This window comes from Enhydra lutris, unplaced genomic scaffold (genome assembly GCF_002288905.1).
Source record: "Enhydra lutris kenyoni isolate GAN:26980312 unplaced genomic scaffold, ASM228890v2 scaffoldscaffold111, whole genome shotgun sequence".
Taxonomy (NCBI): Eukaryota; Metazoa; Chordata; class Mammalia; order Carnivora; family Mustelidae; genus Enhydra; species Enhydra lutris.
In genome coordinates this window covers 825,268-886,224 of record NW_019154195.1, presented here as the reverse complement: position 1 = coordinate 886,224, position 60,957 = coordinate 825,268, and the positions used below count along the sequence as shown (strand labels likewise).

Sequence of the window (60,957 nt, the reverse complement as noted above, 5' to 3'; positions counted from 1 at the left end):
ATGATGCTGGTGATGATGATGGTGAAGGTGGTGACGATGGTGGTGGTGATGGTGATGGTGGTGGTGATGGTGATGACGGCGGTGATGACGGTGGTGGTGGTGGTGATGGTGGCGGTGATGATGGTGACGGTGGTGATGGTGATGGTGATGATGGTGATGATGGTGGTGCTTGTTCTAAGCACTTTAGTATAAACTTATCACACTCACTCACAATGAACATTAATCCCCCATAATAACCCTAGGAGGTAGATGCTATTATAATCCTCATTTTTCAGATGAGGAAACTGAGGCACAGAGAGGTAAAGTGACTTGCCCAAGGACCTGCTTTTCTCAAAGCAGGTTTTTCTCCCCACCAGCCTAGAACCTTGCTCCGAGAGGTATTGGAATCCAATCTGAGTAAATAGGAGCCTGCTCCCACCTAACTCCTGCCTCCGCACTACAAGCGCCTTCCTCCAGGATGCCCAGTCCTGGCCACGCCCAGAATGGTCCCGGCCACCACCCTACACACCCATTATTGAAGGGGAAAACACGCGTCTCTTCAAAGAGGGTCCAGCGCTACGTCCCAGAACCTTCTCACTGCTCTTCAGCCCCTCATCAACCACTCCAGGACCCCCCCCATCTCCAACCCCATCTGGGTTCCCTGCCCACCTCCAGTCCAGACCCTGGGCTGAGGCCAGCCTCTCACCTCCCAGGTTCCCCATCTACTCTTCCCCATCAACCTCCCTGCTCCCCCAGGACCAACTTCTCCCCTGTAGCATCCCAGACATGCCCAGCCCCATGCATGGCTCTGCCACACGCTCCCTGGAGACCCAGGCCACCCACGAGTTGCCTCATGGGCAGCCTGGGGAAGCTCTGCAGCATATCCCCCTGAGCACCCAGCCTCGACCTGAGAAAATCCAGGTCAGAGGCAAACTATCCTCGGCACCTTCCCACCCACGTCCTCCTCCTCCCTCCAGATCCCCTCAGGCCCTGCTCCCTCAAGGGCCCCCTCCCACCCATGCATGTGGATTTTTGACTTTTTATTGTGAAGAACTTCCAACCTACAGAAAAGTCAAGACAGCGGTCTGACACAGCAGTTCTCAAAAAGTGGTCCCCAGACCCGCAGCATCAGCCCCTCAGCACGGCGTGGGCGTGTGCCAGAGACACAGATCCGTGGACACCACCCCAGGCCTGCAGAACCCAAACCTCAGGGGCCCAAGGGCCTGTGTTGCCAAAGCCCTCCAGATGTTCCGTTGTGCACTCAAGTTTGAGAACCGCTGGTCTAAAGATCACTCACGTACCATCAATCAGACTTCACTGCCCATAACATCTTAGCCTATTCCCTTCCTCTATCTTCTTAAAATAGCTCAAGCGAATCACAAATGTCATGACTCTTCAGCCCTAAATGTCATTTATACTGAGTCTGTTCAAGTCAACTCCTCCTCTCTCTCTTCCCACCCCCATCCTGTGCCATTTAACCTGACCTCCCATTTCTGAACATTTTCCCTGGGGACTCAGAGCAAAGCTATTCTCCCTGGCATCAAAGAGAGTTCTGGAGTGGCATCTCACACTAATTTATTTATGAGCCTTTTTTCTTGGGGTAAAATAGACGTAACATAAAATTCACCATTTTGAATGTCTTAGAGTGTACAGTTCATTGGTGTTTTGTATATTCATAATGTTTTGCAAGCAATTACCTCTATTGGGTTCCAGAACATTTTCATCCCCCTCAAGGAGATCTCATACCCATTGCTAGTCGTTCCCATGCCCCCTCCCCCAGCACCGACAGCCACCAGTCCACTTCCTGTCTCCAGGGACTGGTCTATTCTGGACATTTCACGTCAACAGAAGCATACAATGTCAGCTACCTGTTTAAGTAAAACCTCTGCTGGAAGTTTAGCAACTACAAGAAATGCACACAGTACCAGCGTAGAGCTTGATGAATTTCCCCAAAGGGAACCCACTAGTGTAAACAACATTCAGATCCAGGAACAGGGCCCTTCATGCTGCCAGAGGTGCTCATGGGGTCTCCTTCCCGTAAGCTGCCCTCCTGATTTCTCATGTTCTAAGGCACTGAGGGTTCAACCTCCAGCCTATGAATTTCAGGGAGACGTAACTGAGCCCATCACCGTTTGTGAGATCCGTCCACACAGTTCTTGAGGGGTAGGAACGCTAAGGGAGACCAGTGCAGTGGCTATTGTGGTCATCCAGATGGGAAATGATGGAGACTTCACCAAGGATTGGTGGAGATGTGGAGGTGGGCAGATTCAAGAGCTCTGTAGGGAGCGGAATCCACAGGGCGTCACTGTTACACATGCCCCCCAGCCCACGGCATGCCTTGTGTGGAAGACACTTTTTAAGGCACCCTTTCCTTCAGATGTTTTTTACTTTTATATGTTGGGATGTGGCCATAATAAGTCTAAATGTCAAAAATGTGCATTGTCCTGAACCAGAGGTGCCACCTTGTGCAGTACACAACCCCCACAGCTGTTCAGAGCTCCCCTGTGAACGGGGTTAGAAAAATTGAGTCGTCAGACTCAAGAAAGTGAAACCAGGTAGCCCAGAGTAGAAAAATGGAGAGGAGGAGAAGGGAAAAACTGGTCCTGGGATGGCAGATGGGGGCAGGGGGATGCTTCATGGCTAGTAATGCTTGTCTCCCTACAGGCAGTTTGCCAAGATTGAAGCTGCCACCCAGGAGCTGGCCCTGTCTATCCTGTCCCAGGAGGCACCTCCACAGAGACCTCTGCCCCGAAGACCACCCCCGCCGCCTCCGTCCCCCTTCCTGGGGGTGGCCTGTGCTGTGGCTCCCACTGAGGCACCCTATGCCAGCCCCAGCCTGAGCCTCGCGGCCCTGGACGCCTCCACCCTAGACCTCTTTGATGATATTGCACTCACCTCAGAGTGTCCCTCAGTGCCATCTGAGTTGTCCTGCTGCACTTGGGGCCAGCCAGACCTGAGGCAGGCTTTACATTTCTATAATCCCCCACCCCCTCCCTCAAATGCCCTGGAGGGTGTGGACGGGCCCTGGGCTTCTGAGGGGGATTGGGTGGGCAGGTGGGAGGTGCCCTGTGCCTGCCGTTCTCAGGGAATCCCTGAGGGCTGGGGGACCTGCTCCCCATAATGTTCAACCACGACCCAACCCAGGCCCACCGCCCCCAGACAAATCAGAGGCCACCCTTACGTTAGCTCAACAGCTGCCCCCAGGAGCCCCCTGCCCTGTCCACTCCCCTCCCGGCAACTCCTGGGAGCATGAGCCACCCCCGGACTCCTCCCACCTCAGACCACATCTTCTGCTCACCCAGGTCCCCCAAATCTGCCTCTGCCAGGGTGTCCCCTTACACTCTCCCTCCCCCACCTTCTCCCTTCTTTCTTCCCAGCCCCATTTCTGCAGTTGTCTGCTGCTCCAGCCTCCTCACCTTGGCTCATTTCTGCCTAATGTCTGGTCTTGTCTCATTTATTCCCAAATATGTACCGAGCACCCACCATGTGTCAGGCCCCATCTAGGTGCTGAGGATTCAGCAGTGAGTAAACAGACAAGATGTCAGCATCTAAGGGGGTGGGGCACGGGTACGGGTAGGGGGGAACTGACAATGAGGACATTTGTACATTTTTTTAACGCAAGATAAATTTCCGATTTCAGATTGGAATTAGTGCTGTGAAGAAAATAAAAGAGAAACTTGACTGAGTGGCTGTTTGACATCAGGTGGTCAGGGAAAGCCTTGAATGACAAGGAGGGGTTTAAGCAAAGTTCTGGAGCTCCAGGCTGAGGAAACAGCATGTGCAAAGGCCCTGAGGTGGGCTGGAGCAGTGTGAGCAGGGCAAGTGGTAAGAGATGAGGTCAGAGAGGTTCACAAAGGCAAACAAGAATTGGGAATAGTTTGGATTTTATTCCAAGGCTGATGGGGGAATTCTCTCCCCAACTCTTCCTCAGCCCCATTTCCAAGCACAGAGTCTAAATATTACAGACACCACGCAAAACAAACAAACTGCCAAACACCACCCTAGGAGGCAGGTACCGTACGGAAGGAGAAACTGAGGCTGAGCAGGGTGAGGAGGGCTTAAGTCACTTTCCTGGAAAGTGGTCGGGTCTCTTGATAAGTTCCTGTCTCTAGCCACCCACAAGCGCCAGCGTTCGAACCCCAGGCCTGCCTCTGCCCTGGGTACGCTCCTCCCTCCCTGTTCCTCGGCCTCCCAGGACCTGTATGGACAATGGGGGTGGCCGCTTCCCACCTGTCCAGCTGGAGTTCGCTCTCTGCACCCCACGGCGCTGTTTCGCCCCGGGCCCGCCACTCACGGCCTTTGCGGCTCCCCATTGGTGGAGGCGCTGCCTTCCCGCCCCCTCCCGCAGGCGGGCCAGTCACGCTCTCAACGTTGCCAGCGTGCCCGGCACCGCCCCTCCACGGAGGGCGAAACAGCCTCGCCCGTGGATTGGCCGGCCGCAGGGGCGGAACCGAGCTTGGCGAGCGCCGATTGGGCGGCTCGGCCTGGATGGGCGGGCGCGGGGGCGGGCCAAGTGTGGCGACCTAAGAAACGGTAACCCGGCCTTGGAACTGGCCGAGAGGGGCTGAGCGGCGTTAGTCCGGCCTCGGAGAGGTGAGTGTCCCCCGGGCCTCTCCAGCGGAGGGCTGGGCCACCCTGGGGCCCGGCATCTTCCGGGTAAGGCCTCTGGCCCCGAGCGCTGCAGGGGGACCGATCTTCCCGCCTTGCAGGTGGGGAAACTGAGGCTTTACCAGGCCAGTCCTCCCCAAGGGGAGGACGCCTGCCCAGTCCCTGCCGAACTGGCTGGTCAGGGACTCGAGCCCTCCACGGGTCGTGCCCGCCCCGTCTGCATCCCTGGCCGAGGTTTGCATCATCGCCGTGGGGTGGGTGGCTTTGACCCCTGTTTGCAGGCTTAGACAGAGCGTGAAACTTGCGAAGGGTCACACAGCCAGGGTCACACTACTGCAGGGCTGCCCACCCCCCAGGCCACGTGGGGATCTAAGCGGCACCCCTCCCCTGCTGCTGCCCCTCCTCCTCCAGCCTTGGACTCCCTCCACCCAGAGCTCAGTTCTGTACCTTCTCACCACTCCCCCAGGGCACCCCCAGATCCGTCTCCAGCCCAGACCTCCCCATATGCCCACGCACACACATAGATTCCCCGCTCTCAATTTTCCATCTTCTTCCCCAAACCAGTTCCCCTCTCCAGGTCCCCAGTTAGTCTCTGGGACCTGCCACCCATGAACCAGAAACCCGAAGATCTTCCTCCTTCCCCCTTACCCCACAGCCATTTGCACCTAACCCTGAATCCCTCTGTTCTCTCCTTGACCTAGAGCCCAGGCCTCACCCTTGCCCACCTGGACTGCAGCCCTGGTTTTTCCTTCCTGGCCTCTCGCTCCGGTCCAGCCCCACAGAGGACAGTGAGGCCTCCCCCGTTTTATCTGATATTTTGAAAACTTTTTAACGGAGGTATACTGCATATGCAGGAAAACCACACAAATGACAAATACACAGCAAACACTCTGGTGTAAACAGCATTTGAACCCAGCCAGAAGTAGAACATCCCCCACATCCCAGAAGCCCCCCCCCCCCGCCCCCGAACTCCCTTCTTCACTGCCACCCAAGGATAACCATTCATTCATAACTTTACCACCACAGACTGGTTTTGCTGGGTTCTCACCTTACGTGAAGATTATATTGTATTTTAGTTGTTATGGACCAGACAACCAATCACACATTGTCCAAAATCCAAAAGGAACAGAGCGGTGCAAATAAAATCTTCACACCTGGTGGACACCTGCTCCCCCGCCTGAAGTACGTGGTCGGTGTAGAGAGGAGGGCTCCGCTGGCTTTTCTTCCCGGATTGGGGCACAGATGTCCCGTGCTGCTTCATTGCACTGCTAACCTCTCTTGGACACTTTTCCACACTGTTACTTAAAGAGCTTCCTTGGTGCTCTTCCTGGCTGCGGAGGATTCCGTAGTGTGTACCGGCCGTGACGTAGGCGGGCAGGACCTCAGCCGCAGATGTTCAGGTTGATTTCTCTTCCTTCGCTCCGGGGAAGAGTCCCATGATTTGTAACCTAGGTCTGGTGGTGAATAACCTGGTGTCATCTCTCTTGTGTGTCTGCGAGGCCAACACTCAGGAGCAAGTTTTCTGGGTCACAGGGTTCATATAACTCCGGTTTTGAGAAATGTGGCCCCACGTGCTTCCCTCGGGGTTGTCGCAATCCACACCCCTCCCGGCGGGCTGGGGAAATCCTTCTTGCTCCAGAGAACCCTGATCTGACCTTGACCCTCCTGCCTCCTGAAGACTCAAGGGATTGGAAGTGAGACTGAGCACCGCAGTGGGAGGGAACCACAGGGAAAAGTCCTGGCGGGGCAACACGACCTGGCCGAGGCTGGAGGGGTTCTCAGCGCCTTGCGGGAGCGGGGTCACCTTTTTTAGTCCTGAGGACAGAAGCAGCCACGCGGGAGGGTGCGGGCTGGGACAGGGGAGCGGCAGAATGCACTTTGTGTTTTCCGACTGTTTTCTCTCCCTCTCTCTCTGGTGGCCGCTTCCTTGGTGAGAATTCTGCACTCCGCCAAGATAGATCAGGTTCCCTAGAAATCCCAGCACTGATCACGGTTGTAATTAGGTGATTAGCTCATTCAGTGTGATACTGTTTTTGTGGGAGACGCCGTGCCGTTTTGTTCTTAGAGAAAATTCACATAGCATAAAACTCCCTGTTGTAAGCATCCATGGGTTTTTACGTTTTAGATAGTTGCCCATAGAAAACATTTTTCTGCGGTAGATGTGTTTGAGAGAACCCCCTACACGCCTGTGTGTGCTCACCACCCCGCCTTCACACCTCCCCTATGTTAACCCTTTGTCCTTCCACTGGGCCAGCAGTGTCTCCTGTGTCCCAGATAAATTAAGGAGAGCAAACGAGTGAGAACGCAGAGGGGATGAGAGCTGTGCGTGGAAGCCTGGCCAGAGCCCTCTAGTTGTGCAGCAACTTGGGGACCCAAGGACTCAAGCTCTCAAGGCCCAAGGACTCCTGGGGACATGGCTGGGACATGCTGAGAGTTGGGGAGGCAGGGCCTCAGGTGCTAGAGAGAAGCCACTCTGACTGGGAGACTTGCTGTCCTCTAGTCCTGCAGGACCTCAGGCAAATTGGGGACCCCTCTGGGTCTCTGTGGACCACCCCCCCAAGAAGGGCTGCTGGGCAGATGGCTCCACCAGCCCCGCCCCTTCCTTCTCTCTCTCCCTCTAAAGTTCATGTAATGAAATTTACCATTTCCGCCATTTTTAAACGCAGCATGAAGTGGCCATTACAAACACTGATGACATTGCGTAACTGGCCAGCACCTAGTTCCAGAATGTGTTCATCACCCCAGATGGAAACTGAACGCCTCAGGGGGTCAGTCCTGGTCGCTCCCTGCCCCCAGCAGCCACCAGTCTGCTTCCTGCCTCGGGCTTGATGCCTGCGGACAGTTCATATACACGGGCTCGCACAGTGTGGGGCCTTCAGCGACTGGCCCCTCTCCCAGAGCGCAGCGATTCCGAGGTTCATGCATGATGTCCCACAGAGCAGCACTCCGTTCCTTTCTATGGGGGGATAACATTCCTCTGTGAGGGACCCCAGCCTTCCTGTCTAGGACCTGTAGGGGTTGTGCAGCCTGGGCATTGCACATAGGGGTAAACTGAGTTTCAGAGGCCGAGTGGGAGGAGTCCAACCTGAAGGAACTCAGCTCCAGGCTCTTTTGTCCTCAGGAATCAAATCAGCTTGCTGTTAGCTGCTGGGGGCCCTTGGATGGGTCCCTTCAGGCCTCAGTTTCTCCCCCGAGTGCTGGGCGAGGATCGCAGTTGCAGCCTGCAATGTGGCAGGAGAGAGGGTGACCTTGAGGAAGGAGAAGGCTTCCCAGGGCCCTGGGACAGTGAGGCTGGGAGCACCGGGGCGATCAAGGTCAGAGAAGGTTTTTTGGAATGTGATCTCACGGCTGAGTAGGACACACTAAGAAAGAAACGGATTCCAGGGACCGGGAACCGCAGATACAGTGGCCTGCAGGTGGGAGGACGATGGTTTCCAAAGCCCCGTGTGGGACCCTCAAGGGTCTATGTACAGGGACGCTGGGTGTGCAGAGAAGCCCCTGGCCCATCTGACCCTGTTCCCTCAGCACCTCTGCCCAACCCCAGGACATGGCGGCTGTGGGGCCCAACCTGGGCCGAGTCCTCCCCGGATCATCCATCCTATTCCTGTGCGACATGCAGGAGAAGTTCCGCCATATTGCATACTTCCCCCAGATTGTCTCTGTGGCTGCCCGCATGCTCAAGGTACAGCCCCTCCTCACTCAGACCAGGAGTCCAGGCCCCCTGCCTCTCCTCCCTCAGACCAGGAGTCCAGGCCCCCTGCCTCTCCTCCCTCAGATCGAGGAGTCCAGGCCCCCAGCCCCTCCTTCCTCAGATCGAGGAGTCCAGGCCCCCTGCCTCTCCTCCCTCAGATCGAGGAGTCCAGGCCCCCAGCCCCTCCTTCCTCAGACACAAGAGTCCAGGCCCACAGCCTCCTCCTCCCTTAGACCCAGGAGTCCAGGCCCCCAACCCCCTCCTCCCTCAGACCCTGGAGTCTGACCCCACAGACCCCTCCCTCGGGCTCAGGCCTTTGTCTCTTTTTCTGGCACAGGTGGCCAGGCTCCTGGAGGTGCCTGCTGTACTGACAGAGCAGTATCCAGTAGGCCTGGGCCCCACGGTGCCTGAGCTGGGGGCTGGAGGCCTGCGGCCAGTGGCCAAAACTTGCTTCAGCATGGTCCCCGCAGTGCGGCAGGAGCTGGACACCCGGCCCCAGCTGCGTTCTGTGCTCCTCTGTGGCATCGAGACACACGCCTGCATCCTGGTGAGACCCCTCCTCCCACTAACTGCATCTTCCCTGCCCAGAACCCTCCGTCCTGGCAGGACCCCATCCCTGCAGGACCTGGGACCTTCATCCTTACTCAGGACCCCTGTCTGCCTGCTGCTCCCATCCTGCCCTGACCCAGCCCTCTCATCCCTGTTCCTGCCTGTGCCCCCAGAACACAGCCTTGGACCTCCTGGATCGCGGGCTGCAGGTCCACGTGGTGGTGGACGCCTGCTCCTCTCGCAAGTGAGCGGATCCTGCTGGGGGGACGCACATGGGGTACAGATGGGGTGCCCAGGAAGAACCGGGGAGTGGGGTCCCTCCTTAGCGTGCCAGGGACCCGGGTGGCCCGGCCAAGGCACCAACAGCCCTCCTGCCTCTCCCAGCCAGGTGGACAGGCTGGTGGCACTGGCCCGGATGCGGCAGAGTGGGGCCTTCCTCTCCACCAGCGAAGGGCTGATTCTGCAGCTCGTGGGAGACGCTGCCCACCCCCGGTTTAAGGAGGTACTGGCCCCGCACCCCGACCTCCCTCGCCTCCCTTTCCAGCACCCACCACCTATCAGTTGATAGAATACATCTGGGAACACGGCAGGCGGCCGCCTCCAGGCGAGCAAAGTTCTACATTCCTTGAGGGAAGCTGTTCGGGGGGCCAGAAGGACAGGAGAGCAGGAAAGCAAGCGAGGGGACTGGGAGGGCTAGGGTGCAAAAGAGGGGGGCTGTACGGGGTGGAGTGGGAGGCCTTCTGGGAAGGGGGGGCAGACAGGCACAAAGAGTCTGGCAGAGGCGCTGCCGATGGGAGCCCTGCGACCCTCTTCTCCGTCCATTCCTCCAGTCCCCGCAGCCACCACCGCTAGCCCTGAGGGTGGCAGGAGGCGCCTACCCCCCAAGGTCTGCCCTTTCCCTCCTCCTAGTTCAGTTCTATTGAGCATTTGTCAAGCACCTACTATGGGCCGGCCTCTGTGGCAGGCCCTGGGGTGACAGCCAAAGCCCGTCTGTCATCAGTTACACATTGTGGCCAGAAGCTAGAAGGGCATGTTCAGATTGTGTGAGGAATAAGATGGGTGCCGCTCGCAGGGAGGCCCTTCCCTGGGGTGGCCTTGAAGCAGAGACCTGAAGTCAGAGGAGCGGCCAGTCGTCCAAAGCATGTTCCTGGCAGAAGGAACAGCTAGGGCAGAGGCCTGGGGGTGGGGCTGAACTTGGCCTTATTCAGAGAACCGAGCAGGACATGGTAAGCGTGGGAGGAGGAGAGGCAGAGAAGAGCCGGAGCCCCCTCTTCTCACAGATTTGAGGGTTTTGCCCAAGGGAGCCGGCCATGGTCAGATCTGCAGTTTGGTTCTGGGTAGCCCGTGGATGTTGGGGGGTGGCAGGAAGGAGGGAGACCAAAGTGGGGGCAGTGGGGGTGCATTTGGGCTGATTTTTCTGGAGGCAAGCACCGTGGGGCCTGCTGGTGGGTGCGGTGTGGGGCTTTGGGGGAAGGCAGCCCTAGAAAGGGGGCTGAGCGTCTGTGCCCCTGTGGTCAACAGATTGGGGGAAGACCATTGTCAGTTTGAGAGGTCAGGTGGGGACCCAGGTCTAAGAGGCAGTTGGATCAATGAGTTCGGAGTTGAGGGGCAAGGCATGGGCTGGATTTGGAGGTTGAGAGGGATGGGAGAGGTGAGATTACTTAAGCAGGAGCTGGTATAGACAGGAAGCTCCAGGACAGGGCCTTGGTGCAAGCCCGCAAAGCAGACCAAGATGGCGGGTGATCAGGCGCTCACCCAGGCAGCCATGGTGGAGGGGCGCCCAAGGAGAAGTTTCGAGAAGAGGGAGTGGTTGGCTTGGCCAGTTGCTGCCAAGGGGGGCAAGGCATATGAAATGGAGATGTGCCGCTCCACATCAGTCACAGAGATGGGAACTCTTGACGCCTCCTGAACCCTCCTCTTCCCCCTACAGATCCAGAAGATCATCAAGGAGCCTGCCCAGGACAGCGGGCTGCTGGGCGTCTTCCAAGGCCCCAACCCCCTCTTCCGCTGAACTCCTCACCCCAAGACCACCCTCCTGTCAGCGGGACCTCAGTGGAATCGCTTCGCCCCCATCCTTGGCTCCCAAGAGTGGTGCAGTCCACCGGGAGTACCACCTCCTCTGGAGGGGAGGTGGAGCGCTACCTTGCCATTGGACCAAAGCGCCCGGAAATGCAAATAAGACTCCTGGAAGCTGGGTGGCGGTTGGCTGAGCTGAGCTGGGGGTGGGGCTAGGCCCCGGGCCACTTCACGGGGTGGGGAGGGGCAGGGGAGGGAGTGTCACAGGCTGTGGAACCCGGACTTGCAGAATAAACACTGATGTGGCTGTGGACCGAACCATTCGTGGACTTGGGGGGTGTCCCGGGAGCGAGTGGGGGCCGCGGGTGGGGGGAAGAGGGGTCCCAGCAGGTGGGGAGGGGGAGGTGCCTCTTCGCTCCCAGCCGGCGCCAGGCGAAGGCAGGCTGGCGGCGGCCGCATCTGCACGGGAGCCAGCGCGCATCTGCACCGACGGGAGCCGCCGGCCGGGTCGCACGCCCCACGCGCCGCCGGCCGCCCCCCACCAGCGCGCGCACACGCCCAGCTGCTTGGCTCGCAGACACGCGCTCGCTCTGCCTCCCCGGCCGGCCCCCCACGCCGTCGCCACCCCCGACGCCCCAAGGGTCCCGAATCCGGAAAGTGAGGTGAGCGCGACCGCACCCCGGTGCGGAGAGGGAAACTGAGGCACTGGGGACAAGGGGACGGGAGGAAGAAGAGACCGGCATGCGGATGGATGGATGGATGGATGGATGGCCGGGAAGGACAGACGGCTTCACCTGAGTGCTTCCTGCTCCCCTAAGACGCAGAAGCCTGGGATCCACATGGGGGCTCTCAGAATTCTGCAGCCGGCACGGAGACCTGGGGGCCCGGGCTCTACGGAGCCCCCAGGCAAGGGCCCCCAGGCAAGGCCCCTCAGCCCCTTGAGGTTTGCAGTCCTTGCTCCCCGCCCCCCCCCCACCTTGGAGACCTGAGAAGGCAACCTCTGAATCCCCCATAGACCCAGGCGTCAGAGCTCCCAACTAGCCCGCCCCCCACTGTGGAATCTGAGTCCCCCCACCCACCCCCGCCAATCCTGGGATCCCAGACCCCTCCCAGAAGTTCGGGTCCCCAGAACCCGGCGTCAGAGCGCCCAGCACCCCCTCTCCCCAGGAACCTAGGAGTCCCATCCTCCCCCCTCCTCCAGGAGCCCCCGGGACAAGCATCGGCGCCCCCGGCCCCCGCCTTCCGGATCCAGGTGTCCCCCCTCCTCACCCCCCAGCCTGATGCTTCGCGTCTCGGAGGCCGCGCTCGCGTCACCATGGCAACGGGAGTCTATTTTGCGCTGGGAACACACAGCTCCCGCTGCAGCGCCCCCCCCACCCCGCCCCTCCAACCCCGGCCTGAGTGAGAGTAGGGGGACCAGGGAGGAAGACTGGGGTCCGGGGTGGGGGGCACAGAGATACTCAGAGGGGAAGAGATCTGTAGATAGCAAACCTGGGAAAGAGATATACAGAGACAGAGACAGAGACAGAGACAGAGACAGAGAGGCAAAGAGATAGGGCTGTGGGGGTTGGGCGTTGGGGGGAGACACAGAGACAGGATGTAGAGAGACAGAGACAGACGGGGCAAAGGGAAGAAGGGACACAGAAAACTGAGACTCAGAGAACAGGACAGCACGTGGTGGGTGGGGAGGTGGACAGAGACTCAGGGACGCAGAGAAGCGATGAGATATGTAGAGACACAGGCTCGGAAGACCGTGACCCAGGGCAGATCCCGTCAGAGATGCGAGGGGCCTGCGGGGCCGGTGGGAGGCGGGGTCCGGGAGGAGAGGTGGGCAGGGAGATGCAGAGACACCCAGAGTCAGAGAGGCACAGAACACAGGAAGACCTGGGGATGGAGCGGGGGCGCAGGGACCAAGGCTGGGCAGGCCGCTGGATGCCCCTGGTGGAGGGTCCTCATCCCTGAGTCCCTGCTGCTGGGTGCCCAGTACTGGGATCCCTGCTGCCCATCTGGACCCCTCCCCTTCTCCCTCTGTTCTGCTGCAGTGGCCGGTGAACCCACATCCTCTCCTCCTCTTGCCTGCTTTCCACGTCCCTACCTCAAACCGTCCCCTCAACCCCAGATATGCCTCAGATCCCCTCCCTTTGCACGCCACCCAGACCCTGCATGTGTCCAGACCCTCTCTATGTGTCAATGCCCACCACGTACCCTCAGCCCCCCTCTGCTGCCACCTGCAAACCCCTCCAGCCCCCGGTTTCCCGAGGCCAGGTCTTCTCTTTCTGGGTCTTACTCTTCTGTGGGTCTCTGTCCTCCCCCACTCTCTCTCTCCGCGCTCTTTCTCGTTCTCTCTTGGCTTCTCAATCTCTGTATCCCACTTCCCAAGTGTCTTTGCCCCTCCTGTGAGTGTCCTCCTGTGAGTGTGTCGGTGCCGCTCCTATGAGTGTCTGTCTCCCCCCGCCCCCGCTTGCCCTCTGGGTCTCTGCCCCCATCTCTGTCCCCCTCTCCCTGGGTCTCTCTCCTCCTCTCTCTGCCTCTCCCCCCACCAACCTCCCGAGACTCTCTCCCTGTCCCTGTCCCTCCCCCCCATCCTCTCCATCTCTCATTCTCTGCAGCCACACATCTCAGGAAGGAGGCTACTCACCTGGCCCCACGCAGCCCCGGCCCCCATCCCCAGCTGGTGGGATGTGGAGTGTGGGGCACAGGACTATGCAGGCACTGTGAGGTCTCCAGGAGCCCAGGAACCGAGCAGGGCCTGCTCTGGAAATCCTTCTCGAGTCCGCTTCCCTGACCTCTGTCCACCTCTCAGGTCCTAGGCTAGTGCTGGGGTCCATAGCCCTGGCCCTTGGCTGCTGGGGATGCATGCTGCAGGAAGGAAGGACATTGGGGTGAAGGGCCCCCTTCCTCTCCAGCTGTGGGGGAGGAGAGTGCCTGTGGGGGGGTGCGAGAAGGCTGTGTCTGTGTGTGGGGGGTGTCACATGCATGCTTCCGGACCCCACCGCTGGGTGAGGGTGTGCTGGCCCCTGTGTGCACCCACAAGGCTGCCTGACCGTGGGCTGGCATGTGTCTGGTTGTGTGTCCGCATAGAGGTGACTTGGGCAGGTCCCTCGTTGTATTCCGGAATTGTGTGTGGTCCCCATGTGTCGCAGTGTCTGAGATTGTCTGGGTCTTGTGTACTGTGGGTGGAAATGCCCAGAAGTGCACAGCCGTGTGTCCACGTGGAGCTGTGTGCATGTGTTGGGAGGAGGCTACAGGTGCACCCACCAGGATGACATTGGGTGTCCTTGTGTGTTGTGTCTGCACACCATGCGGGTGTCCTCTGTTATTGTGTGTATACAATGCTGTGTGTGTTTATGTGTTGTTTTGTGTGAGGCAAGGTAAGAATGGGTCCCCCTGTATCCTTGTGTCCAGACAGGTCACTGTGTCCCTGGGTGTGTGTCCTCCTCCGTCCAGGAGGTGTAAGGCAGGGACAGGAGGCCATGACTCCCCCCACTGTAGATGTGCTGTGTGTACTGTGTCTGGGTGCATCACTGGGTCTGAGGGGATGGATGCCACGGCCCCCACTCCCCAGAGTTGTCAGTGGTGTGGAGTTGTGTCTTCCTGGGCATGTGCGTGCACGTGCAGTTGGAGGGGACAATGGGACTCTGTTAGCAGGGGGAAGAACTATGTCCATGGAGCTCAGCTGGAGGCTTGGCACAGAATGGGGACTGAGTGGGCAAACTGCTAGCCCATACAGCGCCTTTATGCCAATGACACAAAGGTACCCCCTGGCCCAACGTAGCTCCCCTGCGTCTGTGGTTTGGCAGGCAGATGGTAACCTTGCGTGAGTTCTAAAGGGTGCCCCTTCCCCCAGATGGATGCAGTCCCACCAGTACGCCTTAAGGAGGAGAGCCTGGCTGGATTCCAGCCTCTCAACCAGATCTTGCGCAGTGCCCAACCTGCCCAACCGTATGTGTGGCAGCCCTCAGTGAATGAAGAAATCCACATCACTGCATGCATGTGGATTCACTGATGAAAGGTGTGTGTCTGTATGCATGTCAACCCACGTTTCTCTGCATGGGATAAAGGTTCTACAGATGGCAGTGCCCTGAGACCTGAGTTTAGAGCCCAGCTCCAATGCTTGCGTGCTGTAGGCCTTGGGCAAATGATGGGACCTCTTGGAACCTCAGTGTTTTCATCTGAAGTGTGTGTGTATGAGAGAGAGAGAGAAGTACAAAGAGGGAGAGAGAGCAGTCCCACCTCTCACACTTCCTTTCAACATTCAGCCGTGCAGTAAATGTTTACCGAACACCTCCTGGGTCCGGCACCAGTGCTGGGTGCTGTGGGCACTACGGGGAAGAGCAGACAAAAGAGTCCACCGTTGCGGGGCTGATGATCTAGTGGGAGAGACAGACAATAAGTCCCGACACATATAATGTGGGAAGTAGAGATGCGAGCTATGACAAGACAGAAAGCAGGCATGGGGACCAGAGCGGCTGGAAGTCCTGCTTTATTTATTTTTTTAATTTTCAGCTGGCATTTCTTTCTTTTTTTTAAAGATTTTATTTATTTATTTATTTGATAGAGACACAGCGAGAGAGGGAACACAAGCGGGGGGAGTGGGAGAGGGAGAAGCAGGCTTCCCACCGAGTGGAGAGCACAACGCGGGGCTCGATGCGGGGCTCGATGCGGGGCTCGATGCGGGGCTCGATGCGGGGCTCGATGCGGGGCTCGATCCCAGGACCCTGGGATCACGACCTGAGCCGAAGGCAGACGCTTAACGACTGAGCCACCCAGGCGCCCCTGCTTTAGACAGGACAGGGAGGGCTCCGTGAGATGACCTGTGAGGGACACCTGAAGGAAGGAGGGGGCATAGACTGGTATGTGCAGCAAAGGGAGGGCCCAGGCGAAAGGAGCCACAGGTGCAGTCAGGAAGAAGGACTCCCTTGGGCTTGGGAAAGGCATGAAGGGACAGGAAAGGGAGGCTTCCCATGTTACCGCAGGCGTGGCAGGAAGGCAGTGGGCGGTTTCAGCAGAGGAGGGCTTGATGTCATCTGACCTATGTTGGTGTCTTTTTGTTTGTTTCCTAAAATTGTGGTAAAATACACCTAACTTAAAATGTACCATGTCAGCTATTTTTAAACTGTTTTAAGGGTTCAGTTCAATGATACCTAGGACATTCATCACCACTATCTCATGTAGAATATCTTCATCCCCCCAAAGCAGTCCCTCCCCACTCTTCCCGACCCCCAGCCCCAGGCAGCCACTAATCCGCTGTCTGGCTTTATGGCTTTTCCTACTGTGGACATCTGAGATACATGGGATCACACCGTATGTGACCTCTTGCGTCCGGCTTCCTTCCCCTGATGTTTAGAGGCTCACCCACGAGGCAGCGTACCAGGGCTCCTTTAAGGCTGAGTAACGTTTCCTTCTCTGGACAGACCACATTGGCTTATCTGTTCCTCCGTTGAAGGCCATCTGGGTGGCCTTTGGGGATATTACGAACCGTGTTGCTATGAACGTTCGTGTGGAAGTTTTTGTGTGAATGCACGTTTCCAGTTCTTAGGAGTGGAATTGCCGGGTCATGTGAGAACTGTTTGACTTTTGAGGAACCACCAGACGGCTGTCCGCAGTGTGGGCTAAGCCGCTTCTAAGATGCCTATGAAACACCTGGACTGACGGGTTCTATTTTTTTTTTTTTTTAAAGATTTTAATTATTTGACAGAGAGAGATCACAAGTAGGCAGAGAGGCAGGCGGTAGGGGGGGGATGCAGGCTCTCCACTGAGCAGGGAGCCCCATGTGGGGCTTGATCCCAGGACCCTGGGATCATGACCTGAGCCAAAGGCAGAGGCTTAACCCACTGAGCCACCCAGGCGCCCCAGGAGTGATGGGTTCTAGCCCAGAGTGCAGGGGAGGGGCTGAGCGGGAGCTAAAGGGAGAGTTGAGGCCCCAGGCGGGAGGGGAGCCAGCTGCGCGTGGGGAGCCTCAGCTCCCAGGACCCTCTCTCCACGCCAGCCCCTGCGACTTGTGGGGGTAATGGTGTGGTCCCCAGACACAGAGGCGCTCAATGGAAAGGAGCACATGACAGTACTACCCTGTGGCGCTTACTGGATTAGTCCTACCCACCCTCCCATCCCCTTGCGCCGCTTTCCTTGAGCCGTGACTTCTTCAGGATTTCTTAATACACTTCACGGCAGCGTGCCCCGCGCCTCACACGGGCTTCTGTCTGCGCGCTGGTCCTCTCCCGCCGCTGGACCCTGAGCCCCGTGGAGGCGGGGACCCCGTGGGTCAGCCACCGCGGTCTCCTCGGGGCTCAGTCCCCTCGAGGCTCAGTCGGCGCGGCGGGCGGCCTCCGTGCCTGGGCGGGTGGGGGCAGACCCGCCCCCTCTGCCCCGCCCCCCGCCATCCGCCGCGGCAAACACCGGTGCGCCCGCGTGCACAGTCCGCCTCCTGGCGACAGGCCCGGCTGCTCCGGACTCCTTCCACAGGTTAACCCTGCTCATCCTCGTAACCGCCCTCTGAGAACCATCCTTACCCCCATTTTACCCATGGGGAAACTGAGGCACGGGAATTTTAGGTAAGAGCCTTGCAGTGTCAGGCAGCTGGCACACGGTGGCGTTCTGCCACCCTGCCTCTCCCGCTGTGGCCGAGACGCTCCGGGCCTGCAACTGGGAGAGCGTCTCTGTGTGCGTGTGTCTCTGCGTGAGCCTCTGTGTGCGTGTCTCTGTGTGAGAGAGACACAGAGACAGGGCAAATGAGGGAGGAAGGAAGAGGCAGAGAGACAGACGCTTGAGACCCCTGGATTACCCGACCTAAATGGAAGAGAAATCAGCCTTTGGGGCGGCTGAGGACCGCCCGGGTCTAAGCCAGCCACTCTCCGTCGGGCTCAGTTATGGCCCCAGGGGGACATTTGGCAATGCCCAGAGGCATCTTACGCTGTCCGCATGTGGAGAATGCGAATTCTCCTGGCACCCAGTGGCCGCACCACCTGGGTCCACGGGCCTGGTCTATAAACTCAGATTCTCAACTCCGATCTCTCTCTCTCTCTCCCCTCACCCACCCCTCCCTCTCTCCTTCCCCATCTCCCCTGCTCCTCCCATCTGGTCCACCGCACTTCTGTCTGCATTCCCTCCTCCACCCGCACCGACCCACCCCACCGCCCTCACCGCTCCTCCTCCCCCAATCTCCCACGGCCGCCCCCTCCGCCCCCTCCGCCCCCTCCGCCCTTGCCCTCCCTCCTTCCCTCCCCTGCATGCTTGCTTCTCCCCTCATCACACCTTGCTTCTGGTGTCCGTCCGTCTTTATTTCCGCTCACCCCTCTGCTATCTCCGACGACCTCCCCAATCTCTGCTCCTGCCCTCATGGCTCACTGTGATCCTTTCCCCGTCTGCGCGTTACCATTTCCATCCTCCCCGGCCGCGTCTGGGCATATCTCCGTCCCCACCACGGATGCCCTCCACCGCCCTGTGGGGCTGCTCACCTTGGGCTCATGCATCTCCCGCTTCGTCCATCCATCCTTTCGCTCTCCTAATGCTTGTCTTCCTCCATCCTTCCACCTCCCCTCGGCCCGCCTGCCTCACCCTGTCCGGCCACCCATTCCCCACATCTTGCACTTCCGGCCGTCTCTCTCGCGCCCCCGCTCCCGCCTTGCTTCTCCCCCCAGCCTGGCGGCCCCATGCCGTCCCTCCTGCTCCTCGGGACCCTCCTGCTCCTGGCCTCGACCGCCCGCGAGGCCGGGGCGCGCCCGTCCAACGCCACAAGCGCCGAGCCGCCGGGCCCACTGCCCGCCCTGCTGGCGCACCTGCGGCGCCTGACCGGGGCGCTGACCGGCGGCGGGGGCACTGCGGGCCCGGGCGCCAACGGCACCAGGACCAGCCCCGCGAGCGGGACAGGCGCGGCGGCGCGGGCGCCCCCTCCCGCCGAGCTCTGCCACGGATATTACGACGTCATGGGCCAGTACGACGCCACTTTCAACTGCAGCACGGGCTCCTACCGCTTCTGCTGCGGCACCTGCCACTACCGCTTCTGCTGCGAGCATCGCCACATGCGCCTGGCGCAGGCCTCCTGCTCCAACTACGACACGCCGCGCTGGGCCACCACGCCGCCGCCGCTGGCCGGGGGCGTCGGGGGTGCTGGGGGTGCGGGAGGGGGGCCGGGTCCCGGCCAGGCCGGGTGGCTGGAAGGGGGCCGGGCGGGGGGCGCAGCGGGGCGCGGGGGCGAGGGCCCCGGGGGCAGCACGGCCTACGTGGTGTGCGGGGTCATCAGCTTCGCCCTGGCGGTGGGCGTCGGCGCCAAAGTGGCCTTCAGCAAGGCGTCCCGTGCTCCCAGGGCGCATCGGGAGATCAACGTGCCCAGGTATGTGAGCGCTGAGGCCCTAGCCTCATGGGGTCTGGGGGCGGGGCCTGGGCGGTGAGAGGTGGAGCCACCTGGAGAGGGCGTGGCTACAGGGGTGCGGGCCTGTTCAGAGACCAAGGAGGCCACCGGGAGCCTGGGGGTCGCCACCGAGCCTTGGGAGATGGGCGGGCACTAAGAATAGATGCGACAGAACGCGCCTGGCTGCGGAGTGACGGGTGAGGCTCAGGCCTTCATTCATCCAACAGATTATTTTTTGAGGACTTTCTGTGGGTCAGGAGCTGGGGATACCGCAGTGATCAAGACAAGGTCCCCGCTCTGCTGGGTGAACCCGACTTCCAACCCCGGGTCTGCTGCCTGCGAGCTGTGCGACCCTGGGCCTGTCCCTCCGTTTGCTTGTACAATGGGCCTAAGAACTGTTCCCCATCCATTCAGACTGTAGCGAGGATGAACTGAACTGATTCATGTCGAGCCCTGGCACATGGCGAGCCCTCAGTAACTGTTGGCTGCCATTACCATTAAACGTTAGTGGCGGACATATGCAATATAATTTTAGGTGTTGATAACCGTTGTGAAGAAAAGAAAGCAGCATAACAGGTAGAGAGTGGCCCGAGGGTGTTGCTTGATGCGAAGTGGTCAGCAGAGGCGTGAAGGGAAGGAGCAACTCCTCCAGGGATCTGTGGGAAGGGCACTCCTGGCGGACGGAACAGCGCGTGCCAGGGCCCTGGTGGGAGTACTTGCAGGACAGGGAAGGGGCCCATGAAGCCACAGAGCAGAGGGCACGGAGCAGGTTTATTCTGAGAGTGATGGGGGAGCTTCTCGGGGGCCCTGAGTTCCGCGGCGTGAAACCGTCTGGTCATTGCAAGAGTCCCCGGGCTGCGTGTGTGCGGCCGGACTGCAGGGGACAAGGGTGGGCGCGGGAGACCGGTCAGGACACTAGCAATGAGCCGGGTGAGAGCAGGTACCGGGAGCAGCACCGGCGGTGAGAAGTGGTCCGCTGGGGATTTATTGTAGAGGTCGAATCTGCAGGATTGCTGAGGGGCATGAAAGAAAGAACACAGGAGTCCGGGATGATTGTAATGTTTTCGGTCGTATAACTAGACGACTGGGGCGTACTTTACCGCCATGGGACGACTGTAACGGAACAGGAGTGAGGTCCCAGGCTCAGGGGAGCAGAGGCGGGGGGGTGGGGAGGCACGGTGTGGGAAGCACCACAGAGGGGTTGGGTCCAAATGAATTGAGGCAGGGGCTGCTTCAAGCAAGAAACGCGGTTGGAGGAGCATTTGGGGCGGGCGGCGCCCAGACGGACATTAGCGATGCGTGCGGCTACCGGCGAGGAGCCGGGCCGGACTGACTCCCGCAGAGGGCGGAACAGGGAGAGATGGGAAGCCTGGGCGCTCCTCTGCCTGCCCCACCCCGTCCCCAGGCCGCTGCTAACCGTCGCTCTGCCCCTCTAGGGCTCTGGTGGACATTTTGAGGCATCAGGCGGGGCCCGGAACCCGCCCGGACCGGGCACGAAGCAGCTCCTTGACCCCAGGGGTCGGAGGCCCCGACAGCATTCCCCCAAGGACGCCCAAGAACCTCTACAACACCGTAAAGCCCTCCAATCTCGGTGAGTGGAACCTGGGAGTCGGGGCTGCAGCAGCTGCCTCTGGCCGCGCCCACCAGTCCTGTAGCCCCGCCCTCCACGGCACCTCCCGCGGCCCAGGCCCCGCCTCCAGCACTGTAGCCCCACCCTCCCCGATAGCCCCGCCTCCCGCGCCCCGCCCCCAGTCCCATCCACCGGCCTCTGCCATCTCAGAACCATCATGGGTGGGTGTCACGGACGCCGCAGAGATTTAAATTTCGACATTCGCAGCCCCTGCGCTTGAGAAAGTCCGTGTCTGAGCTCCCAACAGCCAAAGTCACAAAGTTCCTAACAATTGAATTAGAATGTGTCCCGAACCAGACAGCCTGGGTTTGAATCCTAACTCTGCCACTGCTGACCTGGGGCAAACCATTTCACCTGTCTGGGCCTCAGTGTCCTCACCCATAAAACCAGGAGCGCGACAGCACTCACCTCACAGGGTTATTGTGAAGGTCAAAGGAACTAATGACCGAAGGCTGAGAGCAATGCCTCCCACAGAAAAAGCGCCATATAGATATGAGCAGTTGTTAGTGTTACTCTTAGATTTTATGATGAGCTCATCAGTGGAGAAGTCCAGGGAGCTGTAGTGGGTTAGAGGAGGAGGAAGACTTCCCACAGGCAAGGCTGTTTGAGTAGTGGCCTGGAGGGTGAGGGGATTACTTGGGTCAACGGAGCTCTGGGCCGCTGCAGCAGAGTTTGCTGGGTCAGGGAGAGGGTGTCGGGAAGGACCTGAGCACCAGGCTGGGCTGAAGAGCTCTGCCTTTGTCCTGATGGCAGTGGGAAGCCACCGTGGAGCTTAGAGCAGTGAGTGGAAGAATGATTTTTCTGGAATCCATGTGAAAGGGAAGAGATGAGAGGAAGAGGCTGGATGGTACTCCAGGCTGTACAGGACAAGGCCTGAACTGGGGTCAGAAATGGAGGGGAAGAGGTGGGTTTGAATAGTAGTAAAAAGGAGAAGACATTTGAGGTGGATCTTGAGGTATGAGTAGGAGTTCTTCAGGCAAAGAAGGAGAGGAAGGAATTCAAGGCAGAGAAAATATCGTAATAGCATGTGCAAAGGCCCAGTGACAGGACTGAGCTAGGCTCCTTCAGGCAAGCCATCAGCTGAGGCCAATCTAAGCCAAGTAATTCCTGGCTTCAATTTTTTTTTTTTTAAAGATTTTATTTATTTATTTCACAGAGAGAGAGAGCACAAGCAGGGGGAGAGGCAGAGGAGGAGGGAGAAGCAGGCTCCTGCAGAGCAGGGAAAGCCTGATATGGGACTCGATCCCAGGACTCTGGAATCATGACATGAGCTGAAGGCAGCGGCTTAACCCACTGAGCCACCCAGGTGACCCTCCTGGCTTCAGTTTTGTCCTGTGGGTGAGAGACAGACATGGAAAGAGTTTGCAACAGCAGATGTGGGTGTTGGGAGTACAACCCTGGGGGGCTGATCTTGAAGATGGCGTTGGCTAGATGGCCAGAAGGCTGATTTAATGATACAGGAGGGAAAGGCAGGTCAGAGCGGAGATTCAGGACGTGGGAGGGAATCAGAGCCAGGGACCGAGTGGACATGAGTGGAAATCCTTCCACAAGACCAGGACAGCAGTGCCAGCGGGGGGCGGGCGACAGCAGTGACACCATTCCCTTCTTGGTCCCCACAGATAATCTGCACCACAATTACCTGCACCTCAACGTCAACAGCCCCAAGCACCATGCTGCCACGATGGGTACGGACAGGGGCTGGGCTGTGGGGAGGACAAGGCTCCTTTCCTTTCCTGCCTTAAATTGAGCCTGAGCTGGGGGCCCACAGCAGAGCGGGTGTGAGACCCTGTGAGCCTTGACCTCCCAGTCTAGCCAGGTAACCAAGCTAGCCTTGGTTTCCCAGTTGGGACACCAGAAGTGGTCATGTCTCTCCCACCTGGGTTGATGGGATGATGCACGGAGTGGACTGCCCCTCCCACCTGGGGCCAGGCCCATAGCACGTGCTGAGCAGGCGCTGGTTGCCTCTCTTCCTGTGCCCTGACCTGCTTCCCCAGCTATGAGCCTGTCTCCTGCGGCGGGAGAATGAGTACAGGGCTGGACTGCTGGGGCTCTGAGGGGCTGGAATCCCCTAAGGGGCTGGGGGCTGGAACTGCGGGGTCTGAGGGAGGAGGGGCTGGACTGACCCTGGCCACGCCCCTCTGCCCCAGACTGGCGCGCCGCTCCACCACCCAGCCCCTCCTTGCACTACTCCACACTCTCCTGCTCACGGTCCTTCCACAACCTCTCGCATCTGCCCCCGTCCTACGAGGCCGCTGTGAAATCCGAACTCAACCGCTACTCCTCCCTCAAGAGACTGGGTGAGTGCCAGGAAGGGGAAGGGCACAGGCAATGGGGCAGGGTGAAGAGCCAGGACCTGGGTTCAGAGCGGCCCAACTGACGCTGAAGGTGTTTTTTAAAAATGCAGATTCATGCCCTCCTAAGAGCTACTGTATTCATCAGGACCTGTACTTACAATTAACAGAAACACAACTTAAGCCAAAAAAAAAAAAAAAAAAAAAAAAGGATGACTACATTAGCTGGATAATGGAAAGTCTCTATGAGATTCAGGTATGGCTAGATCCAGGAATTCAAAAGCTGTCTCCAGGATTCTATTTCTCTCAGCTATACTAAATGATGGGCTGGCTTCATTTTCAGACAGATTCTTCCTTAGCGGTGGCAAAGACTGACGTGAGGAATTTCAGGGTGCCATTCTGCTGGCAGAAAAGCATTCTTCCCAATGATTCCAGCAAAAATCCCAGGTCTGGAGTGTACTGGCCCAACCTGGGTCACATGCTTGTGACTCCGGATATTTTTGGTCAGTGGGAGTAGCCTTCAAACATTTTAAACTGAGAGCCCTGTTAAGAAATACTTTTTATGCTATGACCCACGAGACACATATATCTATGCATATTTTTTAGTTACAGGAAAAATTTGAAATTTGTTATTATGAACATTTTCAAACATACCCAGCATTAGAGGAAATTGTAAAATGAATGCCCATGTTCCCATCACTCAGCTTAAGATGAGCAATATTTTGTTAATCTATACTCCCTTTACCCCAGTTTTTCGTGGATTATTTCATTTTTTTTTACTTTTTTTTTAAGATTTGTTTATTTAGAGAGAGAGAGAAAGAAAGAGAGGGAGAGTGGAGAGGAGCAGAGGGAGAGGGAGAGAGAATCTTAAGCTGAATCCAAGCTCAGCGTGGAGTCCACGCGGGCAGGGCTCAGTCCCACAGCCCTAGATCAGGATCTGAGTGGAAACCAACATTTGGATGCTCAACCCGCTATGCCACTCTGGCACCCCTTTGCTGGATTATTTTAAAACAAACCGTAGGTACCGTCACTGCATCCATTAATATGTCAGTAACACAAATATACCTGAAATAAAAAATTTATGAACAGGTACTCACCCTTTTCCCCCTATTATGTAGATGCTTTTTTTTTTTTTTTTTAAGATTTTATCTATTTCTTTGACAGAGAGAGTGAGTGAGATTACAAGCAGAGGGAGCAGCAGAGGGAGAGGGAGAACAGGGAGTCCCATGCAGGGCTTGATCCCAGGACGCTGGGATCATGACCTGAGCCGAAGGCAGACGCTTAACCGAATGAGCCCCCCAGACGCCCCTGGATACCTTCTTTTTTATATAATTTTTAAAAATATTTTTCCCCACCACTCTCCTTAATTTTTTAATTGATTTTTTTAAAGTGATATCTATGCCCCATATAGGGCTCAAACTCAGGACCAGGAGATGAAGACTGGAAGGCTTTACCAACCGAGCCAGCCAGGCGCCCCTGTGTGGATGCATTCTGATAATTTTTAAATTCTATTTCATTTTCAAAATACCAGTCACCATCCACAAAACTGACTTCATAACCCACGAAGAGGTGACATCTCCAAGTTTTGTGCGGGGTGAGAAACGAAGTCCCTCCATCTACCGGCCCGCCATCCTGAGCAGGGCCTAGGAATCTGCATTCTGGTCACACAGGCAGCCTGATGGTTCTGACTCATTACAATGTGGGACTCACCCACCTGTGCCCAGGCTAATAATGACCAGGGCGCTCCGGTGATGCCCAGGGCCCTCGTGGGGGTGGGACATACCGAAGCCAGGGGACGGGGGAGCTTCTGGGCTGGCTGAAGACTCACCCCTCTGGCTTCTCCCCCCCCCCCAGCTGAGAAGGATCTGGACGAGGCCTACCTGAAGCGCCGGCCCCTGACAGAGATGCCCCGGGGGACGCTGCCCCTGCACGCGCTGCGGCGGCCCGGCACGGGGGGCGGCTACCGCATGGACGCCTGGGGCGGCCCGGAGGAGCTGGGCCTGGCGCCCGCGCCCAACCCGCGCCGGGTCATGTCCCAGGAACACCTGCTGGGCGACGGAGGCCGCTCGCGCTACGAATTCACCCTGCCGCGCGCGCGCCTGGTGTCGCAGGAGCACCTGCTCCTGTCGTCGCCCGAGGCCCTGCGCCAGAGCCGGGAGCACCTGCTGTCGCCGCCGCGAAGCCCCGCGCTGCCCCCGGAGCCCGGCGCCCGCGCCGGCCTGGCCGCGTCCCACTCCAACCTGCTACTGGGTCCCGGGGGGCCGCCCACGCCGCTGCACGGGCTGCCCCCGCCGCCCGGCCTGCACGCACACCACCACCACGGCCTGCACGGCTCCCCGCAGCCCGCCTGGATGTCGGACGCCGGCGGGGGAGGGGGCACGCTGGCGCGCAGGCCGCCCTTCCAGCGCCAGGGCACGCTGGAGCAGCTGCAGTTCATCCCGGGCCACCACCTGCCGCAGCACCTGCGCACCGCCAGCAAGAACGAGGTGACGGTCTGAGGCCAGGCCCGGGGGCTGGCGGGCTGCGGCCTCGCAGGCCCCCACCCCAGCCGGGATCCCCCAACACACTCGAGGGGCCTGGGACCCGGGAGCAGCCCGTGCGCGGGACGGGGTGGGGGTGGGGGGCTGCCTCCGAGGACGCTGCTTTGGATGAACTCATCACTGGAGATGAAACCTCCTTCTGGGATGTCGTGGTAGATCCCTCCTCCTATGTCACTGTTTGAGGCAAGGCCTCTTTCCCATGACGTTATCACAGAGGAAGAGCCCTGCCCGTGAAGTCATCACTAGTGAAAATGTCTGTGTTCTGTGATGTCATCACAGGGACAACACCTTCTTCCCATGAATCCATCACAGAGGAACAGGCCCACCCCTGAGGTCATCGCTAGAGGCCATGTCTCTGTTCCATGAAGTCATCACAGACTTTCTCCCTGTGATGTCACAGCAGAGACAATGCCTTGTCCTATGACATCATCCCTAGAAACAAAGATTCCTTCCTGTGAATGTCACTGCAGAGACACATCTCACCCTGATGATGTCATCTCTGGCACCGAAAGGCCTCTTTTGACATCATCAACACCAGAAAAATATTTCCTTCCAGAGAAGATGTCTCTGTCTATGATGTTGTCACTACAGACAAAGCCATCTTCCTAGGACACATCACAGGGGAGAGGCCTTGCCAACTGTGTCCTCCCTACAAGTAAGACCTTTCCAGGACACTGTCACAGGGACTCTGCCTCCTTCCTGTGACACCATCTTCAGAGAAGGTGCCTTGCCCTATGACATGATCAGAAGGACTGTGCCTCTTCCTGTAATGTCATCACCAGGGAGGACAGCCCGCTTTTGGGACACCTCCAGGATGAGGGCCCTTCTGCGATCTCACCTCTGGACTCTGCCTGTTCTGGGGTCATGCTCTAAGATGCCTCCATGCCATGAGAAGGCAGGGCAGGCCCTGGATCCATGGCAACCCTGGGGTCACCCAAGAAGGTGCCCTGACCTGAGGAGTTGTCTAAGGGATTGTCTCACTGGGGAGGCAACCCCAACTGCAGAAGTCTCCACCGAGATGATGATCTGACTGTAGGTTGTTGGCAGCCGGCCCCCACTGAGGCTCCGTCCCAACGCTGTGATGTCATCACCAGAGACACTGCCTGCTCTGGAGGGCCGTCACTTGTGATGGTGTTACCAGAGTTTCTGCCTTGTCCTGCCATGACTTAACGTGGTCACTCCTTTCCCTGACACCAGGGACACCCCCTGCAGGGTCTCCAGCAGACCCTCCCTCTAAAGGGTGGTTGGGCCTCAGAACCCACCCTGCTCAGTGATGGCTCCTCCCGTGTGACTCCTGGAGGACAGGACTCCCAGACTGGCTTCTGCTCCCAAGGAGGCCACTCTAGCCTACCTAGTGTCCCAGAGTCCTGGGACGCATAGTGGCCCAAAGGCTGGTGTCACTTCTTTCTGCCATGACTAGAGATATCATTGCATCTGTCAACAAACTCCTGGCTTCCTGTTGGGGGTGAGGTGGGATGGGGTTGGTTGGGGTGTACCCACTATTGATTCTGCTGATGATATCAGTACCATAAGACTTCCACCACTCATGATGGCACTGTACCTGGGGTCAAATGCTAACCATGCCTGATGATGACATCACTTCCCAGGATTCCCTATGACCTATGGTGTCTTCGACTCCCAGGATCTACAACCATTGTACCATCATCTCCTAAGATCTACCATGACATATTAGGTCATTACCTTCCAGAATCCTCTATGGCTGATGGTAACATCCTCTACCAGAATCCACGAGTACTGATGATGCCACCATTTCCCACAGTCCCCCATAATTGTGGTGTCATCATCTCCCAGGATCCACTTCAACCATGATGTCATCACCTCCCAGAATCAAGTGGATCCTGGGATCCACCTCCCAGGATCCACCTCAACCATGGTGTCATCACCTCCCAGGATCCACTTCGCCCATGATGTCATCACCTCCCAGAATCCACTTCAACCATGATGCCATCATTTCCCAGGATCCACTTCAACCATGGTGTCATCACCTGCCAGGATCCACTTCGTCCATGATGTCATCACCTCCCAGGAACCATGAGAACCAATGGGGTCATCCATCTCCCAGGATCCACTTCAACCATGGTGTCATCATCTACCAGGATCCACCATAACCATAGCATTATCATCTCCTACGATCCATGACATCAAAATATGTCATTTAGTAGGATCCACTTCAACCATGCATCACCATCTTCCAGGATCCATCATTTTGAGGGTCAAGTACTAAAATGGCTGTATTTCAATTGTTTTCTGGGGTCCCATAGCACATATAACTGTTCCTTTAAGGGGAACTAGCACAATACACACCATTTTTCCATTCCTTCAAAAATGGAATGGGTGGGGTCCCCTCTGATGACATCAGCCTTAGCCAGCCCCTTCCTAATGATGTCACTGCCTCCCTCCTGACTTGAGCTGATGCCTGCATCAACCCCACCACAGACCTGGTCTTGGGCAGACCCCATCACCCCCTGGTGAGGGCATCCAGGCCCCTCTTGATAACTCACCGCCCTTCACCCAACCATCTGATCGGTGACAGGGTCAACACAGAAAACTTGTCATCACGGGGGGAGTGGGGGATGGGCCTCATAGTCCTCAGGTGACATCCCTGCCCCTGTTACCTGGACCCCCACACAAAACAGCACTCCACTGGCTTGGGCCAAACTCTCCTCAGAGACCCCATGGGCTGGGTGGACAGCTGCTGACCTCCCTGGGGCCTTCACTCATGTCTTCTGCTGGCCTGGTCTTGGAGCAGGCACATCTGGAGGGCCATGGCCACTGCCAAGGCCATGGGGTGGGGAGGTGCTCTGCATCATCTCAAGATGGTGGGGAAGCAGCATTCTCTCCTTAATTCCCCCTCACACACCAGGGAGCCTCCAGGGGTTTTGGGGATTCCTCAACACCCAATGCACAATTTGCCCCAATTCTTTGTATATAGCCATGTTGCGGGGGGCGGCCATTCCCCCACTCTTAAAGGGCTACATACCCCCTCCCCAGCCCCCAAGGCAAGGTGAGGGGGCTTCTTCTCCCTCCTCTGGGCCGTCCCCCTCCCTCTTCTGTCTCCCCCCAAATATTGGCACCTCAGCTCGTTCCTTCTCATCAGAAACCTGGGGCAGATAACTGGCCCTCAGCTCCCAGCACCCAAGGGAACTGGGGAGCAACCCAATCTACCTGGGCCCCCGTGTCCATGCTTCTAGCTGCTCCTGTGGGTTCCCTCAGTCCCATCCAGGGCCTCCCTGTGCCCAACGCCCCTCAGGCAGACTGTGACATCCCCCAGAAAGGAGCCAGCTTGAGCGCCTGTCCCCTTTCACACCCCCAGCCCTCTGCTCCCCACCCCCACTGAGCACTCAGCTTCCCCCCCGCCGCCCCCCGGAACATAGGGGCTTGGGGTCTTTCAGCTTTTGTACATCGTCCCCCCCTCCCCAGACTTGCTATCTCCTGGCCTGGAGTCCAGGTATCTTGTTCCCTTCCCTCCACTCACTGCCACAGGCTGCCTGACCTTGGGGTCTTGACCTCTGATCTCAAATAAGCCATAGTGGGGAGAGGTCTCCAGCAGGTGAGGAAGCGGGCTTGTCCTACCTGATCCCCCTCCATGCCTCCAGCGCTGGGACCTCGCCAGCTGCGTCTTCCGGCCCCAGACAAGCGTGCATGAGCGCACTCACACACACACACCCTTTCTGGGGAGGGCAGGGAAGGGGTGCCAAGAGAAGATAAGCAGTTCTGGACCAGAAGACTCTCCACAGCTTCTTTATCCCTCCCTCTCTCTGCTCAACACCAGAATCTTCCCCGGAGTCCCTTGGTGAGGACAGCGGGACGAGTGGCAACTTGGTATTTTTTTGGAATAAACAGATGTTTCCTGAGCCAGGGTCTCCAGGTTTACTGTGGGAAAGAGATGGGTTTCCACCTCCGCGTTTGTCACTGGGGAGTCCCCTGTGTGGCCGAGGAGGGGGCAGACATGTAGGAGGTGGTCAGGGCTGCCCCAGAGTCTGCCTCCAAGGCCGGAGTCAGGGATGGAGCACAGTGCCTTTATGCCCCGGGCACCTTCCTAACAAAGCCTTTTCCCTCGGGGCATTCCAGCACTGGTTTGTGCCTCCTTCTGCGCGAGTTCCCTGGCCGAGGTCACTGAAGTGGGACGCTCTGGTCATTTGCTGGGGCTTCTGTAACAAGCAGCAGAAGCAACGGGCCACCTGCTGGTTCCCTGAGAGGTTGGCGGGAGGGCTGGTGCCGCGGCTTGCCCCCAGCTTCTGGGGCTCGGCTGGCACTGGCTGGGACCCCTCCACATGCACAGCACCTTCCCTCTGTGTACAAATTCCCCATTTGGTGAGGACACCAGTCCACACCCTCAGTGACTTCTACACTCAATCATCTGCAAAGACCCTATTCCCAAGTAAGGTCACGTTCACAGGTCCCGGAGGCAAGCATTTCCACAGCTCTTTGAGGGGACATGATTCAAACCAGAAAGTGGGTGTAGCATGGCACCGTTCATTCAAACACCAGCTCTTATGAGAACCAGGGAGCATTTTCCCCAGTGCACTAAGATATTAACATAGTGATGATAAGAGCTGCCCGCCCCAATCTTAGTGTCTTGACTGTGAACCACAGTGGGGAGAAGAGGTGCCTCCAAGGCTTGGCTGTATGAACTTTAGGACACCCCTCCCCTGGGGGCATCAAGCGTTTGCTAAAAATTGTAGGCTCTGTTGCATAGAAGGTCTCATTTTCACATCCCTCTGGGCATGGGTTGTGGGCTGTACGTTTCAGTATTGACTTTATCACTAAGAAAACCCCTTCCTGGGATGCTTGGCTGGCTCTGTCAGTGGAGAATGTGATTCCTAATTTCACGGTTGTGAGTTCAAGCCCCACACTGGGTGTAGAGATTACTTAAAAATAAACTCTTTAAAAGAAAATAAAGGAAACCCCTTCCTCTCTGGTGCATTTAAGTGTTTTCCCAAATTTTAGATTTTACTCTATCAATCAGTGTTCTCCAGAAAAACAGAACCAATAGGATGTGTGTGTGGGTAGATTCATTTTAAAGAACATCTCATGATTGTGGGAGGGCTGGCAAATCCAAAGTCTGTAAGGCAGGTTGAAAGGCTGAAAATTCAGGCAGGCTTTCTCTGTTACAGCCTTGAGACAAAATTCCTTCTTTTCTGAGCTACGTCAGGTTTTAGTCTTAGGGCCTTCAACTGATTGGATGAGGCCCACCCATCTGATCTAGAATAATCTCCCTTACCTGAAGTCAATGGATAAAAATAATCACATCTGCAAGGGACTCCTGGGTAGATCAGTCAGTTAAGCATCAGCCTCTTAAAAGAAAAAAAAAAGATTTTATTTATTTGAGAGAGCACAAGCAGGGGGAAGGAGCAAAGGGAGAGGGAAAAGCAGACTTCCCACTGAGCAGGGAGCCCGACACAGGGCTCTATCCCAGGATCCCGGGATCAAGACCTGAGCAGAAGGCAGATGCTTAACCAACTGAGCCACCCAGGAGACCCAAACATCAGACTCTTGATTTCAGCTCAAGTCATGATGTCATGGGTCTTGAGATCAGGACCAGCATCAGGCTCTGTACTCAGTAGGGAGTCGGCTTGAGATTCTCTCTCTGCCCCTGTCCCCAACTCTCTCTCGCTCGCTTGCTCTCTCAGATCTTCTAAAAAAAAAAAAAATCACACCTATGAAATACCTCCTGGCAAGATCTGGACTGGTGTTCACATGAAATCTAACCACCACCACACCCCCACGTGTGGAGGTGTTTGCTTGCAGGAGGAAGAAGGGGGATCTGTGTCTGAGAAAGCCTCATCCTAAGTGCTAAGCATTTGGCACTGGCCAGATTTCCCCCACTCAGGCGCACCTGCCTGGCTACAGGGAGCGGGGTGGGGGGGCTGCGAACATCACTGTTGTGCTCACTTGGAAAGCGCCCCCCCTCATGGGGAATTTAGGCAACACTGGCATGGTCTCAGCAATCACCTCTCCCACCGGTGTCTTCATCGGGGCAGATGGGGCTGGGCAGGGAGGACGGGCGACTGTGCCCTGCATCTGACCAGCGGTTTGCTGAGCACTCAGAAACTCTCCTCCTAGGGACACAGGAGGGCCGTACGGCCCTGCGCCTCAAGATCAAATGAGCCCTTGTGATTCGCGAGACATGGGAGCAGAAGTACCTTCCCAGGGAGAAGCTTGAGAGCCGGCAGCAAACGGATGCCTGTGTCCTTCCGTTTCCCTCGCCACGGGCCCCGGCGAGGCTTGGGGCGGACGCGGGCATCTCGGCCTTCATGGCCTGACACGTGCTCGGTCTTCGGCAGCGCAGCCTCGGTCAACACGGCCCCACGAGGCTCCTCGACCTGACCGGCCAGGTTTGCAGCGTCTCAGTTCCACACCAGACGTGATGTGTGTGTGGATCACTACCCCCCCCCCACTTCTTTTACCTTCGTGTCTCGAAATAATTTCAAACTTGCAGAACGGAGACAAGAATACATCCACGAACCCCATATACCCTTCGCCCGTTCACCAATGGTTAACTTTTCCACACACCGCTTCAGGATTTTCTTTCCCTACAAATACACCCCCCCTTTTGCCCCCTCTGGAGGTATCTGGGAGTAAGCAAGCTGTCTACGTCCTACCCCTTCACCCCAAAAAGGACGTTTCTGAAGAACAAGAACATTCTCTCACGCGTCCACGGGATGATTAAAACCAAGCACTTCAGGCTGATAAAGACCACAGTCAAGTTTCACCGACGGTCCCCATATTGTCCTTTGGATCTGGTTCTTTTCAGTCCCTGTTATGTGGGGACGCCGCACTGCACCCGCTTACGTCTCCTGACCAGTCCCTCTGTCTTTTTCATGACAGTGACGCGAGCCGAACACCACGGTAAACAGAAGTACCCCGGCCGAGGGTCCGGTGACACCGCGGGGCCGCTGCGCTCCACTTGGTGCCTCCACAGCGCCTGTCCTGCCCAGATCAGGTCCTGCTGTGCTGTTCGTCAACGGATAATGTTCGACTCTGACGGTTCCTCTGGCATTTGCTAGCATTTGCGTGTGACTCCCCCCGGGAAAGAGGATGCAGTCCCTTCATCAGACTGTGAGACACACCAGGGATTCCAACAGCAAATTCACCAGCATTTCCAACTGTGGCAGAGTTTTCCACATCCCAGGGACATGTGGACGTGGCTACAGGACAGACATACGGCAGTCCCTGCCCACACATGCTCGGGCTTTCCCCATTTTTCTCTGCTATAAACAACACCCTGAAGGTCGTCTATCACACACCACTTGGTGCATTCACGTCTTTCTCCCTGTGGTGTTCCCAGGAGATGAATGGCGGAGTTGGAAGGTTTCAAAGATCTGTGGCTTGGGGCTGCCTGGGTGGCTCAGTCGGGGAAGCGCCCACACCTGGCTGCAGCTCAGGTCATGGTCTCAGGGTCTGGAGATCGAGCCCCACGTCGGGCGCCACGCTCAGCAGGGATCTGCTTGGGATTCTCTTCCCCTCTCCTTCTGCCCCTACCTGCCCTCAAACGAAGTAAATAAATGAAACCTGAACAATGAACTAAATGAAGATTTGCTACTTCAGTGCCAGACTGCGTCCTGGAACGCCTGTCTGCTCCCACCGATCTGCTGAATCTGGGAGGGCGTCAGAGGGATCGGTTTTCCAAGCATCAGAGGAAGCCCCTAGCGCCCAAAAGCATGTTTGTTCCAGTGTGAAGTCGGCCCTGCTGTCTAGGGGTCTGTGGAGCGGGCCCAGAGCCCACAGTGTGTCCTGGCCAGTGTGCTCATCACTGGGGGGTACTGGTCCGCCGCAGGGCGTGTTCACCTGTGCAGGACAGCCACCCCCACCCAGGTGAGCGCCGCCTTCTGCTCCTGGAACACAAAGGAACTGGGTTCTCCTTCATCAGCCACCGTAGGCCTGTGGACACCGAGCTGAGACCGCAAGGCCACCAAGGGCAGAGGCCAAACGGCCTCAGACAGGGAGATGGAGGTGCTTGCAAACGGAAACGGGGGCGGAGATAAAGCCGGGCAGTGACGGCATGGACCGTGAAGCCTGCTGACACCCAGGCTCATGCCTGCATCGGGACTTTGTGCCCCTGCCTGGAATGGTTTCCTCCAGATTCCCACAAAACGTGCTCCCTCGCTTCCTTTTGATCTTTGCTCAAATGCCTTCTTCTCCGTGGAAGTCCCCCCTGCCCAACCTGCCTAAAATTCCCTCCCCCGGCGTTCCGGACACTCCTTGCCCTGCTCTAACTTGTCCGGTGATGAGTATCACTGCATCCTCCCAAGTTGTCTTACAAACGAGGATCCCATCTCGGCGCTGAATCAAGTCTGCATCTGGGGCAAATCGGGACAGCTGACCACGCGGCTCTTGTACTTATGGCTTCGCTCTCTGCCCTGCTGGAGTGAGCGCCCCAGGAAGGCACCGCTTGGTTTCCTGTCTTGGTCACTGCTCCATCCCAAGACCCTGCAACAGCACCAGGCAGAGGTGCTGGCTTCCAGAGTTCAGCCTGCATCGTCCAGTGCCCCGAGCCCTGCCTGTTCCACTTCTTCCACAGCTCTTGCTCTCTTCCATGCACCCCAAGTCTTACTTATCTGTGGACTGTTTTACGTCTGCCTGTCCCCGCTGCAGGACAAAGAGTTACCCTAAGCAGCCAGGATGGTACGCAGCACACAGCAGGCACCCCGTAAATACCTACTGAACAAATGAACACCTCTGATCCGTCAGGCACTCTGCTAGGGGCCGGGGAGATTCCCTGCTGTCCTGGGGCTGGTCTGCTCAGAGGGGACCCGGATAAACACACAAGCGATCAAGAAATGACAAATTCTGACGGACCCAGATCAAAAAGGGGCACATGAACAAGCGTGGGAGTGGACCGGAGGGACGACAAGTGAGCTGAGGCCATGAGGAGGGAGAAGACAAGGGACCCACACCCACATGTCCTCCTGTGAGACCGCTCAGCTGGCGCTGGGGACCCACAGAAAGGCAGCCCAGGGGCCCAGGGCCGGGGGTTTAGTCAAAGCATAGTGGGGCAGAAGACCCTAGTGAAGTTTTCAGCACGTACGGTACCTGTCGGGAGTGAAACTCCAGGCGTCGGTAAACAGCCACCTACCCGAGGGCCACTCGGGCACCACCCGCCTCTGTAAACAAGCGGGACTGGAACACAGCCCCCGCCCTGGGGCCTTGGCCTGTGCACTGGCAAGGCCCCCAGGGCTGCAGCAGCACCCAGTCCTGGGTTAGGTCGCCGACCCCCATTTTAAGGTGACTGTTCAGGGCACAGGCGGCCCTTCCTGCTCCCCCACACCAGGTCTGGCTGACCCGCACCGACGCCCATCCCCTCTCCCAACCCCCAGGGGCAAACACCTGCGGCCCCGCCGGCGTCTCCGCCGCTCGGCTGCAGACCCTCCCCGTCGCCTCTCTGCTCCTGCCCGGACGGAGGAAAAGAACACCCTGCTTCCCGCCGCCTGGGCTTGGGACCTCCCTGCCTCTCCCCGGGGCGTCCTCCACCGCCAAGCTCACTGACCCAGCCCTGCCAGCTGCCTGGCCGGGACGAGGTACCTGCTGTCCCTCTCTGCACGCTCTCCCCGCAGCTCCAGGTCCCCACCGCCCCTTTCCGCCCCGACCGAGGCACCCTTCTTCCGTCGACCGCAGTCCTGCCTCTGGCCTGGCTGACCCTGGTTAGCAGTGCGGGCCGCAGGCCTCCCCGCCTTCTGCTCTGCTCAGCCCGCAAGCGCCCGCGTGCGCAGCCCCAGCGCCGCAGTCCCGAGCCCGGTCCCCCCGCGGTCCGCACACGCGGCTGCTGCAAGCACGGGGCGCGACGGCCACCAGGCACCCCGAGGGCAGAGTCGGGCCGCGGGCGTGCGCCGCACGGTGAGCGCCGCCATCCTCAGCGCCGTCGTTGGCACGCGCTCTCGCGGCAGGACTGGCCTGCCCCCTCGGCCTTGTCCCTGCCGGGGTGTGGGGGCTGGGGCGGGGGCTGTGTGAGGCAGCCGAGCTCCCTTCCCTTCCTTCAGTGTCTGCGCACTCCCCTGGGCAGAGCCCCCTGCACCCGCGAACTGCAGGCCTGCAGGGTGGAGGCGGGGGGCCCGTCGCGCGCAGGGCCGTGCCTCGACCTCCCTCCCGCGCATCGCCAGGGACCCCAGCGTCCACCTTCCACGTGGGGAGACAGAAGCCCAACGGCGTGACCGACGCCGGGACAGGCTGCCAGGCCACAGGCGGCCAAGCCCTCGGGGCGTGCGGCCTGCTCCTTCGCCCCCCGCGACGCACGACACGGGTCACGGGGCACGGCCCGCACAAAATGGCGCCTCACAGAAAAATGCAGCCGACTCCCAGCGCCCACCCCCACCGCGGCCTGCGGGGCGGGCTCGGGGGCCGCGCACACGGCGTTTGCATATACAAAACCGACGAATTTCGTTGGCTGCGAGGGGCTAGGCCCGCACTAGGCAAGCCCCCATTGGTTCCATTCCATTCGTCCCCGCCTCCTGACACCGCCTTCTCTGCCAAGGGCTGTCGCCTATAAGCCTCGTGACGCCAATCTACGATGGCGCCTCCCTATTGGCCAGTCATCCTTCCATCATCCGTTTAAACCCCCCGAGTCCCGCCCATCCTGGCCTTGCCCCGGCTCCGCGGCCGACCGTTAGTAGCGTGCGCGAGTTCCTGGGCGTCGGGGCACGCGCGCGTACGCCGGGCAGAGGCGGCGTCTCGTTCAAACGAGCCAATTAGCGGTCGCGTTACCCCTCGCGTCTTGTCCCCCTTTTCCCTCCCTTCTCAGCGCCTCCATTCTCCAGGGACCCCATTACGACCCTCGCCTGTCCCCATTGGCCAACCCGCCGCGCGCCCCCCTCCCCAACTTCTCCGGCTTCTTCCCGCAGCTTACGGGAAGAGAGCGAGCGCCTCGAAGGCCGAGGACCGTGCGCGGTGACGTCACGGGTCAAGGCGCGGCGCTCCGGAGCCGCGGGGAGGGGGTGTGGCCTACGGGTGGATATAAAAGGGCGGCAGTGCGCGCGCGGCCGGCTCAGTGCGGCCGGGCACTCGGGGCGGGAGGAGTTCTAGGCGCGCTGCGCGGCGGCTGTCGGAGGCAGCGGGGAGTGGAGCGGGGCCGCCGGGGCCTCTCCAGGGCCGCAGCGGCAGCAGTTGGGCCCCCCGCCCCAGCCGGCGGCCGGGAGAGCGCAGGAAGGGGGCCGGGGGGACCCGCCCCCGGCCGGCCACAGTCATGGTGAGCGCGGAGGCCAGGCCTGGGAGGGGCGGCCGAGGGGCCCCACTGGAGGAGGAGGCGGGGTCTCAGGAGCCTCTCGCGGACCGCCCGGCGGAGTGGGGGGCCCGCCTGGGGTCCCGGGCCTGGAACGGGCTCACGGGCCTTCCTGGAGGCGGGGCAGAAGCGGAGCCTGGGTGGCCCGCAGGTTCCCCGGAGGGGAAGGCCCGACTGAGTCCCGGGGAGGGCTCAGGGGCTTTGTGGCTCGCCCGTGGGTGTTCCGGGAGCAAGGACGCTCCGCCTCCGTCTCCAGCCCCGAGCTGGGGTTTCGAAGAGGGTTTCACCAAGGTTAGGTAGGGATGGGGGGACCAGGGTAGGCCGCGGGCGTACCTGGAACTATGGGGGACCATGCTGGACTATGAGCGAGCTTTGGATGCTTCTGGCGAAGGTGGACCCATCCACAAGCCCCTCGAAAACCGCCCCCATGTCTAGTGGGAGGTCAGCTTGGGATGGCCATCTGAAGCATACCGGCTGGGGGATCTGGGACGGCAGGTCAACACCAGGGTGGCCACTGCGTCCTTAGATCCTGCAAGAGGCCCCGACTCCGCCAGCTACTCACGCTCTTCTCTGTGTCCAGAACTCCAATGTGGAGAACCTGCCCCCCCACATCATTCGCCTGGTCTATAAGGAGGTGACAACGCTGACTGCTGACCCGCCTGATGGCATCAAGGTCTTTCCCAATGAGGAAGACCTCACTGACCTGCAGGTCACCATCGAGGGCCCCGGTGAGTGTGGGATTGAGAGGAGGAGGAGTGTGCTTGTCGCGTTCTCTCCTTCAGCACGAGACAAACAGCATGCGGTTTCACCTATACGTGGAATCAGAGATGCAAACGAACACCCAAAAGCAGAACTGGAACAAGACGGGAAGCCCCCATTATGAGTTGGGCTCTGCCAGGGGCTGGGGACTGCACAGAGACACCTCTTGGGACTCACGGTTTATAGGGCAGGACTCCATAAATAACAAATCATTGGGGATATTTTTCCAGCAGGTAGTGAGAAAACCCTGATCCCCGAGAGGGCATTTAAGGGGTGCCTTAGCGGGTTCATCAGATGGGGGTTCTCTGGAGGTTGAGCCCGATGACCATAGACCGACTCCTTGCTGCTGTGCCCGGGGTTCCCAGGACAGGGAGCGAGCCAGACCCAGTGTCGCGGGAGGGAACAGTAGTAATCGAGTGATCACATGTGTAGTGATGTAGTGAGCTGTTCCTGCAAAGTAAGCTGAGGAGGTCCCATGAGCGTGTGGCGGAGCAGCTGGTTGGGAGTGGGACAGTGGTGAGGGTGTCAGTGCTCCCCGATAAGCCGAGTCCTGAGGCAGGCGCCCTGGATACTTGGTAGAAGCAGGAAGAAGAGACCGAGGAAGCTTTTAGGGCTTGTAGGATTCTGGAAAGAGTTTGGAAAGGAAGCCGTTGGTGGGTTTCAGGCAGGTGTGAAGGCTGCAGTGTTCAGCTGATGGGGAGGGGTGGCCCAGAGACCACGGACCACTGGTGTTGGGTGAGAGGTGAAGTGGCTTGGCCGGACTAGAAGGTGGGGTCAAATTCAGGAGGGGACCAGGAGGTCAGCTGCCCAAGCTACCACAGAGGGATCTGGTGACCCGGGCATGAGGAACAACTGTGGGTCCAGAACCACTCCCCCTTTTTCTGTGACATGAGCAAGTTGGGGGATGAGAACCATTCACTGAGTGGGCAGATGGGAAGACTGGAGGTGACAGAACAGTCCCCTCATCTGTCTGCAGGCTTTCCTACCAAGTAGATGGTTTTCCAGAAAGACAAGTGCTTGCGGGAAGTGTCTGCCCTTCTTGGGAAGGGCGTGTGACCAAGACACTTGAGAGACAGGCATCCGGGGTGGCCGTTGGGTCTGCTGGAACCTGGCCCCATCCGGCTGTCAGGGATGCCCCGGTGTGGTGGGGGAGGCGGCGGGACACTGGCCTCCCAGCCAGCCCTGGAGACTAGGCAGTGCCAGAGAGTCCGAGCTTCCCGGTCAAGCCCCCTCTCCCTCACTCCAGAGGGGACCCCTTACGCCGGAGGCCTGTTCCGTATGAAACTGCTGCTGGGGAAGGACTTTCCTGCCTCCCCACCCAAGGGCTACTTCCTGACGAAGATTTTCCACCCCAACGTGGGCGCCAACGGAGAGATCTGTGTCAATGTGCTCAAGAGGGACTGGACGGCTGAGCTGGGCATCCGGCACGTGCTGCTGGTGAGTTCTGGGGTGACGCAGGCGCCTCCCTCCCGGACGTCCCACTGATGTCTGAGCCATGGTGCACGGTGTCTGTTTGAAAATCAACCCTGAGGGAGTTGGGAGCTTCCGTGTAACACTCCAGGTCCAGCTGGAAAATTCTGGAAGGGTCGGCAGTGTTTGAGCCAGGACACTAAGTGCGGCTGTCCAGGCTGCGTAGTGCATGGGGCGTGTCTGCTGTAGGGCCATCTGTGGGCCTGTGTCCTAGACGCTCTCCTGGTGGGACAAGTCAGCATGCGGTTAGGGGCTGGTTTCCCTCCGGAGCCGAGTTCGCGGCATCGTCAAATCCGTGTTCTCAGGTGTGCGGCCCGTTAGTTGTCGTCACCACTGTGGTTCTTGAGTATTTTCATGGGCCGCCCGCTGTCCGCCAGCAGTGATGTGCCCCGCGGGGGCATTTTGTCTTGTCATTGTGGTATCTAGTGGGGCAGAGCAGGGGTCCGCCTGATGGCCCCCACAGCACCCTGTCGGCTGAGCCAGCAGGACACACCCGTGACCCCCACAGGCCGCTAAAGCAGTTCGGTCCCCTGCCGGTTCCACCAGAAGAGCAGGGACTCTTGATCTTGGGGGCCTGAGTTCAAACCCCGTGTGGGGCATAGAACTTACTTTAAAAAAAAAAAGGATTTTTTTTTAATGGAATTGCTGACAAACCCTGGGGCAGATGGTAGGGGGATGAGGAAACACGGAGTTTCCTGCAGGGCACGAGGGGAGGATTGAGTTTCAAGGTAAACATCCTCCTCCTCTACCGGGAGTGTCCGCCACGGCTGCCAGGGACCCTGGAGATGAGCTTACAGAGTGACTGTGTCCCCAGGCATCCCGAGGAGCTGCAGTGCGGGGTCTGGGCCCAGCTGTGCGGGAGCGGCAGGGTCAGGGGTGCCAGGCCAGGTGCGCTGTGTGTCTCAGCAGCCAGGGAGCCGCTCTTACGGGCCTCGGTTGCGAGCCAGAAAGGTCCTGTCGCCTGATGGGGGCCGGGCATGTGTTGGGCATTGCAGGCCCCCTCACTGTGGCTGAACGTGGAGGTGGGACAGACGCCACGGTGCGGGGCCGCCGCTGGTCCAGCCTGACCCAACTCAGGCCCGCAGGGCTGCCCGCCGCACCTGCACAGAGTCCGTGCACTTTCGGCTTCAGCTCGCCCCTCGTTAAAGGGGCTCAAGAAGGCGTATTGGGACTGGCTCCCACCCTGGACCTCCCTCTGGGTGCTCCTCGAGTACCTGTTCCCCCGTGGGCCTGTGCGGGTGACACTGGGCAAAGGTGAGGACACCGTTGTGACCAGGGCCAGAGTCTGCTTGGGGGGTGGTGTTGAGAGCAGGGAACAGCCAGTGGCTGAACTCTGGAGGCTTGGGGGCTCGTGGGTGGCCTGCCTAGCCCTGACCTTGGCCCTCTCCCCACAGACCATCAAGTGCCTGCTGATCCACCCAAACCCTGAGTCCGCGCTCAACGAGGAGGCAGGCCGCCTGCTCTTGGAGAACTACGAGGAGTACGCCGCCCGCGCCCGCCTGCTCACCGAGATCCACGGGGGCGCCGGGGGGCCCAGCAGCGGGAGCACCGAGGCTAGCAGGGCCCTGGCCAGTGGGGGTGCCGCCCCCTCCACTGACCCCATGGCCCCCGGGGGCCCAGGAGGGGCCGACGGTCCCATGGCCAAGAAGCACGCTGGTGAGCGGGATAGGAAGCTGGCGGCCAAGAAGAAGACGGACAAGAAACGGGCCCTGCGGCGACTGTAGTGGGTTTTTCTCCCAGCTCTATCCCCTCCCCAGACCCCAACCCCCAACGCTGTCTCTAAGTTATTTAAATTATGGCTGGGGTGGGGGAGGGTGTGGGGCACTGGGACCTGGATTTGTTTTTCTAAATAAAGTTGGAAAAGCAGCTGCTCTGCCTCACAGACACTCCAGGACCGCTGCCTCTGCCACACTGGTCCCCCGGGCCTCGAAGTGCATGTGCAGGGCTGCCGTGGGGCGTGCCGAGGGAGGAGGGAGCCCCATGTCCCCTCTGAGAGCCGGGGAGCTGGGCCCGCACTCCATCACACTTGCCCTTGTTCTTTCCCGAAGTAGGTGTGTGGCTTGGCAGGGTTCCTGCCTGGGACAGCCAGGTGACAGGTGTGGGCCCAGCTCAGGGTGACAGAGCACGTTCCATGTGTACCTGTGCATCCTGCATCCCCCTCCGCTGCTCTGCAGCCTGGGCGGGCTGTGCCGGCCGCTCCTGGCTTCGCAAGTGACGGCCCCTTCCAGTCCACGTCCCTAGCTCTTCAAGCTGACGGGTTTCAGGCCCTCTGGCTGTGGGGGTCCGAGGCTGTCCTCCACTCTTGGAAGCTTCCTGGGTTATTCCCGTTGGGCCCCTCTCCCCACCCCTCTCAGCCTCAGGTGCCCACTTAAGGGCCGGGTCCTTCAGAGGCTCAGCAGATTGGGTGAGGCCTCCCGGGTACTCCTGTTTAACCCCAAGTGACCTAATCACAGGAACCATTCTGTCAGGGGACAGGTTCTGTTCCCCACCCCAGCCCCGCACACACTCCAGGGGAGGGTCAGAAGACAGGTGGCAAGTACGCTTTGTGGACACAGCAGGCTGCCGTTGCTGTCCCATCCCGCTTGACTGCGGGCTGGTGGCTCCTGTTCGTCGCAGACATCTGGCGGGGCCAGAGGCGAAGGCCGCAAAGCCGGAGCGGCAGAGTGGGGAGGAACAGAGCGGGTCTTGGCAGAAATCAGTGAAGGCACAGAGGCTTTAAACTGGCTCATTGTTAATTAACAAAAATTTCGTGGTCCTCTCAGGATCACTAAGAGGAGGGAAAACATGTCCGCGTGAAGACTCGTACGTGAGCTTTCGCGGTTGCTTAGTAATAGACGAAAAGCGGAAACCACCCAAATGCTCGAGAGGTGAGGAGTAAGTTCCTAGAAGGGAACATCACTCAGCAGAATGTTAACACCAAAAATACTGCTCAGTGAAGCCGTCTACACCATCTGCAGAAACGTGCCAGATACCCGATGCCCCATAGATGAAGCCTCACACCAGGCGCTAGGGGCTGGAAGCAGGGCCTCGGCCGCCGGGGATCAGGGAAAACCTGGGGAGCGTTTTGGGGTGAGAAGCATACTCCAGATCTAGCATACTCTTGGTCACATGGCTGCATGAATTTGTCAAAGCTCCAACTCGAAGTAGGTGTGTTTTTGTGTAAACTATATCCATGATGCGTATTTAGATACTTTAAAGTCTGCTTGTTTCTCTGGAGAAGGGAAGAGAAGTCAGTGGGACAGAAGATACTTGCAAGACACGGAACCAAAACAGACTAATCACAGTATATAAAGAGTCCTTACAAATCAATAAGAAAAGAACACAAGAGTTGGCAAAAGCCCTTTCAACACGTCACAGAAGAGGAAATCCACAGGACTGCCAAGCACGAGAAGACACTCCTCACGAGTTGTTGAGAGAACAGTGTAAGCCGGAGCCTTCCCAGGCATCCTTGCACATACAGCACAGGCTCTCACCGTTTGTCCTAATCACAGGCAGTGTACACGTGGTCATACATTCAGGAAACGATGCCCAGAACAAGAAAATGGAACTACTGTAGCTTCTAGCAGCAGGAAGAAATGACAGATGTCATGATCACTCAAACCAGCAAGTCACGCAAGATTCCCCCAATTCGGATGCCTTTGAGCATGATTCCAAAGCAGGCAAAAATAAGTAAAATAAGTCGTACAGCTGAACAGGTAAGTAGGTGGTAGAACTGTACAAGCAAAATTGTTTCCGTAAAGCTGGGGATTCTGGTGACCTTAAGCCCATGAGGAACCCAGGAGGGCCTCTGAGGACTTGGTAGGCCTGTCTCTTGGGTGGTAATATAAAATAATATAATTGTTTTCTGTATATATACTGTACTTTTCCATATATATACGTATATTTATTTATTGGATAAAGAAGATGTGGTATATATATACAATGGAATACTATGCAGCCATCAACCCCCCACCCCCAAAATCTTGCCATTTGCAACGATGTGGATGGAACTGGAGGATAACATGCTAAGTGAAATAAGTCAATTGGAGAAAGACAATTATATTATCTCTCTGATACGAGGAATTTGAGAAACAAGACAGGATCATAGGGGAAGGGAGGGAAAAATGAAACAAGACGAAACCAGAGAGGAAGACAAACCATAAGAGACTCAATCTCAGGAAACAAACTGAGGGTTGCTGGAGCGGAGGTGGGTAGGAGGGATGGGGTGGCCGGGTGATGGACACTGGGGAGGGTATGTGCTATGGTGAGTGCTGTGAATTGTGTAAGACTGATGAATCATAGACTTGTACCCCAAAACAAGTAATACATTATGTGTTAATTTTTTAAAGATTATTTATTTATTTGAGAGAGCAAGAGAGCACAGGCAAGGGAAAGGAGCAGAGGGAGGGGGAGAAGCAGACTTCCTGCTGAGCACAGAGCCAGGACTCCAGGATCATGACCTGAGCCGAAGGCAGATGCTTAACCAACTGAGTCACCCAGGCGCCCCTTTTTAATGTTTTTTATTTTTATTTTTTTTAAAGATTTTATTTATTTATTTGACAGATCACAAGCAGGCAGAGAGGCAGGCAGAGAGAGAGAGAGGAGGAAGCAGGCTCCCCGAGAGAGCAGAGAGCCCGATGCGGGGCTCGATCCCAGGACCCCGAGATCATGACCTGAGCCGAAGGCAGCGGCTTAACCCACTGAGCCACCCAGGTGCCCAACGTTTTTTATTTTTAAGTGACCTCTACACCCAGCACAAGGTTTGAACTCAACCATGCTCCACCAAGCCAGCCAGCCTTGGGCTCAGGTCATGGCCTCAGGGTTCCACATCGGGCTCCTTGCTCAGTTGGGGTTTCTGCTTCTCCCTCTCCCTCCTCTCCTGCTTGTGTTTCCTCTCTCACTGTCTCTCTCTGTCAAATAAATAATAAACAAAATCTTAAAAAAGATTTTGTCAGAGAGAGAGAGATGGCACAAGTTGGGGGAGGCATCCCCAAATTTTTGTTTAAAATAGGATACCAGGGCGCCTGGGTGGCTCAGTGGGTTAAGCCTCTGCCTTCAGCTCAGGTCATGATCCCGGAGTCCTGGGATCGAGCCCCGAATCAGGCTCTCTGCTTAGGAGCCTGCTTCCCCCCTCTCGCGCTTCTCCCTCCCCCTCTGCCTGCTTCTCTGCCTACTTGCGATTTCTCTCTTTCTGTCAAATAAATAAATAAAATCTTTTTAAAAAATAAAATAGGATATATGTTGAGCCCCTGGGTGCCTCAGTTGACTAAGTGGCTGCCTTCTGCTCAGGTCATGATCCCAGGGTCCTGGGATCAAGCCCCACATCGGGCTCCCTGCTAGGTAGAGAGCCTGCTTCCCCCTCTCCCTCTGCCTGCCACTTTGCCTACTTGTGCTCTCTCTCTGTCAAATAAATAAATAAGTCTTTAAAAAAATAAAACATAAATAGGATATGCGTTGGGAAGCTTGGATGACTCAGTCCGTTAAGTATCTGCCTTCTGCTCGGGTCATGATTCCAGGGTCCTGCGATCAAGCCCCACATCAGGCTCGTTGCTCATCGAGGAGCCTGCTTCTCCCTCTCCTGCCCCCCTGCTGGTGCGCGCTCTCTCTCTCCCTCTCTCTCTCTCTGCAAATAAATAAAACATAAAATAGGATATGTGTTACTTGCTTGCATGTGAATTTAATGCTTCTGGAAGAGCACACTGGAACCAGGAATACTAATTGCCTCAAGGAAGGAGAGCTTAGGACACCTCGTGAATGTAACTCTTTCAAAAAGTAAATTCTTAATATTTTTTTTAGGTAGAAGTTTTTACAAAGGGAGGCACCTCGGTGGCTCAGTCTGTTAAGCATCTGCCTTTGGCGCAGGTCACAATCTCAGGGTCCTGGGATCAAGCCCTGCGTTAGGCTCCCTGCACGCAGGAAGCCTGCTCTCCCTCTCCTTCTGCCCCTCCCCCTGCTTGCGCTCTCTCTTGCTCTATCTCAAACAAATAAAATCTTTTTAAAAAAGGGCGCCTGGGTGGCTCAGTGGGTTAAAGCCTCTGCTTTCAGCTCAGGTCATGATCCCAGGGTCCTGGGATGGAGCCCTACATTGGGCTCTCTGCTCAGCGGGGAGCCTGCTTCTCCCCCTCTCTCTCTGCCTGCCTCTCTGCCTACTTGTGATCTTTGTCTATTGAATAAATAAACAAAATCTTAAAAAAAAAAAAAGTTTCGGGGTGCCGGGTAGCTCAATGGGTTAAGCCTCTGCCTTCGGCTCAGGTCATGATCTCAGGGTCTCAGGCTCGATCTCAGAGTCGAGCCCTGCATCAGGCTCTCTGCTCAACAGGGATCTCTCTGTCAAATAAATAAATAAAATCTTTAAAAAAAAAAAAAGTTTCTACAAAGAAACAGCTCCCTCTCGTTCCCATGTCCCGACACCCGGTTCCCTTCACCACGGACAACCACTGTTACCAGATCCTTGTATATTTTTCCAGAGAAGTTCTACATGAGCGCAAGCAAATTTAAATATGTATTCTATTAAGCCCACTCCCTTTTATTTTCGCACGGCACACAGTGTCTTGTACGCAGCTTGCTGCTCCTTGCTTTTTCTTTTTTTCTTCAAGATTTTATCTATTGTGGGGGTGGTGTGCAGAGGGTGAGAGAATCCCAAGCAGAAGTCCGCACCAAGCGCTAATCTGGATGGGGGGCTCAGTCTCACCACCCTGAGATCAGGACCTGAGCCGAAATCGCGTCAGACGCTAAACCGACCGAACCAACGGAGCCCCCCGGGCACCCGCGCTCCTTGCTTGGTCGGCTGCCCTGGAAGTCTTGGAAGTCTGCGCACAGCAGCACCTCCCTGCTCTTCGCCGCCGAGCGCCCCATCATACACACGTGCCCCGATTTCTAGGGCACGTCCTGTTGGCATTGACCAACAACGCCGCAATGAATAACCTTTAGACGCGGGCCATGTGGCCTACAAGGGAACAGATCTTTAGAGCAAATCTCAGCAGTGACGTTACTGTGCCAAAGGGTACATTCGTCTGTTGTTTGTACAGATGTTGCCGAACTGGTCCCCGTGCGGTCTGTGCGGTCCGTGCTGTCAGCAATGCTCCTATCCTCCTATGCCCGCACCAGCACTCAGAGCTTTACCTGACATGGGGATTTTCCTACTCTGAGAATCATAAACCGTCTCGGAATTTTATTTGAGAGGCAGGGAGAGAGAGAGGGAGCAAGTGAGAGTGCAAGAGCAGGGGGAGGGAGAAGCAGGCTCTCTGCTGAGCAAGGAGCCCATAGCGGGCTCCACCCCAGGACTCTGGGATCATGACCGGAGCCAAAGGTGACGCTTAACCCACTGAGCCACTCGGGTGCCCCATTTTAGATTTTTTTTAATAGGCCTTTTTTTTTTTTTATGAAGAGTTCTGGATTTCTGGGACACTTATGAAGACAATACAATGTTCCCCATTGCCGCCTCTCTCCCATAAATACTGCACTAACGCAGCTGCAGAACAAACCCGCTGGTTCTGCTGGGGGAGAGCCCAGGGCCAGGGATGAACACACAGGAGGGGTGGACTCAGCGGGCTGCTCGAACCCCGTATTTATGAAAAGTTTCCAAAAAAGATAAAACAGGTTGCAGAACTGGGAGCTGGGATCGTGAGGCCCTTCTCCTCCTGGATACTCTCCATTTGCACATCTTCAAACCTCATACGCATGCCATTCTCCAAACGGAAGACTTACACACACACACACGGGCCGGGGCCCGCACACGCAAGCTCAGGGCCCTGGGCTGTTGGGGTGTGTGGATTTAGCACAGGTGTTCAAAGCGCTCTGGAAAACCCCCGAGCATCATTTTGCTTGCGGACAAAGAGTTACAGATCCGGAAAGACGTCTCAGGTGGTTTGAGTCCATCCAGTCAAAATAACTTCTAATGGTAAACATTCCTGTGAAGATTCATGAGAACACCACACGGCCATCTTGCAGGGCTCAGGAAGCAGGGGCGGTGGCTGTGCGCAGTCACCGATGAGGGAACAAGGGCACAGAGAAGTTGAGCCGTTTGCCCTGGCTTGCACAGCGTGAGCGCAAACGCAAGCCAGCTGCGACACGCAGAGAGCCCCAGCGGATCTCCTGAGCTGGAGCAGGTGGAAGGAGAATCCAGGCCAGCCCCCGCCGTGAACACAGCACGTCTCAGCCCCAATCCCCAGCTTTCTGAGTGACGCCGTGGGAGCTGCCATGGGTGTGCCCTACACTCAATTCTGCAAATATTCCCAGGGCTAGCTCTGGAGACAAACAGCAAACAAAACCAGTGTCTGCTTCAAGGAGCCCTTGAAATGATCCTATCTCACACCTGTGGAAACTGAGGCATCAAGGCACTAGGTGACCCACCCAAATGCCCAGAGCAGGGGGCTGGTAAGGCTGCCCCGACAAGGCAGCCCCACTGCCTTGGCCGCTCTGAGTCACTAGCCCCGATGGGGGAGGTGGGCGGCAGGCTGAGGGGGTGGGGTGGTCTCTCTGTACCAGTCCCCTCATTGTCTCCTTGACTCCTCTGTGTCAGCTGGGGAGTCAGTGTTGGTCTTGGGGTTCCCTTGCTGTGAGTCATCTTTCTCTTGCTGCTTCCAGATTTTCCCCTTGTCTTTCAGCATTATTACTGTGATGTGTCTGGGTAGTTGAGGGTTTTCTTTCTTTTTTTGAGTGTGCAGCTGGAGGGGCCGGGGTGGGGGGGGCGAGAGAATCCGAAGCAGGCTTCGTACAGAGCAGAGCCCCACACAGGGCTCTATTTCATGCCACCCAGATGCTCCGAGGTTTACTTTTTATCTCACCTTTACCCTACCTGTTTTCCAATTTCCACATGAACACACGGTCGCTTGTGAGAAAAAGCTTTGAATAGATAGCCCCATGCCAGTCACACCTCAACATGATCTCTTGGAGAACTTGGGAGAGATGGGAAGCTGAGGCCTGGGGAGAGGACACCACGCGTTTGAGTCCACAAGCACTGGGGACTCGGTGGAGAACTGCTCCCTCCACCCACCCTTCTCCTGGTTCTAGCAGGCCAGTGGCATCCAGATGCCTGGTGTTGTCTCCCCAGCCCAGGCCCCTCGATGACGCCCGCAGCCCAAGCCCATGTCGCAGACACTGAGGTCAGGAGAGGCCACATGAGGGAGGAGTCAAGTACTTCTATCGAAGATGCCAGCAGCTAGCAGGACTCCACATGGACTGAGGACTCCGGGGCGGACAGACAGCACCAGGACAGGGATGAGCAGAGGGCTCACAGCTACGAGCCTCACACACTTCAATGACCAGTACCTACCAAGCACTGTCCAAAGGCTGGGGCCCTGGACCCCGCTGTGGCTCACCAGCACGGGGCACATGCATTAGATGGCCATCAGTGCTATGGATAAAAATAACCCCAAGGTGGAGGAAAAGCTACAACTTCTAATGGACAGGTCAGGAAAGAACTCAGGTTCAGGTGACATTTAGCAGGTGGGAAGCACCTTCCAGGGGGAGGAACAGCAAGTACAGATGCTCTGAGGCACACCGCCTGGTAGGGTGGAGGTCAGCTCAGGCAGCCGTGGCCAAGGGCCCGCTTCTCATTTGCAGAGAGAACCGTGGGAGGGTTCTCAGCAGGCTTAGAGCCACTTGACTTAGTTCCAAAAGGCTGCCTCTCCATCTGGGGCAAGAACAGACCCAAGTGGGGCAAGAGTGGAGGCTACTCCGAGTCCAAGCAAGACAGGTTTCTTTCAGAAAAAGGTCAGGTTCCCATGAGGACTGAGGAAAGCTGGGAGGAAGGGCCTCCTCCATCCCCATCTCCGCGTCCGGGCAAGCAAGGGCAGCCCCTGGAGGCAGGGGTCTTGTCCCAAAACAAGGCCTGTGGAGGCAGATGCCCTTGGCCACAGAAATCTGGTGTGGGGACGCAGAGCAGGCCGCAGTCTCAGGACATGGTCTCCAGCACGGTAGGGACCAGGGAGGCGTCTTTTCAAAGCGGGATCCGTCACCCGCGGAATGCTGGCTGGCACGCGGCAGGCATGCAGGAAAACGGGCCAGAGCAGGGACAGTGGAGAATCTTTGCCCACAGGAGCCTTCGTGACTTCATCTGTCAAGTGGGGCATGTGGGGCATGTGGGATGAGATGGGCCAAGTACACAGGCGTGCATGAGCACGTGCGACCGCGTGCAACTGAGTACCTTCTAGAAGACAGCACTCGGTGTACCAGGCACTTGCCATGTGCAGCCCCTGCTCAGCTCTTTGCTTCCTTTAACCCACGGACTTCTGCCAAGAGCACAGAGAAGTCCTGGTCCATGCCCAGAGCCACCCAAGTAGTGTCCTTGGTGGAGAGGTATGACCCATGAGCCATTACCAGTTTTAATACCAGAAGGGAGGCAGGTAAGGGGTGAGTGAGCAGGAAACCCAGAGAACCTATTCTAGCCCCCAAGGATGGCAGACAGGGGTCGTCTGGGGTAGATGGGGTGTGGGGGGGCACCACTGAGGAGTGGCCAGAGCAGCACTGCTCTGGGGTCCTGGAGGCACTGGGGAGGGCTGAGACCTGACGGCACACAGGAGACGGAGCCAGGAGGGACGGGGCACTCACACTCTGTCCAGCAGGACACAAACAGGTGGCGCCCAGGTTCCTACCCAGGAACAGGCCATTTTAACAGCCTGGACCTGTGAGGACTCTAGACCTGCGCCTGTGCCCAAGACCAGCGGCTCCCAGTTCACACTGGGAGCGTGGTACCCTCCTGCCCCACAGCTGTCCGCCCCTCTCCTGCGGACCGGGTTCTCAATCCCCGAAGGAGGCAACCCCAACCTGCTTCCTGCTTCCGTCTGTCTCCAGGCCACGCCCCTCCCCCAGCCAGGTCCACAGCCCAATCCCAGAGCACGAAGCCCCCCGCCCCCAGCACATCCTTTCACATGCACAGGCCCCACGGCACACGCTGCATGGGGCGCAGACCCTGGCCAGGATGCCCAGCCCTTAGGTATGGGCTCTCAGGGGTCTTTCTTGAAGTGGTCACGTGTCCACCAAGAGCCTGGGATCGTGAGGACCGTAACAGAGGAGGCCGCTGACACGCACACACGTGTGCACGGGTCACCCCTAATGCAAGGACCCAGGCCGCGCCCCATCCCCAGGGGCGGGAATGCTGGGACAGAGCGGCCCTGACCGGGAGCTGCACGTGGGGGCACACGGTGACACGCAGGCACACACGCGGGGCAAGGCCAGGGCGGCAGAGGGAGGCCCAGGTGAGGAGGCCAACTGCTTTATTGCTCTGGAGGTGGGGCAGGGGCTCAGGAGCTCTTGGTGGGGCGGGCCCGCTTCCTCTTCACCATCACGGGCTTCTGGCTGCGCAGGATGGCACTGGCTCTGCGAATGGCCGCCTGGGGACAGGGAGGAGGCTCAGCGCGCCGCCCCGTTCCCGAGCGTGGGGCCGGCCGTCAGCAGAGACCCTCCTCGCGAGCCACCCTCAGCCGGCCCCACTCACCATGCGCAGATCCGGGCGGTACTTGTTCTTGCGGATCATGTGCCGGACACTGCTGAGGGTGGCCCTGGCGTTCTTGTTGATGGTGGTCCGCACGTAGGAGGTGGCAGGTTTCCGCTGGCCTGGGGCGGGGGCGGGGGCAGGGGTCCAGGGCTGAGTGTGACGGTGCGTTCTCGCCCCCGCGCGGGGAGCCTGGGCAGGCCCCTCTGCGCAGCCGGCCCCACCCACGCCCGGCCCTGCACCCTGAGGTGGGTCCTGTCCTGTGTCCCTGCCGGGAGACTCTCGCCGCTTCTCAGAGAGCAAAGCGGAAGCAACGGAAGGAGGGCTCTCGGCCAAGGTCAGAGGCACGGCCGGCCCCACCGGCTGCCCGGGGACTGCAGCGCTGGCCTCTTCCCGCCCACCCTCCAGGGCCCAAGCCAGCCCGCCTGGAGCAGGCACCTGACGGAGCCGGAGGCCTGGCCCGGGGGCCGGAGAGCCAGGAGGAGTGCGCTAAGGCCAGGGAGAGGGAGAGCCCTGCGGCAAGCAGTCCCCAGCCGTGCACACGGGGGCCCGGCCCTGCCGACCCGGACGAGGGACCCGGACGAGGACACGAGGCCGAAAGCCGCCTCCTCGTGCGCAAGACTGCGGGCCTCACTCAGGATGTGAAGTGCGCCCCACCTGGGGGTCCTGGCGCGTCCTGGACCCCCGGACGGCGGACGAGGAAGAGCGCACCCAAAGCAAGGGCCCTTCCCCGGACCCGTGACTTCCAGCCCCGGCCTGCGCTGAGCCGACCCCAGACCAAGGGCACGGTCAGTCTGGCTCCCAACAGCCCAGGGGAGGCAGCACCCACCCGAGAGGCGACGAGCTTTCAGGGCCCCGAGCCGCGCAACGGGCTCCCGGAGCAGCAGAACCCTGAGAGCTCGCTGGCGAGCCGGCGGGGAAGGTAACCCCCACCGGGCGCGCAGGAGTCCACCGGAGCCACCAGGTCACCCTCCCGCCACGCAGCGCAGGAGGCGGGGCCCCACACCCGAACGGGGACCAGGACAACCCCCAGCGGAAGTCAAAGGCCCTGGGGCCGCGCTCGCCCACTCAGCCGGCGCTGCCTCCGGAGCTCCCGGGGCCGCGCGGCCTCTCAGACACCAAGAGCCCGTCCAGTGGGGCCGGGCGGCCGGGGCGCTCCTGGACGCACAAGCGGGCCGGGGTCCACCTGCCCCCGGCCGGCGCGACCGTCCTTACCAGTGGGAGCCGGGGCGACCCCCACGGCCGGACGCGGACGGCTGCCTGCCCCTGAGCCGGCGCAAGGGCTCCCCGGGCTGATGCTCCACCCCGGCCCCTCCGCAGCCCCCTGCGGCCCGAGGCCGGGCGGGACCGAGCGGGGCCCGCGGGTGCTCACCGGCTCTGCGCTTCATGACCACCACCACGCCCTTGCCGTCGGCCGCCGGCTCCACGCCCACGGTCTTGCGGTGAATCAGCCCGTTGTAGCGGAACGAGTTGCGGGCTTTCAGGTTGTTGGGCTCCTGCGGAGGAGGGCGCGGCGGGGCCGTGAGGCGGGGACGCGGCCCGGCGACCGCGGCGGGCGGGGCGGGCGCGCATCCCCCGGGGCCGGCGCGCGGGCCCCACTCACAGTGCTGTAGGTCTGCTTGTTCCTCTTGATCAGGAAGCTGGAGCAGTTCCGCACGACCATCCACTGCAGGTGGGCCGACATGGCGGCGGCGGCTGCGGGAGGAGCGGCGGGGCGGCGGTCAGGGCGCGCGGCGGGCCGGGGGCGGGCCTCGCGGCCGCACCCCCGCGGCAGGGGCAGGGGCAGGGGCGTGACCGCGGGGGTCCCCGCAGCGCGCGGCGGGGTCGGGGGGCGGCCAGGGACACGAGGGGCGCGGCGACAGACGCCAGACAAAGCCAGAGGCCCCGGGCCTCGGGCAAACGAGACGACCACGCGGTCGACAGACAGCCGCGCGCTCACCTCCTCTCGCTAGCGCAGCCGGAGACGGAAAGAGACAAGCAGGAGGCGGGACGACGACTTTAATATCCACACGCATTTCCGCTTCCTGTGTGGGCACGCGCAAGGACTCGCCTGTCCCCGCCTCCTCCCGTCCGCCTGCGAGCCGGATCGGTAACGTTCGGCTGCTTCCGCCAGCCGGTCGCCAACCGCTCGGAGGCCTTCGGAACTGTTCGGCTAGTGACCCCGGGGCGTGTCCTCGGAGGCGGAGCACCCCCTTTCGAGGGCCCTTCGTGTGTTTCCGGAAGTGCAGCGCTGGATTTCCGAGTAGGTCCAGTTCGAGAGACCCTAAGTCCCTTTCCGAAGGGGTTTCTCTCCAGGGCTGCTCACCAGCGCTTGGCACAGTATAGGTGCTCCATAAGTATTTGTTTTACGTCTGAACGTGCGGATGCGTGAGTTACTTAAGGCCAGCTCCAGGGTCTCCGGATGCTTCCGGTCTTCTTCGCGAGCTCTCGGCTATTCCCGACGAATGCACAGAGGCCCGCTCGGGCATTTTCGCAACCCTTCGGAGACGCCCTCCCGGGTCTGTTCGGAAACACTCGTTTTCCTTCGGGCCACGTTCGGAAATCTGCGGCTGATGCGGGTAGATTGGGGTCGCCCTCGGCAGGCGATCTCAAACGCTTTAGTCTGGAGAAAAGCTGGACGTAATCTTCTAGCGGACTGACCCCCCCTCCGCCCCAGGAGGGCGTCGGTTCCCCCCGAGGGCGAATCGTTTGGAGGGGGAGGGATTTGCCTTAAAAGCTCTTGGTTCCTTAGGGGGCCGCATCTGTTGGCCTCTGCCCCGTCCCCTCTACCCCCAGTCCGCCCGCAGTCGCACCCCTTAAACTCTCTTGTTTTCTGTTGCCACGGCCCTCTTCAGGGGCAGGAGCCCCGCCTGATGAACCCCGGGTCCTCGGCCTCAACAGCAAGGGGCTGGGCGCTCGGGGGTGGGGGTAGGGGCTCCGGAAACCCCGGCTCACCAAACGGAACGGCCATGGCCTCTGTCGCCCCCGCGAGTGCAGCTGGACCTGGGACTGTGTCCGGGAACTCCATGAGGTCCCCCTCCGTGTTCTGGGGCTTCGCCCCTAGGGAATCCCGGCCGTCCAGAGGCATTGGGAGAAGCCTGGGGGCCCGCCCCGCTGCCCGCACCATCGCCCCCAGGCCCGACGGGGTTGCGCTCAGGGCCGGGAGTTCCATCACCTCCCAGGGGCGCACGGGCCGCCCCAGGGGACCGGCAATGAGGGAGAGAAATCTCAGCTCCCGAGAGCCCCGTGTTTCCTCCATTAGGGCGCCCTGCCCGCTAACTCCGGCGTCCCGGGGCTCCGGGTCCAGGCGTCTTGTCTGGTCCTTGTTTTTTGACCCCACCTGTCCCCACCGCGGGGCCTGGGGCGCAGAGGGCCCCGCAGGCAGGCGCTGAAGAGAAGCAACGTCCGGGCTCCCGCAGCACCCCACGCTGCCTCCATTAGGGCACCCTGAATTTTGAATGTGTTCCTTCGCGCTCCTTGGGGTGCGTAAGGCCCCTCCCACCCTTATCCGGGAGCCCGGCTGCCCCCTTCAAGGCCTCTGAGGGCCAGGACGTGCCCAGAAACCAGGGCCGGGGCATCCCCCGAGTCGGGCCCGTGTGCACCCCAGCCAGCTCAGGTGACCAGGAGGGCGCCGGGCACACCTGGCGCCGTCCCCTGACCCCGCCCCGGGCCGCACCCCGGAAAGCTCTCTGGGGGAGCCAGCGCGGCGCAGCAGGGCCATGGCAGCGGCGCCAGCGGTGGGCGTCCCGCAGGGGCCCCCCCCGGGGGCACCGTCCCCGCCGGCCGGCGCGCCGGGGCCTGCGTCCGGCCTGGGCCGCTGCCGGATGGCGCTGCTGCTGGCGGTGGCGCTGGACGTGGCGGGCATGGCGGCGCTGCTGACCGGCGTGTTCGCGCAGCTGCAGGTGCGCGGCCGCGACTTCGGCGACCTGCTCATCTACTCGGGCGCGCTGCTCGTCTTCCTGAGCCTGCTCGGCTGGATCCTCTGGTACACCGGCAACATCGAGATCTCGCGCCAGGAGCTCGAGCGCGACTACGGCCTGCGGCCCTCGGCGCTCGCCCGCCTGGCGCGCAAGCTCTCCCGCCGCTGGTCTGCGCCGGCCTCCTCCTCCGGCCCGCGCGCCGCGCCCGGCTCTCTGGGAACGCGCCGTGCCGCCCGCGCGCCCCCGCCGACCACCGCAGGCTCCCGCCGCGTGCGCCTGCAGCTCGCTACGCTCGAGGCCGGGCCGGGGGCGGCGGGCGCGGGCACCGAGTGAGCCCGAGGTGAGGGGTGGGGCAGCGAGTGGGGCGGCAGGAAGAGGGAGAGAGCTGGAGAGGTCGGGGGGAGAGCTGGAGACTCGGGGTTCGGGGGAGATAAAGAGACAGGAGAGGAGCTGGAGAAACGGGAGGAGAGAGAGGCAAGGGGGAGAGCTGGAGAGACAGGGGGAGAGCTGGAGACACGGGGTGGGGGGGAGATAGGGGAAGAGCTGGTGAAAGGGAGAGCGATGGAGAGACAGAGGGAGAGATGGACAGACAGCTGGGAGAGATGGAGAGACAGGCCAGAGATGGACAGACGGGGGGAGGGGGGAGATGGACAGTGGGGAGAGATGGAGTGGGAGAGAGCTGGAGAGACAGCAAGAGAGGGGGAGAGCTGGAGAGACGGAGGGAGAGGGGGAAGGAGATGGGGTGGAGATAGAGGAGAAATGGAGAGATAGGGAGGGAGACTGACAACAGGGAGGGGAAAACAAAGGACCAGATCAAGAGTAGAGTAGCAGGGCCCAGAGGCTGGAGCCTTGGACCGCAGGCATGAGTGCAGATTTGGAAGAGACAAAGAGACCTTGCCCCCCAGTTGAGGCCTAGAGAGTCACTACTCGCTCGCCCCCCACTTAGAGACCCTGCTCCGCACTCCAGCCCCCAGGGGCACCAGGTCCCTTTTAATCCTCTCACTGTAACTGAGTTTCAGGGGCCACCGCCAGTACCGTCCCCATTCCGGGGGGAGGACACCGAGGCCCAGAAAGGTACCATCTCTTGTCCGAGGGCACACAGCTAGGATTCTTCTAAGAGTGAGGGAAAGAGCAGAACACCAGGAGTGTGAGACCCCGGAAAGGAGCTACTGCGCATCCCTTTCCTTTTCTCTCTCCTCTGTTTTCTCTCCTCTTTCCTAAACACACACTCTCCGGCTTGTACTCCTTTGCTCAAATTTCTGCTGTGGCTCCCTGTTGCCCTCTGATTAAAACCCCTGCCACTCCCTGGGCCCCACAGGTTTCAGCCCCACATCTCCTTCCTTCTTTGGGTTATGGTGCCATCCCTCAGTGCACGGACAGCCAGGCTGTCTGAAGTCAGCTGGCCTCTGTTTGTCACCTCCCCTACAGCAGGAGTGCCCTTGCCAGCTGTGCTCTACATGGAAAACGTCCCATGTGCCATTAGCTCCAACTCAACTCTCTGCCTTTCTCTGGGTCTTCACAGTGTCTGAGTTACCCTGTTATTGCTTGTTATGTGTCTTGTGGGGTCTGTGTGCTGGTTTTCTCTCTCCCGCCGGACAGGGAGCATCCCGCTGGTAAGGCCTGGGTCTCCGGTGCCTTCATTCTTAGCATCGCCCCGCAAGCAGTAAGCTCAGGAACTCAGAGAAGGGTGATTGGGTTGGTGGGTGGATGCGTGGACGGACGGATGGGTTGTTTGACTAGTGGATGGATTGGCTGTCGGATGGCTGGACGGACTGGTGAATGGATGGGAGGATAGAGGGATGGATGTTCAGTGGGTGGGTGGATGGATATGGTTAGATTGAGGAATGGGTACAATTCATCAGAACCGGTGAGTGGGTGGTTCGGGCACGTAGATGGGACGGTAGATGAAAGAATGGTTGGGTTGACCCATGGATGAACCGAGAGGAGGAACAGCGTCAACAACGGATGAGTGACTGACCCAGTTTCTCAAATGGGAGTTCCCTAAAAAACTTAAATCCTGATGTGCTAAGACCTCTGTATGTGAAGAATTGAGCTGTTCTCCTATGGATCCTGAATGTGCTTCTTTGTGAAAACAGAGAATAGTCCCTCCCATCCTCTGCCGTGCTCTGCAGCTCAGAGGAGGAGATGGGTTTAAGACGAGATGCATTCTCCCACAAAAATCAGGCCGAGAGTTGTAGAACCACCTGCCAGCAGTGAGAGTCCTTTACCTTGCCCAGAAGTCTAACACAGCTGGGCAGATCTGCTGGAACTACCTGCCAGAAACTTGGGCCAAGCCAACTGGTGTGTGGGCCCCTCTTCGAAGGAAGACGGGCCTGTTCGTTCGAACAGGGGACTCCTCAGTGGGCGGAGTCAAGGGCTTCCAGCACTCGAGGGCCAGAGAACTTGAATTTTTTTTTTAAGATTTTATTTATTTATTTGACAGACAGAGATCACAAGTAGGCAGAGAGGCAGGCGGAGAGAGAGAGGAAGGGAAGCAGGCTCCCTGCTGAGCAGAGAGCCTGATGCGGGGCTCGATCCCAGGTCCCTGGGATCATGACCTGAGCCAAAGGCAGCGGCTTTAACCCACTGAGCCACCCAGGCGCCCCTTGAATTTTTTTTTTAAAGAATTTATTTATTTGAAAGAAAATAGAGAGCCTGAGGTGGGGGAGGGTCAGCGGGAGAAGCAGGCTCCCCGCTGACCGGGGAGCCCAATGCGGGACTCCAGGATCAGGACCTGAGCCCAGGGCAGTTGCTTAGCCAACTGAGCCACCCAGGCACCCCGGAAAACTTGAATTTTAACACAGGGACCTGGAGATTTTGGCCCGGGTCCCTCCCTCCTCCCTCTGAGACCAAAATGAATGGAGTCGACAGAGCCACCAGCAGCAGCCACTGCCAGGTTGTGTTTTCTTTCTCTGTGTCTGTCTGTCTGGGTCTCCTGTGTCTCTCTGTCTCTCTGTCTCTCAACCCCTCTACATGTCTTCGTCTGTCCTCGCCGACTTTCCTCTCATTCTCCAGCTTGTGCCGCTGGCCCCCAGGGAGGCAAGTACGCCGGCCCAGGTTGGCGGTAGAGAGATGAAGGAGCGACCAAGCAGGAGTGTGAGTCAGTGTACCAGGGGCCAGAGCGGCAAGAAAGGGCTCCCTTCCCTTGCCCCTCAGGCCGCTGGTGGTGAGCCCCGGGAACACGTGGTCCCTGGGAGAGGTCCCGCACAGCCACTAACCCTGTTCTTCCTCCTGCAGACAGCCCCACGGCCCCACCTGTGAGGACGGGACTGCGTGTGCAGCTGCACCCACCACCATCTGGGCCACCAGGATGCCTGCTTGTCTGCCCCTGTCCTCTCTCGGATAAATGGCTCTGCCTCCTAGCGCCGTGTGTCTGTCTGGGAGAGGGACAGTACTGGGGCCTGGCCACACCCACAGAGGGGCTATCCACGCCCTTAGGGACCTTGGAGCCCAGCTGCACACAAGCCTCTCATGGAGGGGGGTGGGAGAGTGGCACCAGGACCTTGAACCCAGACCTCTCCCCGCCGGCCCACACCCCTCTGTTGGTATGGGGGTCCTCTGAGAAGCAGACAGAGGGACAAATGAGACTCGCCAGGTATTTATTGGGAGGAAGTACCTTAAAAAAAAAAAGAGAGAGAGAGATTTATTTATTTTAGAGGGGGAGGGGCTGTGGGAGAGGGAGAGAAAGAATCTCCAGCAGACCCCGGCCAAGCAAGGAGCCCGGCAGGGGGCTCGAGCCCACGACCCTGAGATCGTGGCCAGACCCGAAATCAAGAGTCCGCACCTGCTGAGCCACCCAGGTGCCCGGGAAGGAAGTACTTGTAGAGGGGACCTGGTACGGAGTATGCCTGAGGAAGGCCCGAGGGCTGGGCAGGACAAGTCTTGTACCGTAGGCGCTTTCTGGAGAATTTTCACCCGGCCACTGGAGAATCTGAGAGTAACGTTGTCCACCGGGGGTGGCCTGTGTCCTGCAGGGAGCCCTGCCACGCTTGGGCATCGGTGGGAGGTGTGCTGGCAGACAAGGCAGGATCCCAAGGGTCAGCAGCCAAGGCTATCTGTCAATGGTGCTCCTGCAGGAGAACGGCGGGCCACCCCCCACCGACCCACCGTTCCCTGGTTCCAGACTCCACTCAGCCCGGAAACCCCATGATCACAGCCCAGCCCCCTCGTGCACACACACACACGCATGCACGCTCCCTGCCCCGGAGCTCCTGTGCCTCCTGCTCCCATGGATCTTAGAAAAGAGACCACGTGTCTATATGCTATATCTGTATTGAGGGGCCCCCCAGGGGAGCCCCTAATCTTCGTCCTCCGCCCCTTCTGTTTCTTCACCCCCTTCTGTCGTTCCTTCCCCTTCGGTGGCCCCTGACGCTTCCATGTTCCCCTCCGGAGTAACAGAGGTTGGCATGCTGCCTGCGGACGTCTTCTTTTCACTCAAAGGCCCCCTGTCCTTGGATAACAGAGACACGGTCCTCGACAGGTCACATTTGCCCTTTAAGAACCCTGGAAGGTGCAGCATATCTCGACGTTTGGCCCACCTGACGGAGAGGGGTCACACTCAGACTTGACCATCCGCCGCTCCTCCGGGTTTGGGGCCCACCCTCAGCCCCGCCCCACTTGCCAGAGCAAGCAGATGCTGGAGACCAGGAAGAGGAGGCCTCCACATGTCCAGCCCAGCGCCCACATGTGCTTTCTCCGCATGGTTTCTGCACAAAGGAGGCAGGTTTGAGACCCAGGAGTCTCAGCGGCCCTGGGGACCCAGCTTCCTGGCACTCACCATCTGGCCGCTGGTGGTAGCAGACCCCATCACGATAGCAGCACCGGAGACGCAGACACAGATTGGGGTTCTCAATTGCCGCCTGGCCCCCACAGCTCTCCCGGTCCCATACATCTCCCTCACAGCCTTGGGGCCAACCACAAGGGCACCTACGTCACAGATTCTGACCCAAAGCCCCGAACCCTAGGACCTCAAAGTCAAGCTCCTGGCCTCCTGCCGAGGGCTTACTCTGTGGAGAACCCAGGAGTCCAGGCTGGCAGCCCCCTCCTCCCTCAGACCCAGGAGTCCAGACCCCCAGCCCCCCCTCCCCCAACCCCAGGAGTCCAGACCCCCAGCCCCTCCTCCCTCAATACCAGGAGTCCAGACCCCTAGCCCCCTCCTCCCTCAGACCCAGGAGCCCAGACCCCCAGCCCCCTCCTCCCTCAGACCCAGGAGTCTGGGTCCCCAGCCCTCTTGGCTCAGACCCAGGATCAGGCCCCCAGCCCATTCTCCCTTTAGACCCATGGAGTCTAGTCTCCCAGGAGTCTGGGCTCCCTGTCCTTGGGGGACCAGGTTTCAGCCACTGCTCACTCCATGGATAGAAGAATCCCTGGATCCCATTCCCGTCTGCGGAGAAAAAGAGTCGGTGTTAGAGGGGCTATAAGGAGGCTGAAGAGGCTCCGTGCTCAGCTCTCTGACCCTCCCTTCAGCCCCCTCACCTGAGCCCTGCATCAGCAGGAAGAGGCTCAAAGCGGGGATCCCAGAGCCCACCATGTTGCCTCCCCAGACCCTTGGGGCCTCTGTGGGGACAGACCTTGAAGGCCAGCACCCCAGCAACCAGTGGGGCCCCGCCCACCTGCCCACCCCGCTTTCCAGGTTCCAAGTTCTGTTGCTAGGGAGCCCCCTTAGCCGTGAGGAAGGAGGAAGGGGGGTCACACTGGCCTGGTCATGCCTGGTTGGTAGGAAGTGGCTTCCTTAGCAACCAGGTTGAAGGGCCCACAGGGGTGGGGGCCAGCCAACCTGGGCAGAAAGTAGGTGGGGGTCTAAGGCACCTCCTGCCTGCCAACCAGGGGACCCCAAGCCACGGGGCCTGGGAGACCTTCCTGCCAGGGAATCCCTCTGCTTGGTAACCTGATGCCTGCAGGGCAGCCCCAGGTGGCCCAAAGTCTCCAGAGATGTCGTTGCCAGGGGTCTTCCCCCTAGCAACCAGGGGCAGGAGCCCTGAGGCTCACTGAGCCCCATTGTTAGGGAGGGCCCCCCCAACAACCAGGTGGCCCAGGAGGACAAGGGGAAAATGGGGGTTGGGCCAGAGGCCAGAGCACTTGCTCGGGAGTCCTCTTGTTCCCAGGGCTCTCCAGGCCTCCCAGTGGAGAACGGATGGGGAACGTGTAAGGGCCATGAGGATGTGCGGGCCCTGAGTGTGGCTCGTGGGGAGGAAGACCCTTCTCCTCAGGCCTCGGTCTCTCCACCCACAAATGGGGAAAGGGGTCCATGTGGAGGTCCTCAAGTTTCCCATTTGGCTCCCCTCAGTGGTGGAGGAGCCCAGTGGAGGGCTGGGCTGGGACCATGATCCCTAGTTCTCTCAGGTGACCCTCCACTCAGCTTTGCAATACAGTGAGGAGGGAGCCTCCTGGGGCAGTGTGGCTTTGGGGCCTGGACTCCGGGGTCTGAGGGAGGAGGGGCTGGGGGTCTGGACCCAAGTCCGAGGGAGGAGGTGGCTGAGGGCCCAGATTCCTGGGGCTGAGGAAAGAGAGGCTGGAGGTCTGGACTCCA

General features: G+C 59.0%; 6 protein-coding genes across 8 annotated transcripts; 4 read left to right on the top strand and 2 right to left on the bottom strand.

Annotated features, from left to right (window-relative positions):
- The first annotated feature begins 5,572 nt into the window (after positions 1-5,572).
- On the top strand, positions 5,573-11,105 carry LOC111139583 (isochorismatase domain containing 2). 2 transcript variants are annotated; one of them, XM_022491911.1, is made up of 5 exons: positions 5,573-8,269; positions 8,616-8,825; positions 9,001-9,071; positions 9,212-9,329; positions 10,758-11,105. In XM_022491911.1, exons 1-5 carry the CDS (start codon positions 8,135-8,137, stop codon positions 10,836-10,838), a joined length of 615 nt encoding a protein of 204 aa, XP_022347619.1. In that variant the 5' UTR covers positions 5,573-8,134; the 3' UTR covers positions 10,839-11,105. The 2 variants fall into 2 exon arrangements, with proteins under 2 accessions (XP_022347619.1, XP_022347620.1); XM_022491912.1 differs by lacking the exon at positions 8,616-8,825 and having other exon boundaries at positions 10,758-11,084.
- A 7,387-nt stretch (positions 11,106-18,492) lies between these two features.
- On the top strand, positions 18,493-25,609 carry LOC111139575 (shisa family member 7). Of its 2 annotated transcripts, XM_022491894.1 has the most exons (5): positions 18,493-19,172; positions 20,627-20,781; positions 22,440-22,505; positions 22,968-23,117; positions 24,966-25,609. In XM_022491894.1, the coding sequence occupies exons 1-5, from the start codon at positions 18,493-18,495 to the stop codon at positions 25,607-25,609; spliced, it is 1,695 nt and encodes a 564-aa protein (XP_022347602.1). The 2 variants fall into 2 exon arrangements, with proteins under 2 accessions (XP_022347602.1, XP_022347603.1); XM_022491895.1 differs by lacking the exon at positions 22,440-22,505.
- Positions 25,610-36,667: 11,058 nt separating this feature from the next.
- LOC111139582 (ubiquitin conjugating enzyme E2 S) lies at positions 36,668-40,994 on the top strand. Its single transcript, XM_022491910.1, has 4 exons — positions 36,668-36,854; positions 37,468-37,615; positions 38,893-39,083; positions 40,511-40,994. The coding sequence occupies exons 1-4, from the start codon at positions 36,852-36,854 to the stop codon at positions 40,838-40,840; spliced, it is 672 nt and encodes a 223-aa protein (XP_022347618.1). The 5' UTR covers positions 36,668-36,851; the 3' UTR covers positions 40,841-40,994.
- A 9,279-nt stretch (positions 40,995-50,273) lies between these two features.
- Positions 50,274-52,541, bottom strand: LOC111139587 (ribosomal protein L28). Its single transcript, XM_022491915.1, has 5 exons — positions 52,469-52,541; positions 52,133-52,224; positions 51,902-52,025; positions 50,533-50,651; positions 50,274-50,428 (listed from the first exon to the last, which is right to left on the bottom strand). Exons 2-5 carry the CDS (start codon positions 52,211-52,213, stop codon positions 50,339-50,341), a joined length of 414 nt encoding a protein of 137 aa, XP_022347623.1. The 5' UTR covers positions 52,214-52,224; positions 52,469-52,541; the 3' UTR covers positions 50,274-50,338.
- A 6-nt stretch (positions 52,542-52,547) lies between these two features.
- LOC111139585 (transmembrane protein 238) lies at positions 52,548-57,790 on the top strand. Its single transcript, XM_022491914.1, has 2 exons — positions 52,548-54,768; positions 57,666-57,790. The coding sequence occupies exon 1, from the start codon at positions 54,228-54,230 to the stop codon at positions 54,759-54,761; it is 534 nt and encodes a 177-aa protein (XP_022347622.1). The 5' UTR covers positions 52,548-54,227; the 3' UTR covers positions 54,762-54,768; positions 57,666-57,790.
- An 898-nt stretch (positions 57,791-58,688) lies between these two features.
- On the bottom strand, positions 58,689-59,958 carry LOC111139588 (transmembrane protein 190). Its single transcript, XM_022491916.1, has 5 exons — positions 59,904-59,958; positions 59,776-59,811; positions 59,206-59,331; positions 59,050-59,134; positions 58,689-58,966 (listed from the first exon to the last, which is right to left on the bottom strand). Exons 1-5 carry the CDS (start codon positions 59,956-59,958, stop codon positions 58,726-58,728), a joined length of 543 nt encoding a protein of 180 aa, XP_022347624.1. The 3' UTR covers positions 58,689-58,725.
- Between the last annotated feature and the right edge of the window lie 999 nt (positions 59,959-60,957).

Bases quoted from the DNA above. Each gene is read 5' to 3' on its own strand.
- LOC111139587 (XM_022491915.1), bottom strand. From the start codon at position 52,213: ATGTCGGCCCACCTGCAGTGGATGGTCGTGCGGAACTGCTCCAGCTTC. The intron at 52,026-52,132 runs GTGAGTGGGGCC...CCTCCTCCGCAG, and splicing joins ACAAGCAGACCTACAGCACT to GAGCCCAACAACCTGAAAGC. The intron at 50,652-51,901 runs GTGAGCACCCGC...CCCCCGCCCCAG, and splicing joins GGTCATGAAGCGCAGAGCCG to GCCAGCGGAAACCTGCCACC.
- LOC111139582 (XM_022491910.1), top strand. The intron at 37,616-38,892 runs GTGAGTGTGGGA...CCCTCACTCCAG, and splicing joins GGTCACCATCGAGGGCCCCG to AGGGGACCCCTTACGCCGGA. The intron at 39,084-40,510 runs GTGAGTTCTGGG...CTCTCCCCACAG, and splicing joins GCATCCGGCACGTGCTGCTG to ACCATCAAGTGCCTGCTGAT.
- LOC111139575 (XM_022491894.1), top strand. From the start codon at position 18,493: ATGCCGTCCCTCCTGCTCCTCGGGACCCTCCTGCTCCTGGCCTCGACC. The intron at 22,506-22,967 runs GTACGGACAGGG...CCTCTGCCCCAG, and splicing joins GCACCATGCTGCCACGATGG to ACTGGCGCGCCGCTCCACCA. The intron at 23,118-24,965 runs GTGAGTGCCAGG...CCCCCCCCCCAG, and splicing joins CTCCTCCCTCAAGAGACTGG to CTGAGAAGGATCTGGACGAG.
- LOC111139583 (XM_022491911.1), top strand. From the start codon at position 8,135: ATGGCGGCTGTGGGGCCCAACCTGGGCCGAGTCCTCCCCGGATCATCC. The intron at 8,270-8,615 runs GTACAGCCCCTC...TTTCTGGCACAG, and splicing joins TGGCTGCCCGCATGCTCAAG to GTGGCCAGGCTCCTGGAGGT. The intron at 8,826-9,000 runs GTGAGACCCCTC...CTGTGCCCCCAG, and splicing joins AGACACACGCCTGCATCCTG to AACACAGCCTTGGACCTCCT.
- LOC111139585 (XM_022491914.1), top strand. From the start codon at position 54,228: ATGGCAGCGGCGCCAGCGGTGGGCGTCCCGCAGGGGCCCCCCCCGGGG.
- LOC111139588 (XM_022491916.1), bottom strand. From the start codon at position 59,958: ATGGTGGGCTCTGGGATCCCCGCTTTGAGCCTCTTCCTGCTGATGCAG. The intron at 59,812-59,903 runs GTGAGGGGGCTG...TTTTCTCCGCAG, and splicing joins CCTGCTGATGCAGGGCTCAG to ACGGGAATGGGATCCAGGGA. The intron at 59,332-59,775 runs GTGAGCAGTGGC...GTTGGCCCCAAG, and splicing joins GGGATTCTTCTATCCATGGA to GCTGTGAGGGAGATGTATGG.